This window comes from Fringilla coelebs (assembly GCF_963513975.1).
Source record: "Fringilla coelebs genome assembly, chromosome: 2".
Classification (NCBI taxonomy): Eukaryota; Metazoa; Chordata; class Aves; order Passeriformes; family Fringillidae; genus Fringilla; species Fringilla coelebs.
Window position 1 is genome coordinate 37,791,072 of NC_140029.1, and position 72,089 is coordinate 37,863,160.

Sequence of the window (72,089 nt, forward strand, 5' to 3'; positions counted from 1 at the left end):
TTTCCTTCCACTATTGCTTTATCCTCATCTTCTTGGTCAGTGAATTCTGACAGCTGGTCTTGCAAGTGAACTGAGACAAAAAAGATGTTCTCTAAGTGTGCCTTCTCTATGTCCTCTGTTAACAGGGTGCTCACTTCCTTTAGTAATGGGCCCACATTATCCTTTGTTTTCCTTTTGTTAATTATATGTTTGAAAAAGCTCTTCTTGTTGTCCTTGGTATCTTTGGCCAGATTTAATTCCAGATGGGCCTTGGCCTTCTTTGTCTCATTTCTCCTTACTCTGACAACTTCTCTATACTATTCTGGGTGGCTTTGATGCCTTTTTAAAATAAAATCATGAACCAGAAACTTCACTGATTTGGCCAACTTAAACCCTAAGACATATTCCAATTCAAGAAGTTTTACCTCAAAGTGCTCATCTCCAGAAGCACTCTGTTCTGTATTTCCTAACTCAGGTGCGTGTCACTCACACATAGGTCCCTCCTTCTTACTACTATGTTCAAGGCACTGAGATAGCCCCACTATTGTAAGAACTGTAAAAGCTTTATGCAGTTTGAATGGCTGCAGTTGAAGCTTATTTGCTGTATCCCAATTTTTTTTAAATCCTCTGCTTTTTTGTTTTTTATATTTCTTTTACTACACAACTCAAAGATTGCCCTTCCTCTAAAGGGTCTGCTGTAACTAGTTTGCCAGCTTGTTGATTGAGATTTCCACATCATTAGTTGTAGCAAATGTTTATTCCCTGCTTCTTCTCATCTCCTCTCCTTTTTAATAATTTATGAGACCTTCTGCATATTTTTAATGCTCATTCCCCAATCCAAGGATGTCATGGCTCTCCATCTTTTCACTCTGCTTAACACTTTCACAGTTGAGTATCATTAAAGGATGAGATCTGTCCTTCCCCAAAAGGTGAAAAGGTCCTGCTGTTCAAAATATTGGTCCTGTTGAGGATGAGGACATCGCTATTTTTTCCAACTATTCTCTCCAGCATAGGAAACAGAATCTTGTGATCAGAAATTCCTTTTATTTTTCAATATTTCATGCCCAAAAAGACTGTCTATGAACTGATCACTTTGTGCACATGCCATTTCTCAGTATCTTCTGTGCTCATGTTTGTGAAACACAAAGCATGCATTTCTTCTCCCTGAAGGTCCTGCATCTTGAGGATATTGTGTGCTAAAAGCCTCTTATACAGGCCCTCAAATCATGCAGTGCTCAGCATTAGGATGTTCAGAAACACCACAAACAAATGTCTGTCTGAAATATCCACAGTAACAAAACTGGAAAATACAAACAATGAACAGGGAGATGAGTTTGTATTACTCATCTAGAAAAGTTCAGAGGTACCTTTTAAATCATGCTGAACTGGACACCTTGAACCTCACACAAAAGTACTTCTGAGACTGCAAAATGTTAGCAGACCCAGGGAATAGTATGTTTTATGTCTATTTTGTCATAGGCTTAATAGAACACTGAAATACAGAATTTGATGCTAGGTCAAGAACTTTTTCTAGATTTAAAGCTTTCCCAAATAAACAGTCCTTACTGTAAGAACAAAAATTGGCGCTGATTTCTTAGGAAGCTGGCAGATAAATCGTAGATTTTGCATATGTTTCCCTAGACTTTCAACACCTGGGACTGCATGTATACTGTGATATTCTAGGAAAATGTTTTCACTGTAAGAGGTTCTGATTGAAGTCTCAACTATCTATGGGATATCCAAATGGCTATAGATATTTGCCTTATCCATCTCTAGGGAGACACATAATTGGCATAAAATTTCTCCAGGTTATTGCCTTCTGATGTTATTTCACAAGTACTCATTCCTTAGATCATTTTGTCTTGCTAAAACTGGGGTTTTCCTTTATACTACTAGATACAAGAGTCTCTGCAACATTTAAAAATTGATCTTTCTGGGGAATTCTTTGCCTCTGGAGCTGATGCCTGCACCAAGTACATGATGCAGATGACACTGAAGTCAAAGAGATCTGCTGAGACCGAGGAGACCTTTCATGTCTTTCCTCTTTTAAGAAATAGAGAATTCATCTATGTGACTACTAAATTTGCTTTTATTTTTCTGTCACATGTCACTTCCACTGTTTGTGTCTTGACAATATTTGCACAATTAATCAGAAAATTTCATTTCTGTTTCATTGGAAGACTTGTTGAATGTGGTCTCTGCTTTATTGTCCATATTAATAATGAATATATGAAAGAATACCAGCAGCAGTATTAAATTCTGTATTACACCATTTGTGCCTGGTATCCAAATGGACTCCATACCACTGATAATAACCTTCTGAGCCCCAAAACTCCATCCATTTTTGAATGAGTTTGCTTCCATTTTTCTAGCCCATGTTTCATAAACTTGCTTATGAGGAGGTTATGGTAGACAATGTCAAAAACCTTCTTAAAGACAAGACAAACAGAATTTACCACTGAGCCAGTCATCTCGCCATGGGAGGCTATCAGGTTGGATAGATGTGGTGTTTGTCACCAGTTCTTTAGCCCATTCAGCACCTGGCCTGCATATACCCAAGTCTTTCTGGTTTTAGCTAATGATGTACCTAAAGAAAACCTTCTTGCTGTTCTTCAAATTCTTTGCCAGATTTGGCTCCAAATAGACTTTAGTGTGAGCATGAAATGTCTTCTCAATAAAATTGGCAATGTGTCAGTTTTAATGAAACTTCCCTTTTAGCAATAAATGTTCTATTGGAAAAAAACAGGCTGCAAATATATTGGTAATTTTACAATGCTTGTATACTCTGGCCCTGGGGCCATTCAACATTGTTTGGCTTCATCCATACCATCAAGCTCTCTCAGTCTTCAAAAGAGGTGATCATATGTCTGTTCCAAGTAAGCCAATAAGATAAATCAAAAAATATTACCAAGATTTATTTTTTTTGACAGCAAAACAAAGCAAAAGTATGGCAGAGATTATTCTAACAATGCAACAACATATGTAAAAGTCTTCCAATGCCTGGATATGTTTCCTGGTTTCATTTAGTCTGTGGCTTCTGCGACTCAACACGACAGAATATGTACCTGAATGTTTTACAACACAGCACTGAAGTGACTCCATAGACCTCTGACTGCCGTTCCCAACTGGGACACATTCTTTATTTTGCAGGGTTTCATTCAGGTTCCTTTGAAACTACACCAGCATGTTTATCAACATTGTATTCCTGCCCTAAGACTAAGGCAAGGCTTATATATACTGTAATACTAATCACACAGTCTATTTTCTGCTGCTTTTAGCTTTCCAGGACTGTCCTGCTCTGAGGTATGCACCAAGATGTGTAAGATGACCAGAGAAGAGGATGAATAAGACACCTTCTTGCCCTTTTTACTATCAGGTTTAGTGTTGAAGACAAGTGCTTGCCTTCCACTTTATGCTTGGACCTACCTATATTGGCCATGAACTTTTGCTTAAACATCACAAAGCACTGACTCAGTATTTTAACAGGCTTGCACAAACACCATGGCATTCAACACTATGGCACAACTACAAAAATAGGAATCCCATGTCCTCTTGGGTTAAGAATCCTTCAATTGACAAGTGGAATGGTCAAGTTAACTGTTACTGCATGTCCTACATGACCCTACTGAAAATTTAATGTTACAGAGAGTGAACGCCAGCATTGAGCTGAGCCTGGCATGCCTTCAGGTGCAGACATTACATTTGCCCATAGGTCACCAACATATCAGCTTTAATTTGAGCTGCATCTCCACTGTTTATCCTCAGCTTTGTGAACAAAAACATGAATGATACTAATTCTCCCTGCATCCCTTGTGAAGGGCTCACAGCACAGCCAGCATGCACCCAGGCTGCATCAGCCAATAACAGCATGTAGCTTAGAATTATGAAATACAGATGTGGCTCTGTTCCCATGGAAGGCAGACTGGCTCACTGCTGATGAAAGTTTGCCTCCTGCACTTATGTGTATTCTGGTAGGTGATTGCATTCTCTTAAAGAAACCTGCCTATTTATGTAAACAATAAATTATTCCCTGTGATTTTATTTTCAAATTGACTTCAGAGTATTTTACACGTATTAAGCTACATTATTAACATCTTAATATTGAAAATTTTTACAATATACTGCTCATGAAGCTGTAGGACATATTGAAAATGTGATGAGCTGTGTTAGCTGAGCATTAAGGTTACTTAGTAAAAATAAGCATTAGGAAGTTTGATTCTCTATTTTCTCCTACAGAACCTTTTATTGGTTTGTATCCCATACATATTTCCAATGCATTTCAATATATAATATAAAAGGTCATTCCTGGGTATATGATTATGACTGAGGACAGAAGAAAGAGGCGTTATATCTTTTTCTACTGATAGGCAGAGCAGGCATAGGAAAAAAAAGATCAAGAATGATATCTTTGCCACTACTGCATGTATGCAAGATGATTCAGACTGTCTTGTACTCAAGTGCCACATTATAAGATAAATATATCCTTGGTGAAATTCTGTGGCTCAGCAGTGACAGCACTCCTTACTCACTTGCAGCTGTGTAATACAACCCTACTCTGTTCATTAAAGTTGTAGAAATAAAACAGGAAGATCATTTGTCCTTTACTTATTTCATAGACATACCTAGAATATACATTTACATGGATCTATGTACTGCAGGATTTTTATTTATGAGGGCATGTGCAGAGGAGAGAAAGTGCTTGCTTTTCAAACTCACTGAGGGCTATCAAAGTAAATCCTACTCTCAGGAAAAGCCAAGAACTGTTATTTTCATACTGTCCTGAGAAAATTGGTAGAGCAGGTGAAGCTAACACCCTCTCCATGTAGAAATAGTTTGAGGAAGTGATCTGTTTTAAAGCACTCAGTAGCCATAAATCTCCTTTACATTTAACCACTTGTTTTTTTAAACATCAGAAAAAGATAATAATCCCTTCAACCTCTCCTGAGGCTATTTTCTCTTTTCTCTCAGTGGAACAAATGGGCTACAGCTGAGCCATAGAAGCTCTTCCTGAGTCCTTCTTGTGGGTGTAAGCCTCAGCCATATCTCAGAGCGAAATCCGTTTAGCCACCCCGACCCGATACTATTTCCACCAAAAAAAAAGGGATACTGAGTGGACGTTGGTACATTCCAACAGTGCACATGAATGCAGATGGAGGCAGAGCTGGTGCCCTAGAATGTGTTTCTTTAGGGAAGTTCAGCATGATAAGAAAACTTTTTTTGTTTTCAACTTGAAGACTATTAGTTGTGTCTGCATCATAACAAATTATAAATATCTTGCCTGGTTATATCAGTTAGCTGTGTGAAAATGTACTCTGATAGGGTAGCTGGAACTGCAGTGTGAAGACAAAGTCACCTGTGACTTAGTCCTGTCTTCTTTGTCACAAATGTCCTGTTTTTTTAATATGCCTGTCTTAAAGGATCAGAACATCACACAACGACCCTAAAAATCAAAATCTGAGAAAAGCATATTTAGAGCAAAATAGCAGTTTGTTGTTTTGGAGGTATAATTCAAGATTATTATCATTCTTTCAAGTTATAAAGTTGCCTACAAAACCATGATCTCCTCAGCTTTTTTGCCCTTGAATTTTATAAGCCACCTTCAATTTAAGAAAGCTATTTCATCAGAAGTGGCACCCCCTGAATATAACGGAAAATATGAGACATGCTAGGAGCAATGTGTCTGTCCCTCCTAGACCTAACAGTTGTAGCAGTTACATGCAGAATCTATGCAACCTTTGGTAGTTACAACCTTTGCAGGTTTAATTGTAAGCTGGGGCCAACTGGAAAAGAAAGTGATGCAAAAGCCTTAAGAAAAAATTTTGCAGACCCTTATGCAATACTAATTATCATCCTAAAGGGAGTTCTACACCCAGAGTAATGAAATTATATAAAATAATTAGCAAAGTGAAGATGGTTTGTGGTTTTTTCCTCTTTACTTATTCAGAATCCATTTTTCCTTTTGGGGGTGTAAAGTAGTTTCCAAAATATCCTGTCTTCAAGTAATCTGAAGTGTACTGGTTTCTCTTTAAAAACATTTCACAGACTTTTAAGAAGGAGCACATAAAAGATATTCACTCCATCCTAACTAGTTGCACTCACATTTCCCATGGCTGCACAAGAACTCCAGCCCCAAGAAATGCTGTGCCACAATAATGGATAAAAAGCTCTGTTGTTGTGTGGCCAGCTGCCCAGCCCAGGTTGGAAACATATGCACCGTCACATGTTATACTAAAGGGGAATGAAGGCTACATGGACACTGATGTGCCTTCCTGTCCCAGCCCATCTGCTGAGATGCCTTTGTAAGATGAAAGGTTTTCGCTTGGGTTATGTCTATTTACTGTGACAGGAGCACAGGTATGCTTGTGGCAAAGCAGGAGAAGACCCCATTAACAGGAGCACACAAGCCTGAGAGGCTCTAACTTTTCAAGGGAAGAGTCAATATTCACAGAAGATATTCTGGCATTGGTACTGGTGTGTTTTCAGGCAATCTGACATTTGTGGAAGGCAAAGACATATCTTTACCAACTAATGGAAACAGTATACACTGTACATATTTTCATATTTCACTTCACTATTTTTGTCAACCAAAGAATATAAAATATATTTCAATTTTGTTCTATCTGGCATGCTAAAAATGTTGCCATGGATAAAACTTATTTGTCACTGGGAATCTTAATTTGCTAGTGCCAACTCTGCAAGATATTTCTGTCAACAGACTGATTGAAATGACATCAGGGCACTGAAAGGCAGAAGGGGTATATTTATATTTAGAATTACTGTATTGTTTTTCTTTAAATGGTAAAATAAGAGGAATTCCTTAATGAAGCTCCTAACTCACACATGCACTTTTAGGAAATAGTTGTGAACATTCAGAGAGCATGATTTACTGGATGTATCCTATGAGACCAAGACATTGGACAGTGTCAGTTGCAGCATCTGAGTGCTTCTAACGCAGTCTTGGTACCTTCACCCTCTCCACTCCAAATAATGCAACAGCTTCCAGCTTCTCTGTGAAGAGTCATTAACCACAGGCCTTGGGAATCACCTTGATGAAACTTCACGCTTCCACTTTACAAAAAATACACATCTGGAAACTTTGGTAAAAGAGTGCTATGACACATTGAGCCTGGCAGATTCAAAAAACCAATATTTAAGAGCTATAGATTTATTCAGTACTGTGTTTTTCATCCTGCCATGCTCTCAGATAACCCTTCTGGAATGTTTACAAACATTATAGTAGTTTGTGGGCTCTACACTTGCTGTGCTTTTCGTACATATCCACCTTTACACCTGGACAATATTCAGCTTGGGCAAACCAGTAGAGTCAAGAGAAAGCCAAGAATCTTGATTTTTATTTGAGATAAACCATCTCAGAATCCAGCTCCTAACTGGTCTCTGAACCTCTAAAGAAAGGCAAGATATCTTGATATACTTTCCACAAGATGGTTTATCTGTTCCTAGATGAATGTCTTACTCTCTGTGCTGTTACCCAGAATCCCTTAGCCTTCTAAAAAAATCATCCTAAACTGACTTTCCAGCATAAGGTCTACTTCCCTATTTCCTTGTAATTCACATGCCACTACTTGAGACCCTCTAGTGAACTGTACTGTTTGTATATTTGTTCTAACATTCTATCAGCATGAACTATATATCCAGTTCCTCCCCCAGTGTATAATAGCACTGGAAAGATTAAATATTGATTTTCCCATATTACTTTAAATTATTTAGGGAAAAATGCATTCTTTTGAAATTATGGGTTTCAATATAGTGCAGTAGGTTTTATTCAGATTTATTATGTACCATGTTGTACAGTATGAAAATACTGTGGACACTGAGCTTTGGAGTCTCAGTACAGCCTTTGCATAAGTCTGTTGACCATGTAGTAGGAGCAGCCAGAAATAATCTGCTAATGAAATTGCATGAGTTTCAACCATGGAACTATGAGGTTGGAGTTTTTTCATTGGATTCTAATGCAAGTTAAAAAATACTGCAATTAAAGATTTGTAACTTGAATGTCTTTACTTATTAACTGAGTTTTTATTACATAGCTTATTCAGTGTAATCGCAAAATAGTCCTCATTTCCTAGTGTGCTTCATTTTTATTCAAAGAATATGTCTTGAAATAAAAGGCACTACTCTGAAGACAATCTCCTTAATTTGACAGTCAGATTTTGGCTGGTGCTGATCACTAGGATTCCCAATAATTTATAAATTTTAAATTTGTATTGCAGTCAGTCCTGTTTTGTTATGAGATCAACAAGGGAAGAAAGCCAAATAGAAGGAAACAATTTTCAGTTGCTTTTGGTCTGGGGTTAGATTGAAAAGAGTGACTCTGAAAAGCTTCTGATCCTATTACCAAGCCCTCGGCAGTACTCTGTCTTTAGTGCCACTCTCCAGGACAAAATTATCACCTACACTGCACTGATGATTTGCCCTTCCTAGACTGGTTTTTTTTTTTAATATCTAGTAACTAGAGTGTTTATTCATCACAAGAACTATATAAAATAAATACTGTTGCCACTGCTCTATGAAAAATATCATAATAAATATGCAGATATACACAAATTATATTACAAAATAGAGCCTCAAATAACAAAAAGCACCCTTAAACCCCATCTAAATTCGTACCATAAAGTACGAATTTCCTTTTAGGAAGCTGTAATGACTGTAAAAGGTCCAAAAAGGTAAGTAATTTCCATAAGCAAGGTGTAAATTCTGTAAATTCATGCAGGTCATGCCCTCTAAGATACATGTATTTATTTAATGGGATTTTTTTAAATTCTTTCTTCCAATATTTTATAGGACTTTTAAATCGCACCACAAAGAATTAAGGGCAGGGTAATGGCGCGTGCTTAAAGTGCCACAAAGAAGAGAGAGGTTGTTAATTTGTAAGAAATGGCTGCTCCCAAGACCTCCAGCCTTGAGAAAAAAAAGTAGCTGTAAGGGAAACCCTGATGGGGAAACTTTTCACTTATTTGCTTCATTGGTTGCCCAGAGGCAAAACCACATGCATTTAATACACAATATTTTGGTCACGGCTCCCTCAGTCCTTGCTGCTACAGCTACTCTGCTTGCATAGGAGAAGTAAATATTCACTGCTCTAGAAAGTTTGTGAAAGCCTGTCTCTGAAGGTCATTGAATGGTTCCCCCATGATTACCCTCCATCCAGTGATACTACAAAATACTTAAGCAATTCCAGACTCTCCTTGAAATAAGTGTATAAAAACTGTTTTTAATTCTGTTTAAACAGGATTCTATGTAAAAATGAGCATCTAATTAAATAATATTTATTTCAATTTTCAGAGGACAGTACAGATTTATCTCTCCCCTTCATGCTGCAAAAAATTTTATGATATGCAATGGGATCATTCAAACAACATTTTTTCATATAAAAATGTATTTTGATACATTTTATTTCTGGAAAGTAATTATTTTACATGGCCTTATTAGGAAAGGCTTCTTTCTTTGTTTTCCTTGGGAGCAGTTATTTAGGTTTCAGATTATTTTTCCAGTACATGATTTGCAACAATCACGTCTTCATTCACTTGATCCCAGATTCTTCCGCTGTACTTTGTGTACCCAGCTTAAATACTAAAATAGTTGAAATAATCACTCAATTAACTTATCATAGTCACTGTGGCAAAATATTCACCATTACGAAGAGGTGTCACTCTATTCCCAATAAATGCAAAGAAAATCCTGGTGATTGTGTTTGCCAGTTCTTCATTCTTAATCCTGCAGGTTAGGTGGTTAAAGTTGAGGAAGGTCTCCATCTGACCCTGGGAGCCAACTGTGACAGTGCTCCCACAGAAGCAAACAGATGCAGGAAAACAAGAGATGTGTTACCGATTACTGAGGCATCTCTGTGGTTGTTGCTGGTTCTGACCAGTGAAACAACTACTTTGGAAGTCAGGAATGGGAATATCTACACAGCAGTTATACTCTTGGACTTCCAGTACCCTGAGAACTGCTTTAGGAAAAAGTCTCCATGACTTTTTCCTTCTCAAAGCAGAAGAAGAAAAATGAATTGCCATTAAGTGTTGGTAGCAGGTAGAAAGGGGCAAGAGGGTTGGGTTTGGGTTCTTTTCCGTCATAATTAAAGAATTTAGTTACTTTTAAGAATCAGTTACTTTAAAGAATTAGTTACTTTTTTATAATTTATTATTTTTCTTTTCAAATTCTGCCATAACTTAGTGTGGGTTTTGTTTTTGTTTTTTCCCAGTCACCAGCACAGTTTTCTATGGAAGCAATTCTGAGATGAAACTAAATAAAATCTGTTTCTAATTTTGTATGGGCAGAATAGGCCAACAAATATTTGCCACCATATTTTTTGTTTATATTATTAATTATTTTTCATGAGAATGTTTTAAAGAAAATTTTTACAAGTCAACTTCATATCTCATGGCCAGAATACTGCAGTGTTCACAACAGAGCTTTGTGTTAAGCATGAGGAATATATTCCAAAATGTGTCTTAAATGTCTTAACATATGAGTACAGATAATAATGAAGACCAAAAGCAAACAACCCATCAACAGACAAAAAACTTATATAAACTGAGGAAACCTTTCATTCAAAGTGATTCTTTCCAAAAGAAATCTTCTGATTCAAAAGCATGGAGACATTTTTTTTCAAAGTCGTCACTATCTTCTGCTGGTTTCTGTGAAATCTTTTAACTTTAATAAAAGCTTAGGAAACAAAAACTTCTGCCCAGAAAAAAAAAATCAACTGATACCAACTTTTTTGGTCTTTTGGTCAGTGAGTTTAGAAAATAGTAAATTTTACCACAGACTGTGGGTGAAAAAGTAGTTACAATTAACCCAGGAAAGTATAGGCTACCTATTTTTCCTGTGATCTATAAAAAAATAGGCTGGATTAGACAGGCAAGACAGCAAATTCTGCATCGAGGTTGACAGCAGTGTCTACATACTCTGATATTCATACTGGTCTGATAGATTTCATAGGAGCTAATAAAGCCACATGTCTCCAGGATTTGGTTCGCCAATTGTGTTAGATTCAGCAATGACATTTTTCATCTTGTTTTTTCTTTTTACTGTCCTCTTGTCTGCTGTTCAATTTTCATCTTCAAGCATTCAAAGTTAGCTTCTATTTCATGGACATGAGTCCATGAATTCTAATATTAATCCTTTTTAGGTTCTGAAATGCAGATGTCTTTACAAAGAAACAATCAAGTAAGAAGAAAAGACCTTGTAAAACACCTCTTATCCACAGCAGATATCTCCTGTGTCCAAGATGACAGATACATCAACATCAGCATTTCAGACATTACTATTCACAGGTAAATCTTTGACTTCCTACCAAGATTAGGCTTCAAAGTAAAAACAAGGTCCTACAAGAACCTGCTCTGCCAAGAATTCATATACATCAAAAAATCAGAAAAGGGGGAAGAAGGAAGTGCAAAGGAAAGAATTTTTTTTTTTAAGAAAATATGCCTTCAGGCTGCTGAGAAACTCCTCACAGCTGCATTGAGTTTCCAGATCTGCATGGACATTGGAAGAGCATGTGTGCACTCACAGATAATATGTCTAGAGCTCGACACTGCAGAGGAAAAAGTTTAATCCCAGCCAAGCAAGGCTGCCTGGGGTATGCAGAGTGCAGTAATTGACATGAGTTTCAGTGAAAGCAAGCCCACAGGAACACCCAAAAAATGACTGCCAAGAGAATGTTAAAATAGAAACTTATATATAGCTATAACTCTAGGGAAGCATGGTTGGAAGGAAGAGGTAATATCTTTTATTAAATCAGTTGATATGGTTGAAAAAGCAGGCAAACTTTCAGTCTCAGAGTCCCTTCATCAAGTCCTTACTGGTCCTCCTATATTCACAAATTTTTATCATCCACTTCCATGAAAACAGTTGAAAAGAACTTTTTTAAATGTCAATGAGGCATTCTTTTTCCTTTTCATCACATTTGGGCTTGTGTTTTTAACCATGAATGAAGGGAAGTGATAAAGTAGACTAGGACAGTGGTTATAATAACAATATACTATAAATGAATTTAAACATTGAAAAGAAAAGTATTCCAGTTTTGGTTTTGAACTATATCAAAGTTGCATCTGAAACATACCGACCTAAAGCACAAGGACCTGAGAAATTTTCACAGACCTGTATGAGAAAAGCATAGATAAATTGGACAAGAAAAATAGAGCAAAAAATACCTCATAATTTTAATAATTTTTTTGCTGGGATTTATTATAAGCCTTGGCAGCTTGTGCTGACAAAAAACTTGGAGCACCTATGCATAAATATATTCACACATCTATCCCTTCTCCAATCAGTATTCAGTTCTATGTGGGAAGTGGTTGGCTTTAGCCCACATTTTAATATTTTAAAACAAAAAAGTGCCAGCTGTATCACAATCCAGAAATGACCTCTATCTCTCCAAAGTGACAATTTCAACAATAACTGAAATATGAAAAAGTCAGTGAAAGCCAAGATTTAACTTTTTTTTTTCTCCTGTATCCAGGAATTTTAAGAAAAGTACTTAGTGAATCAGTGACTCTTCCTTATAACAGAAAAGAAAAAAAATTACAAAGAAAAGTTTGCAAAGTTTTCAGGAGTTTCCTGGTGACCCAAAGGTAAAAATTTAATTTTAAGGGTTTTTTGTTTGTTTTTTCTTAAAATAAAACAAGTCACAGAAATGCAAAGAAGGAAAATTATTCTGAGACAGCTGATGTAGGAATATGTGAATAAGCACATCAGCTGTAGATAGGAGACACGAATTCAGACAGACTTGGGCAGGTAGCACACCTGAGGTTAAAGGTGGTTTTAGGTGTATAAATATCTGGGTCAGTAAGCAAAATTCAGATTTCTTTAATACTGTTCAATTTAGCAAAATATTTGACATGGCTTCCATGAGAAGGGGTGAAGATGCTGGCACCTGGGTAGGAGGAGGGGACTCCATTATTCAACATAAAACCACGTTAATAATGCCCAAGTTTGGACCTAGTAGTTGGGTACATCATGTAGACCTTATGCTTCATGGGGCTGCATGACACTACTTGGGGATATGTAGAAATTATAGCTAAGCTCTCAGAAGCAGTGATGTGCTTGTCAGTGTCCTCTGCCTACAGCTGATCAGCCATTTCCTTGTCACAGGACTATTCTGCCACCCCCCAGTCCAAAAACAGCTTAGAAGGTCTGCCTACTACTTTGTATGAGAATGGCCTAGAGACACAAGATAAGCAACAGATACTTTAAACGAGATTATTATGGAAAATTACCTGAGAGGGTTGTTTTTCAGAATGTGGGTTGTATGCATCTGAGTGGAAGATTTGGGAAAATACATGAAAAACACAGAATCAGAGCTAGTTTTTGTGGAAGCAGGCAAACTCTTCAGTCTGCATGAAAGTAGACAGTCTTATAGAAGTACTTAGTCCTGAGAAATTTTTCTTACACGATGTTTTAAGAGAAGGAACTTGCTTGCAGCAGGAAGTAAAAGAAAATAAGCTGATAGGGACAAAATATTACAGTAAGATATATCAACACTTTTTTCTTGTTTTGATGGAATACCAATGACTATCAGAGATGAAAGTGAGCAGTGCTGTGCAAACTTGTGAAACATTTCTTCTATTTGTCCCACTCCTGAAGGCCAGACCATTTTGATAAAGAGAACTCAACATAAACAAAGCAATTCTTCTCTCCGAACTTCTTCAAAAAAAAAAAACCTCTCAGTTTTAAATAGAATATGAGGGCCATCTCATGACAACTATACACTTGAAAAAATGCAAGGAGTCCAGAACAGAACTATATTCATCTGTATTGCTAGAAATCATTGTAACCATTTGAGAAGCAACTTTGCCTTACATTTTTGTCATAATGGAGACAAAAATAGCTTGCACCGTGGTCTGAAAGTCATTCAAAGAGATATTTAGAATTATCAGCCAGCTTCATCTGCACTTTCAAAGCTCTTTCTCTTTAGCCTATTGATAATAAATGTCAGAAAGAAAAAGCATCTTGTCTGCAGCAGACTTAACACACTTTGTTCTCTTGAAAATGATAGACATCTACAGCAGGAGATGACAGCATCAACGACTGAAAGTTAAATCCATCTAACTTGAAAAAAACTTCTTGTATCACCTGAACAATCATTTTTGGCAAAGAGCAAAGATATCCATAGACAACTTCTCATTCTGGTAGTAACCATGTGTTATTCTTACCCATAGCTGTACCAGGTATGGAGTTTTCTACATTTCTTTGGTGATATAGGCAATATCATTTAACAGCTGTTGGAAATACTAAGTTTTCAGTTGTAAGCAGTGTGCCTATCACCTAGCACTCATCACAATATCACTCACATAGACACAAAGATCCATCAAAAACTCTCATAGGATTCAAACTCTAAAATATATTTTTAGAAAATAATTGAAAGAAAAAAAAAGGGTTGCTTTTCTGTTGTTTCATTCTATCTGTGACTGCAGTATTAACACAGAAAAAACACAAATAGATTTAGCAGGAGCAGGGAAGGAGGCACTCTTCCCTGTCCTAAGAAGAAAAGCATAAAGCCTGAATATGGAAAGCTATTTTGGAAATGTCTCAAGAATGCTGAGATATTTTCAGACTAATGATTCCATTCTCATAGTAGCTAAAATAAGACAGTGACATTTTAAATGTATTGTGTCAAATGGCAGGCTAGTGAAAGCCTTCAGTGACACTCCTTGTGTCTGATCACTCAAAAACCTGAAGGGTTGAGATTATTTACTGGTGATTTGCCTCTGCAGTGGTCCTGAAACCAGTTCTCATTGTCTCTGATGGAGGTTGCTCAGGAGACAGTACAGTCATACTCTTTGACAAAAGGTTATATCACAATCTTCTGTCATTCCATATTTCATTGCTGCTTTATTTCCTATCTTCAAGGCCCAGCAGCAACTTTGATGCACACTGTGATCTCGGTGGCGTTAAATCTCTTCCCCCTACAGTGCATGTCTTCAGCCTTTGATCAAACAGAGAGCAGCATCCCAGCTAATTGCTGTGGCTGCAGCAGGCCAGGCTGGCTCAGACCCTGAAGCACTTCCCTTTTGGTGTTCTGACCAGCATGAGCATTCAGTGATTCAACCATGTTTGACTGCATCCTAATTGAAACAAAGCGACCATTAATCTCATCAGGAAAACAAAACATAATGCAGGCAAGGTTGATAATGCACCAAACAATCTGCAAGTGCATCTGTCTCTCCTAAGACTGAGATTGATGTCTTCCTGTACAATTTCATAGCCAGTTAGTGTGGGCAATATTCCCACACTTCCCTATTTCTCCCTGTCTCCCTGTTTCCCAAGAATATTTTTTCGGCATTTCCAAGTTCATGAGCCTGTCCTCTGCCTTTTTAACTGGCTAAATATTTTATGTCCACAATGTCCCAGGAGTCTGACAAGGAGACTGGAGACCTTGCTTCACAAAAGCAAAATTTACAAGTGACTGGGTTTATAGAGACTTCACATGCAGAGCAATCTGAACTTCCTGCCCACTTCCCAGGTTGCTTGATGTTTTCACTTCTCAGAATTGTTCCTTTTACCCAGAGAGCAAACTACATAGCAGCAAACAGCTGAGAGCACAGCAATGACAACATGGCACAGCCATCAGCCCATCCTTCTCACAGAAAACCACAAAATGGAGGCAGTGTGTGCTGCTCAGTCTGGCTAAAGATTCAGCCTTCTGTCTGCCTGTAGGGAAAGTTGCTGCAACAATATGCATCAGTGATTAAAAGGTACAATAAGTTGCAAAGTAGGAATGTCACTGACTAATGTCAGTTAGTTAGCTAACTACTCCTCAGACTCCAGAAGATTTAATGTTCATGATGATTTTTCTCTGTCAGCAAATGAGGTGCTCAAAACCCTCTGCCTTAAAGGACAGGAGAAAGGATTTTCCTTTCAGCTCCTTAATCCTATGTATTATTTCCAGATTTCCTGATTAGATTTGACAATCTTCAGGTTTGGTTTTTTTTTTCCCTCCATGACTTTGACTAAAGTTAAGAACCTTCTTTGTCCCACTGAAGTCACCTTGTGACTTTCCTTCCCCAGGAGCACTCTAGCTGGCAAATCAATGCATTTTCCTGGTATTGTAGAAGTCAAAGGTATATGATGCAGGCCTTGATTTTTATTTCCTATTTTAACAAAATGTGTTTGCCTTTCACCACAGTTTACATACAAAGAAATAAAGGACACCAGCCTCACAGAAGACACTTTGTAGTTTTTCCAAGGGAATGATTTGTCCCTTTCTCAACAACTTCCTACTACAAGCATATTTCTGCCCTCCATCTCCACTCAGTGACCTGATCTGTGCTAACAATTGTTATTCTGCAACTTCAACAAGCACTCAGGAATTACACTGGAAAATGCTGTCCTCATCTTTCTGAAATACTGATGTCAGCTTACCTCTGGCACTGTGCCTTCCCCCAGGATGAATCAGACCAGGCACAAAATTTTGATTCAGACGTCCCTTGTTTCCCTTTAAAACCACCAGAAATTACATTTGACCTATCTGTAAGAAAACAAGCTGTTCCTATGGAGGATGCCAGGAATAAAAATTCCTTCCAAAGAAGCTTCCTTTCTATTTCATCTCTCTCTTGCTCTGACAACCTATTGAAGGAAGTGACATCCTCAAAGTCCATTTTACTGATGTTCTTAGTATGGAAAATAACAAAAATAGTCCCAGACCATGACTAAAATTTCTCCATGGTATAACACAATTATCTGATTACAGCAAATTCTAGCCAGACTTTTTTCTTTAGTCTGGGGAACTTCCTCATTATATCACCTCTTTTCCTCTTGGTCTTGAAAATTAGGAAGAAAAATAGATGGTTAAAAAAGAGCAGGCTAAAACTAGACTTCTAAATAAGATTTGCAGTGGTGCTGAGCATTTCTAGTCTGTAAGTGGCTTTTCTTTCTTCTGTTTTTTGCTGATGCATTTTTGCTATTTTGTTTCTTTACAATGATATTCCTGGATGCTTATTTTCAGAGCCCTCTGCTCACTGAAACACACTGAATTTCATTTTTCCCTGCTTTTCTCACAGGAAACCTACTAGTAATCCTTGCAATATAAATAGTCTTCCTCATAGTATAGACTGTAGCATAAAAACCAGCTACAGCTACTCAATAAAGTATCATAGAATCATGGAATTGTTTGAGTATTTGGAATCTCTTTTAAGGGTAATCTGCTCCAACCTCCCTGCCATGGGCAGGGACACTATCCACTTTATCAAAGGCATCAGAGCCCCATCCAGCCTGGATTTGAACACTACCAGTTATGGCATATCCAAATTTCCCTGGGCACTCTCTATCTCATCACCTCTATCACAGAAAATTTCTTCCTTAGGTCCAATCAAAATATACCCTAATTCAGTTTAAAACCATTGTCCCATGTTCTGTCACTACCAGCCTTGGTAAAAAAAAAAAAAAAACAGCTCTCTCTTCAACTTTCTTGTAAGATGTCTTTTTATGCTGAAATGCTTTAATAAAGTCTCCCCAGAGCCTCCTCCTCTCCAGGCTGAACACGCCCAACTCTCTCAGCTGTCTCCTGATCAATTCTGTGGTCCTCCACTGGACACAGAACTCTAATTCCCTGTCTTTCCTGTACTGCTGATCCCAGACATGGATGCAGTACTTCAGGGAGAGTCTCAGGAGAGTGGAGCAAACATACACAAACATACTGTGGAAACACACCCTGACTGCCAGATATGATCCTGCTTATTATGCCCTTACCAAGCTATGTTTAGCACCTCCATGTGAATGGAACGTGCTGGGACACAAACAAGGAATGCATTTCCTTTTCTAGGTGCATGTTTATCTTACACCTGCAAAAAGTGATTCCAGATATGAGTTAATCTGGTTTTTCCTCTCTTCTGAAGCTAGACAAATTATTCCAAGCATAAAAGATGCTTTGCTGACCCTTTCCACATTATTACATTTTAATAGATATGTCCAGATCTCAAAAATTTTGATGAATAGTTTATATATTTATGTGTGTGGTTGGCCACAAACTCTGGTATGTTCTCTTCATAAATATATGTTTGTGAGTTTTGATTCAGCTTGCAAATAGCTGCACAGTGGTGAATAAGAAAGTAGGAGTACATATCTCTTCTATAACTTAAGTAGAAGCAGATATTTCATTCTCATGGTGTAATAAAATGAATGTTTATTGCTGCCACCAATGCTTCTTTCAAAGAAAGAGGAATATTTCTGAATTCAAAGAATAATGTTTCTTTCTTTATGAGTGACCAAGGTGCAGTGTACTCTGTGTACTACTTAAGAACAGAAAGTGAATACCCTGAAGACATATACTGAACATATGAATGGGAGCAAGAGAATGTGGTTCCTTTTTCATCTGCCTTTCACTTTGATTTCTCTTTAATGCTTACACACTTTGAAAGTATAAGAAGACTGAGCAGAGAAAATATATAGTTTATTTTGCATACATAAGATGGTTGTATTTTCTTAGAAGGTAAAGGTAACCCTTATTAGCAGAGGCTGTCATTATACATTATGCAATTATGCATAATCCATTTCTAGTATTGCAGAAATTATACAAGTCAAGCATTTCTATATTTTCTGTGTTTATTTTCTATTATATTTTTTGTTAGTGGTCAAAGGATGCATTGCAATAGTAAAAAAAGAAGAAAAATGGTTTCACAGCAAATGTTTTTGATTGATAGACTTTCTTGCCTCTAAGGCCTTTAAATCATGTCAGTTTGTACCATAGCCAGATTTGGTGCCATAAGAAAATACATAGCCACAAATGTAAAGTTAGAATTTCTATAGAGCAAAGACTCTCTACTCTTAGAGTAACATTTAATTTCTTCATGATCAGCATCTGTGTAAACATATGCATAGTAGAACTGAAAATACCTTCAAATCCTTCAAGATTAATTGCAGAAAAGATAAATTTCCTCCCTCTAAATACTGAGAGTTGCTTAACATTTTGCTGGCATTGAAAATTCATGCCTCCACCATAATCTTTCAACAGTTAAATATTTCAGCTTAATCGAAGAAGCAAGGCTGAGAACAAGTATGTGCAAATCTATTATTAACCACTATGAGTGCTTAATTTTGTGGTTAGATGCTTTATTAATCACTAAAATATATTGTAATTGACAGACATTATCTTAGTAGGGTTCCATTCAAAACAATATTTATTACAGATTGGAAATACTTCCCCACCGTGAATATGATGTTGTACTTGGGGATAATCTAGAACAATTATCCCATAAATAAAGTGAGTGTTTTATATTTTTACTATATGATGTCTTGATCCAAAGATTTTTCTAAATATTTATGAAACAACAAAGAGTTTGCAGCTCAACAATATTATTAATTTATTCATTTTTCTACCACAGACATGTACATTAGCAAGTAAGCCACCAGTAATGTGCTTTTTGTGGGAAAAGGCCTGATCCAGTCCTGTCAATTTCTAAGACCACTATCTCAGATCTCTCAAGTGAACATCAGCTTTAAAAAAATAAAAAACAAAACAAGAAAAAAAATTGTATTTTTCTTATTGAAAGGTCACGCAAATAAACTTATTACAACAAAGGAGACTCTATTTCCACCTCATGTTTTTCAAACTAGTCAAAATCAGTTTCACTTTTAGTTAGTCAGAAAAACAATGGTTGTGAAATGGTTGTGGTAGGAGTAATAATATAGGTAGCATCACAAATTTTGAATAATAGATGAATGACCTGAATACTTTATGGATTTATTCTTATGTGCTAAAAGGATCTAAATAGAATCCATGTAAATTATTTTGCATTTAAGTTTTCTAAACAGAGGTTTACTTGAGGAAAACATACAACATTTTAATTCCATTAAGTTGGTGAAATTAAAGATAAATAGGGAGAAATTTCTTGTTACAAAACTAACAAGTACCAAAGAGGATATTTTCTTCAGTTCTGGGGAGAAAGAGCAGGAAGATGTTAATGGAAAGAGCTTTGTAGTTTTATTACTTAATCACATCTGGAAATACCTGGCACAAATCTGTTTTTAAAGAAAAATATATAATTTTAATAGATAATAGCCCTAATTAAAAAATATTAAACTGGTCAGTCTGCAATAGAAATAAATACATTTAAAATCTAATGGGGTTTTACTTTGGAAAATTCTGCATATTGCTGCTCTCAACTTAAAACTTTGAATAAGTTCAATGCTGGACTGGGACAGTTGGGACAAAACTGATTACTGAATGTCTTTGTCAGAAAATGTAATTTCTAAAGATTCGTATCATTACCAAAAGGATAACTTGTCACCTGTGTAACTTATGGTAAATAATATTTAGTTTATCATTATCAGAAATCTCTGTAGCCTATAATATTCCTTTTCAAAAATTTCAGACTGTAAAATAAAAGTTAACATTAAACATAGGAATTAATTCCTACTTCAAAAAATATTATTTATTTCAGACTTGTTCTTTGGTGATTCCAAAGTCTACTTCTATAGAAGTGAGCAACTTTATCATTAATTAATACTGTCTGACAATTTAAAACAGCTTCTTCACATAATTTATCTTAGCTATGTACTCTAGGCTTTGATTAAATGTCCTTGTTTTAGGATTGGCTTTTGCTCTTCCCTGGTCATGATCATTACCTTTTTATATAAAGATAATGTGTCTGATGGACACCAATATCTGATTTGTGTCTCGTTTTCATCGTGGAGGTGGAATTGCAATATTTATTATTTTACATGGTGGTTTTCTGTGAGGCTTTTTTTTGTCTGTCAGTAGTTGCCAAAGCCTGGGAGGCCTAATTGAAAAAATGTTCATAATAAATATAAACAAATGCTCTGAACATAGTGTTTGACCTCCAAGTCTGTGCTGGCATCAACACAAATAGGTCTTGATGCAGCTTTTTTTTAGGAAGAACAGAAGTGGTAACAGCAGGATCATTAGCATGAACAGACTGTAACAGGTCAGTTCTCTTGCTTTGTGAAGCCAACGCTTCTTCCACTCCAATATTCAAGGGGTAGGCAATTTTAAAATTATGATCTCCCTAAGATCTTCCATAGTTGTAATCAAATCGAAGGACCTGTAAGTCAGCATATTTAGACAAATGTTAAAACCTGGTATTGAGCTGGATCTGAAAACCAGGAACCTTTTTGCCCATGTATGAAAAATGTCCTGAAGGTATGGTCATACTTTTGTCACATTTTGACTAGCTGCTACTATGACATCCTATGATTTAAGATGTGTTTATGATGAGTGAAAATCCATCAATCCATCCATCTGGATACACTGTATAATTATGGGACAAGAAGGACTACTTTCCCTGCAAAGTTTCTTGGTTTATTTATTGAAATATTTAAGTTCAAAAATAAAGGGAAGATAGGGGAAGATTAATTTGCTACATATTTTTCTTTATTTGCATTGTGCTGATCTGTTGGTCTAGGAAAATGAGTTGAAACTGTGTGGAGTAACATAATTACTTATGAATGTTGATGATATAGATTCATATAAATCAGACATGTTATTTAATTTTAGTAAAGCATTTATTCTAACTAGACTGTCTCTTTATGGTAAACTAAATGCATATTTAGGGACCTAAATATGGAAAAACAAACTACTAAATTTTTAACAATATTAATCATTCCTGCTCGTTATTTTAATTTTTATCTTCAGAAAAGCAGCTGAAACAGCATCAGCAGCCCCTTCTTCCAAACCACATAAATATTTCCTTCTGTTTCAGGGATTTGCACACAGCAAAAAGAGCAGTGTGTGAATCAAGGGAAGAGTAGGTGAGAGAAAGTGATATACATCCAGTCTCTACATCTCACTTAAGTGGACTTTTAACTAGGAAAATATAATAAATATCTGGACATTGTGTTTAGTAAGGATTGGTCCTAGTGAAAGCTACCAAAAGTGATTGCCCTGGTGAAAACTACTGGTCCTGTGACACTTCAGGCAGAGTTGTTGCCATGCAGCAAACTGGCTTCTTTCCATGTTGATGGAAAGTGGATGTTTAGATGGGGTTAAATTCTTAAGCAGCAATTTGAATCAGCATATTGGTCAGAGACACAGGAATTTTAATGAGGAGAAAGCCATAGCTCATCATAAACTGCTTTTCATGCTTCCTTCGATTAATATAAATGTTGTTTCCAGCACGATAGCTACTACAGCATGAGCATTTCCTGTTGGAAGCTTAATGAACTGGATTCTTGTAACAGGTTTTAAATTATTTTTTCTTTAATTCAGTAGATTTTAACATTTCTTTGCCATTATGAACTTTATTCATTGCAGGACAGAACTGGATGGTATAACTTCAGTGAGAAAAAAAAAAAGAAGTCCTTCTAAAAGTTATAGATTGCCTAGATTTTTTCTTTACCTTTAAATTGACACACAAATAATTTTCATTTTTTGTGGTCTCATTCCTTTTGCTTCTGCTTTCACTTTCTCCAGAGTACAATACCTCCATAAAATAAACTAATCCTTGACAAACTGCAGATAATAGCTAATTCCTTATCCAGCACATGAAACACACACATGATTCTGGAAAGGTGTTTCCAAAGTTATTGACAACATTTATTGAAATGCATGTTTTATGAAATGAAAGACAACTTTTTATTGTAAATCTACCATCAGTTATTTCCAGTTTTCTAAATGTGTATACATGGTGGATAATAACCATTTTATTGGCCTCAGTATTTTAAAGCTGGAAACACTTTTTATTTAGCTAAGAACATAATGTTTCGGAGGTTACATTTAAGTTTAATTAAACACTCTTTAATTAATTAAAGCACTCTAGGCTGCTTCCACACTGAATAAATGGGGAAAATATGGGGTTTTTTTCCTTGTTTAATAGTCCTCCCTTATCCCAGATTCCACAGTTTGCTTGCAAATTCAGTGTTTAAATCCACTCAGCAATGTCAAACAATGATCTGCTTGATATATTATATCATTTATATATTGTTCTGAGTAAAAGAACCACAAGAAAGATAAGGATTCATAAGTATACAGCATATATTGTTCTACTAAATCATTGTATGTGGTGAAATAAACCATCCAGCTTCATTGTGTCTTCATTTAAACTGACTCAACAACTGGATATAATGAGCAGAGAGGAAAGGATTGAGAATGGATTTGTACAATTTAACTGTGAATTAGTAGCATTTGCCTCTATAGCTGTTTTTTATGTATGTGTAATTTGAGGATAACAATGGCGCCTTCCTTTGCTTAGAAGGAGAGGGTGCAATGAAGTGAGAGTCTCAAACAGGAACAAAGAACTGAAGATTTCATTAGTGATTAGTGGTCTCACTATTTTGCTTTTCTGAAGATAAAAAGAGGGCTCTTGGTACAGGGCAGACAGATAAGTCCTTTGCATAACTAATGGAAAATGAGCAGAACACCAGAAACTGTTCTATTAAGAAACCTGTGAGATTATATTTACAAGCTGTAGAGAGGTAGCTTAAAGGCAAACATTCTTCCTTACTTTGCACTTCACTTTTTATATTTATAAGGCACTTTGGAAAGCGTGTTATGCACTGCACTGCACTATTGTCAGAGGTTGATTTCTGGTGCAGTATTGAGCCTGTTTTGCCTTTAGGGTACAAGTCCTCTGAAGCACTGTTCTGAATGTTTGGCACAGTTCAACTATTGTAAAATCACCATGTACAGGTAACAATAAAGTTATAGTAAAATAATGTTCGAGTTTTCTCCTAACTCTGTGCTCAAGGCTGACTCAATAAAAAATGTATTTTAGTCTACATTCAAGTGAAAAATATCATAATACACACTGAACATGTAGCAATACAAGATTACTTAGTCTGATTTCAGACTTTTCTTTGTTATTGAAATACATTCTTAAGAGAGAGTTCATTAAGAGCGTGGTGTTAGTATTTCCACTATATCATCTGGATATATTCAATTTACAGTAAAGAAGTTCCAGAACTATAAATCTGAGAGTTTTTCTTGCCTAGATGAGTGGAAGCCATAGGCTGTGATTTTTCATTACTTTCTGATGGTCCATTAAGCAACTATTCTACCTTTAACCAAGATGTGTTGCAGTTAAAACCAAAATTATGGGTACAATGCACAAATCAAGGTAAGGTGCTTTATATATATTGCATCAGGGATCAAATTAGAAAAATATTATTGGCCTTTTGTCCCAGACAGACATGAGGGGCAATGAGATATAGAGAGATGGCCTAACACAGTCACAGCTCTATGACTTAAACTCATCTAGCAATTAGTTGCCCCTTTCTTTGTATAACAGAGGCTATAATTTCCTTTTTACCTGCCTCTCCAGGAATGACTGCTGTTAATCCTCAACATTTCTCTCCCCCCAGCTCTGCATTACATCTGGTCCCCTGCCCTCTACTGTGACTGCTTTTGCCCTCCTCACCATGCCAACCCTCAAGGTCTAGACCAATATTGAACAGATCTTATCAGAGATACCTAATTCAGATGTTTGGGCTCCATCCTGGACCCTGGGCTCCAATCATCAGAAAGAAACTCTCTCTGTTAAAACACCTCATAGAAGGACTGAAAGTGCCTTTTTCTTTCTATCATCCATGGCACTGAGGATGAAAAACATAAGCACCACAGCTAAAGTCATTTTGTGTAGGTATGAGGCTAACACCAAAAGGTGTTTTGCATCAGTTTCTTAGGCACCTTTTCCTAAGAAAGTTTCTGTCTGTATCATAGACAATTAACATATTTGAAAAAAAAACTTGCATACAGAACCAAAAACATGACCTTGCAGTTCAGTTCTTGATTAATTTTTCTTCTTGTGTCTTTCTTCCTCTCAGCGCAGCTCTCTCAGCCTGGAAGTGAAAAGAAAAGTTTTTCCCAGACCTGAAAATGTCATCAACTGCATTAGCCAAACAAAGTAAAATCTGACTTTTATTCAAGCCACAAGTAGAAGATACGGATGGAGAAGATAGGGAAGATAGTTTGGAAAAAAAAAACAACTACCAAATCTGTACATGCAACTCTGGTGTTGGGTTGCAATGCCTCCTCCCAGGTGGTTTTGTCCTCTCTCCACTCCTGATCACAGCTCACAGAGAAAAAGCCTTGAGGCAGCCATAACTTCTTATGTGAAGAAGTCATATTTTCCCATCTTTGACTTTGCAGGTGGCATATTCTGACCTTTGTACCTCCTCCCTCCTTTTCTCTACTTCACCCCGTGATGACACGGAAGGTACTGAATTTCGTGTGCACATATACATACATCACAATTGCAGTAGACACACTACTGTTAGGGAGCCTCTCAAAACATTTTCACTCTCACCACTTTAGTTTATTCTTCTCTGTTGCTCTTCTATCCTTCATGAGCCCTGCAGCTACCATCATGAGCATTACTGTAATATGTATTGCCATTCCAGCCACAGGGTAAGTAATGTGACTAACATTTGTCACATACACTGTAGTTTGGTCCCCCAGGTACATCACATTAAAAATATATACATATTTTAATGACATTTACAAAGAATATAGATGCATAACATATACACTGACTTCTTTCGCTGTTACAGGAAGATTTGCAAATCTGTCATTTTATCCTAAATCTCTGTTATGCATGTTGTAAAATTTAGAATAACTTTGTAATCTCAGACTTCCGAACTGTACCTTAAATAAACATTGTTGGCACTGGTAGACCAGAAATATTTTATGTAGCATCAAGTGAGACAGCAGTTTTCACATCATAATCCATAATGAATGATATCTAGAGGATAGCATTTCATAGGAGTATATCAACAGCATGGTCAAAATGCTTTGTTTCTTTCAGTATGAACTATTTAAGTAGGAAAAGACAAATCCCAGATATGAATTCATACAATCCTCTACAAAACTACAATTCTCAAATTGCATTAGTTTTGAAACCCAGCTATCCATGTTATAGTTCATAAAGCATTGTACTCTATCTGTCTACTTAGGAGGACTAGGAAAACCTTATAAACTACCTATGTCCCTAAAATGCAAAGAAGGAATGATTCTTATGAGCAGACTTGTTAACTCTAAAATGAAAGCCTAAAGAAAAATCTAACATGGTGCATCCAAGCATTGGTGTATTGCCATAATTTTCATAGGGATTTCATATGTCAGCCAAATTCTATTGCAATGCTATGCATCCTAAAGTCAGATCATCACTTTGCTATGAAGGAAAAATAACAAAATTTCATTGCAGGGTCTGACATAAGGTGCTGTCAAACACAGGGCTTAGAACTGTGACAATGGCAGCTGTTCCCTTTGGCAAAAAGAACATCTGGGAAAACTACACAGAATGAGATTTCATCTTTCTTACACAGCATGATCTGAATGGGAATATGCCCAAAATATTAGCCATGTGGATGAAGGAAGCTTCTAGAGCTGGTAACCTATTTAAGTCTGTATTGTATGCTCAGTCTGGTCTTGTTAAATGCAGAATGCTGACAAGCTGAGAGGAAAACACCATAATATTCTATGAGGAAAAATTATCTGCTTGGAATTTATTGCAAATGCATAATTGTATTTCATAAGCTCAGCCTGCCTAGTCCAAGGGCACCCTGACCTAAGCAGGTTAGATAGTTCTCTGAAGGAGTTTCACTCTTATAAGCAATCTGCTATCTCTTGAAGAAACATCAACCAACATAAGGCAGTAAGAACTAAAGGTTTGGGTTTTTTTCTCAAGGAAGTACAGTCAAAGACGGGAACATTGGAGAAAGGGTGCAGCGCCAGACATTGCAGGAATGCCAGCTCAAGATATATTTTAAACTACAGTTTAATTTTGTTTCACCTACAAAAAGAGTTTTTTAAAACTTTTGGAGTACCAGAATAAAGTAGGGGCCAATCACCATGATGGATTTCAACAGGGACACAGAGAATTTCTCCTTCAAAATAGTATTTTAAATTTGTACACAAAATACTAGGCTCTTACCTCCCCAAATACCCATCACTACCTGTCTAAAGAAAATTCATTTTGATGTTGACAGGTGAAACACTGAAATTTCAGGGCATGGAGATTCAGAGGTAATAGTGTAACCTTGGGAAAACAGTGCCAGAAACCCTGGTTAGCCAGGCAGGTTTTTCACAAGAGAACAGGTTATAGAAATTTCTGTTTGATTTTGCCATATGTGGAGAAAAAAATTTCAGATGTGCAACTTTGACTGCCATTTTAGTCTGCATATTCTGGCTCTTTTTGGTGTGCATGCATCATATGATCATAATTATGAACATAATTATGCACATAATTATGTTCATAATTATGCATGAAGTATGAAAAACAAAATTATTATAACCAAAACATTGATTCTTAATAAGACAACTCTTATTGCAATTATACCTAAATATATTAATATTTACATTTAAAATTTTACATATATCATAGATATGTAAAATATTTGCTATGAGTATTAATGTCTCCATTTTTTCCGTTTTTCATATTTTAGATAAATTCAATCAAGTAATCATTAAATGAATGAATATTAACAATATAATATTAATCTTAATTGATAATTAAATATTTAAAAGAAATATGTATTTAAAAAGAGGGACTAGTTTTTTTTAAAAATAAGGAATGGGGTTTTTTGACCTTGCAGCTCTTTTTATTGAATGCCCTGTCCCTGCCTGCTGCTCTACAAACAGGCTGTGGTCTGTAAACAGCTTTAAATAGTTGGAGCCAAATAATGCAGCAGTGCAAAGATCAAAGCAGCCCAACTCTCAATTATTCCATCTATGAAATACAACTCTTTTCCACATTAAAAACACTAAGCCTGGTGTAAAAAATAAAATAGTCCATAAAGAAGAGTAAACTGTCCTCTATAAATCATCATTCAGAACAATTTCAAAAAGACAGACAAATAGTCCCAATGTCACCAGTGTTTGTTTTGATCTGCAACCAAATGATCTTTAAAAATCATAATTAAAGAAAAACATGATCTTTAAAAAATTAAACTGAAAATCAGAAGCCCCTGTAAAATGGTTACTAAGGTTTAAAACAAATCTACAAAAACAAAGGTCAAGAAAAAAATATGTTTGTTATCAGAAATAAACTCTAGAATTGTTACAACTTTTTTTTTTTAGAAATAAACCAGAGCAAAAGGGTACAGTGCTATTACAATTTAATTACCTTTTTACATAAAGTATGTATTAATTATCCAGTCTGTCAGACCAATCATGACCTCATCTAGACAGATGCAGGATAGCCATATCTAAACTTTGGAAAAGGATTGGTTTTAGAAGTCCAGGGCTCTGTCAGCAATTTATCCTACCTGGTAAGTCTGTTAGTTTAATCAAAATAGGGAGAATGGGCAAATGTTACATACACTGACAGCCATATTCTGACAATTTATTTCCTGGCACTTATCTATATTTCACTTTGACCTTGCAAAGGTCAAATCAATTTGGAAAAAAAATTCAGTTTGATTAAGGTTATCAGAAATAAGTTGCATCAAAAAGAGTTTGTCACAAAATGTAAAACAAGTCATCTTTTGATCAGCCTTTGAAGAATAAGACAGGTACTTGCATATTTATGTCCGGCTTATCATTAAAACAAACAAACAAACAACAAAAAAAACCCAAAAACACTAAAAACCCCACCACCAAACAAATGAAAAAAATGAAAACCTAAAATTAATACTTACCATAATTCAAACCAGTACCAGATCCTTCATTTAGATATTGTTTCCTTTTTTCTATGATCATGAAGTTCAAAACCAGCCATGAGATAACAGATTTACAGCAGACTCAGGTCTCTGTAAGACTGAAGTACTGAATAATGTCCAGCAATCAAGATCAGTGAGAGAATAAGGCTAAAGAAAAAAATAGATACTTCAAAATAATATCCAGACCTAATTTTCACAAAATTTATATTGCCGGTAAATTACATATAATCTGCCCTTCAACATGTACAACATTTATCTGAAGATTAAAAAGAGTTGTCTTCCTTAATGAGCTACCCCATGACCCCTTCCAATTTATTTCCACAATGCCAACTGTGTTTACTGCACTGAAGATATTTCCACATTAAAGGCCATACCATGGAAAACATTAGCAAGGCACCATGAAAACATTAACATTGGCACCATGCAAATTACAAGTTCTGTAGTTTATTTTGCTAATCATTTACTCTGATGGTAGCAAACTAAAATAAGTGGGAGGGAACAAATGGCTACTTTTTGAAATGGGAAAATGAAATAAAACAACTCTCAGCAATTATTATTGCATCCCAGTTTATTATTATTATAAAAAAGCCTTTTTAAGGTGTGACATTAGGATGTAGATACCTAAGTCTTTTTATTTCATACATGTTTATTTCACACACATATAAGTGAACTTCAAGTTTCAAAATTAAACTCAGCACGTCCCAAAAACTGCAGTTCTGAAATTTAATTTCTTCTTTGGATTTCAGTGTTATAAATATAATATATAAGGATTTCATTTGTCCTAAGTCAGTCTCACAAAAATTCATATCTAATCTGGACATTTTTGTAATGGAAGCAGCAGATAAGGGAAAAGAGCAATTCATCCATAATTAGGCAATAAGAAATAATTCATATGTCAAGCTTAGACTTAGACATCTGAGTCTTACATGACTAAAATTGATCAAAACACATCCAACAAAAGGTGACATTACATGCCCGATGAGAGGATAAAATGGGTTGCATTTGGAAATAATCAAATTTTGGGAACCATGTCTACAAAAAGAACTGTCTTTGTCAAAAACTGACTCCCTCTGTACAAGCCTAATTTTTAAAAACTTTATTTTGAAGGATATTTCAAAGTGTCTGAAGTTCTCACATGTAATCCATGGGCTGAAGAGTTTAACTCCAATTTGATAGTTAACAATTTCGCTTGTCTACAGTTTCATCAGGAACATTGCCAAAGCAGCCATCTTTGAGTCTTTGCCTATATTGGATTATTAGGAGCAGTGGTTTCCAAACATTCCTAAGTATGAATTTTGCATCACCTGAAAAACTGGGTCTTTAAACCTGTTCTTTTGCATTATGAGCTCAAGAGACTTTCTAAGATTAGATTAGGTTGAAGACTACCTATATGACATATGTAATTGTCTTTAAATGTAATTTTCCATCTGGAAACAGGAAGGTAATTTACTTCCCAGGCACCATCAAAATTTCTGTGGTCCAGCAGAAAAACTTTCACAAAATTATCAGTGGTAAACACATTACAAGTCCAAGAGCTATGTGGGTCGTACGAACACATGCGTCTCAAGGGGTGAGTCGGCCCACTTATAGGCTAAATCACCCTTTGAATCTCCTTTCTCTCTCTTCACCACAGAGGGGAAGTAGGACAACCACCTTCCTAAAGACAGACCAAGGTAAAGTGCCTAAATGCAGTCATGTAAAATCAGTTTTGAAAGAAATGTTTTCATTATGAAATTATTCCTTAATAAATAAGGAATAGCTATTGCTATCTGTAGAGGATGTTATAGAGTTTTCTCCCGAGGAATAAGGGAAATATTAGCAAGATCAAAGGAAGTTCTATATCTATTAAACAAGAGACACCAGATGTGAGTGAAGAATAATTCTGTGTGCAGGCTGGATTTTTTAACAGCTAAAACAAGTTTGTATGGAGCTGAAAAAATTTATTGCACCATTAGCTTGTACAGAATAATAACTTATTCTACAAGAAGTGCTTTGATAAAGAATTGTCACCAAGAGTTAGAAATCAAGGGCTAATGGAAGCATATATTCAGTATGCTCACTAAAATACTTCAAAATTGCATTTAAATCTCCAAATAGTCTGTCCAGAATATTATTTTTTATTCTGAAAAATATATTAATTTTGCATCAGCTATAAATCAGCGATTCTCTTTCTTACATTAAAAATATTTTAAAATATTATATCTCTTTAGAAGTCTTCCTACAACAACAAAAAACTCACTGAGTATAAATGTAGTCTTGCAAATTGATTTGCACTTTGCTGTATTAACAGAAAATCAGAACAAATGAAAAAAAAGGCAGTTTATGCCCATCTTGGCAATTTGCTTCATCTTGGCAATTTGGTTAAAAGCACAGGATTATAATTGTGTTTTTGCAACACTTTCCTTGAGTTGATTTGCTAAATTTTAAACTTTTATTCAAGTAAAATACTACTTGCATTTGATAAGAAGTACTTGGCAGTGTCTCATGGATATGTGAGACAACAGTGATTCAAGATGCATGTCATTAACAGAAACCATTATTTTGACAGATTCCAGCACAGCTGACCATGAATGTGTTACTTAGTCCACTCTATAGAATTTACTAGACTAAAAATAAAGTACTGCTTAGTTTGGGCAAAGATGGGGGGAATATGTTACCTCTTACTTTATATGTACTTTATCATATTTATGCAGAATGCAGATGCTCAAGGAGGAAGTTGGGGTAAAGAATTTTAGCGCGAATTGAATTTCCACAGGGTTAGTAATCACAGAGGAGAATGTCTTTCTTGTGTCTGGTATTCAATAAATTTTCAAACATAAGTTTGGCATGGAAAAAGAGATATCACAAGGAATAAAACTATTTCATGTCAAAACTATTCTAAAACCACTACGCAGTGGCACTTCATTTACCAAGGAAAATAAGTTAAAATACCACCTCTGCCATTAAAACAGTCTATGAGATTGAAATAAAAAAAAAAATGCAAAGCCCTCGGCTAATGCCTTTTCATGTTCTGTCCACCATTTGCACAATATGCTTAGTCTCACAAAGCTCTCACATTTAATTGAGTTCCTTTAAAAATTGTAATCAAATAATCAAAAAAATAACAAGTGACAACCACCCATAACAGTAAATAAGGAACAACATAAATAATTAATTAATAATATAAAATTAAATATTAATGAAGAGGAATAACAATACATTATGGACCATCACAAATTCAGATGTGACAGAATTTTATTATAATCTTCAGATGTTATGGGACGTTGAAGTGTTGATGCATATGAAAGTGGGGTATAGCTTTATCATCATGAGGATGAAAACACCATCCAAAGTAACAAAATATTTATCCAAGCTTTCCCATATATATTCAGGTAGCCAAATGCCTGTGCTGGTGCATGACTACAGGCCTACATCATTCATTTAAAAGAAATCTCTATGCCTTTGGACAGAGATATTATTATACATGAGCTGGCACCCTCCTGGCTCTTGCCTGGCATAAGAATTTTGTAACTTATTCAGATCTGTGTGAAAGTGTTTTAATGCTCTTTAGCAGCACAAACTAAAACCTCCAAACTTACAACTCTATCTCCATAGCAAAAGAGATGAATCATTTGCCTTAATGAGTGGGTCTATGGGTGAAATGTCTGAATTCCAGATAATTGCATATACTTTTTTTTAGTAATCATTACTGGAGCAAGAAAGACACCTCTGGAGAACACTTTCTCCTATCTGAAAACAGATATCTAAGATGAGCAAAACAAGTAGATGTCCATTGGCTATAGAAGGAGTTGAACTGACTGCCTTAGACTTAACGACTAACTTTCAGACAGCTGAAACTGGAGAAAGTAAGCACCATCTCCCAAAAACAAGAGAAGACCCACTGACAGAAGCCTAAATAAACAGTTGCATTTTTCCAGATCAAAATGCTCTAAGTTGCAAACACATAATATCTAATTAACAAAAATATTCTGAGGTACCACAGGTAGCTGTGCTCCTGAGCACGCTTTGAACACCACCCCTTGTAGTCAGAAGGAAAGTGTAGGTGCCAGGGAAGGTCTCAAGGGTTGCATTCTAGACAGGAAAATGTATGGAGACATGATGACCCTCCAAAGGCCTGCAGACACCCATCACAGCACTGTTTATGGAAATATATTTCTCCTCATGGAGGGCTTCACAACAAGCCTGAAAAAAAGAGATTGCTAATTTAGGCAGACTGGATCCTACCACAGCAGTGTTCAGTAGTAACAGTCTTCACTTTCTTGTTTTCATCCTTGATTGCACTACTGCAACATAAATATTGTTTCTATAGCTGAATTATCAACCCTTTAAAATCTCTGTTTCAGCAATGGGATTGGTGATAGCGCCTCAACCATTATAGCATAATAGTGCCATGATAATTATCACTGTAGGAACAGATCTTACAGCAAGGCAGAGTGGTACACTAATTAATTCATTTGCCTGATGCAGCCAGGAGTCAGATACAGCTCCAAGTCTAAAGGTTAGAAGTCGTATCAATCTGCTTCATAAATGTTGATTTTAGAGAGATGCAATGTCATAAGGGGAGGGCAGCAAAAAGTTCCCGTGTTTATACAGTGACCCTGAAGCAAGAAATTGAAAATGTTACTATCCATTTAGATTAACTTTCAATAACTTTTATTTTTAATGTAATGATGATAAAAACACCCTGAGGAAAATTCATGCAATTAACACCTGATTAACAGATTTGGCTGTGGATTTGTTGCTGGTACTGCATTTAGAGAGTTTGCTTGAAAGAGCACACCACATATACTGAAGCTTTCTATTACTTACAAAATCAATATCCTAACTTTAGGCTGTAGTGACAGTATGTAAAGCCTTTTTTTTTTCTCTGCAAGCTTAAGCTTGCAGTCCCCTTCTTGCTTCAGAAATGTAGGTTGTGTCAAAGCTGGTGCATTTAAACTATGAGACAACTCATATAACCTTGGCACCAATTCATGTTTAGTTTGCTGTGTATCTCAAGCAATGTTTATATGACAATGTATCCTCTTCCTTTTCTTTATTCATAGGGTGACAATGAGTGAAGGGACAGCCAAATTCAACCATGATTCGGCATTGTACTGTTTGATTAAAGAAAAGCGCTGAAAAAAAACCATTTAAAAACTATTGGACATCAAACACCTCACTTACCCATACATTTATATATATATAGTTTTCTTCTGTGCCTGTGCCTTGTCTAGAAGCCTTAAGTAACTGAAGTTAACTTTTCTTACACTACCATTAACTGACTGAGTTCACAAGCTTGATTAGCTTGAATGATTGAAGATGAAATACAGTTGAAAGCTGTCATCATTTATGTAGTCATTTATTTATTTATGAGAACTATTGTTCTTGAGAGGACTGGGAAAATGTTTCATTAATTAGTCTTGCTTTTCCTCATCCAGTAGGTTTACATCTTAACATACATACACGTCAATTTATAAAACTAATTGCAGATGCTGTGTCAGTGTTTTCTGTCATCATCTCCTGTGTTAACAAAATTTTAAAGTTCAGATGCATATAAATCCACAAACACTGTGCTGGTACATTTCCTTCCTGTTTGAAGCTTATTTTTTGATAGACAATGTTTAAAAGCTTCCTCAGAAATAACCTCAAACATATGATGTACACAGAAATAGGGCTCAATCAGCACGCAAAAAAAGGCTACTTAAAGTGAGGTTTTTTTCTTTTAATATAATGTATTACTAGCAAAACAACTACTCCTTTCCTAAATGAAGCAACAAATATCCCAGTCCTGCCTCAAACCATGACCCTGCCCTGAACAAATGAGCTCATTATGCACATTTCAAGAGATAGAAACCCTTCAGGAGATATTCTAGAAGCAAAATACTTAGTTCCTGTAGGACAAAACATGGGTGAAGTCACAGAAGGGTCACAAGCTGAGAGGTTGATTATTGCTGCCTGACTTTCAATAGAAGCTGGATTAGAGGCAGTGTAGATGGTTTTGGCCATTGACTTGAATAGCCTTTGCAGTTAATCACTGCTGGCTCGTTAGCCAGCCCAGCCCAGCTGCTTGGATCAGCTCTTGGGCAGGTAGCGAGCAATCAAGACGCAGTAAAACATGAAGCAATGATCATTACAGAAAATGAATGGGGAAAAGGGAGAATATCCCTCATAAGTAAATCTGAGAACATCATTACATGATTGATGTTGGGCAGTTTGCTCGTTTTGTTTTCTTTCAGACACAACAGCACTGGCAATTGGGAACCAAGCAATAACAAATCAATCCTATTGTTCCCCAGTGTAATTAGGCACTAATATTTGGAAAAGACTGCTATCGTGTTTTCTAGAAATAACACTATTCTCTGTCATATTTTCCAAACCTTTTAAAAAGCACAAGGACTCTAGAATGCAGGCTGCATTCATCAAGTCCTATCTGAAACACTGAGTACACTGGAGATTAGAAAACAAAACTTTTTTTAAACTTTTTTAGCATGGGCAAAACTATTTTTTCTTGATGCTCCCCAAGGTTAAAATGCTTTGAACTAAAAATTAACAATGAAAAATCAATTATTATTCACCCATCCCACAGGCTTAAAGCTTCCATCCACAACTGTGATGCTGAAGAGAAGCTACATTGTCATTAAGTATGTATGTCCTTAAGTGTCAGGAATGAAGTCTAGAAAATTGTATTACAGACAAGCTCAAACAGTAAGAGCGTTCAGATTAAAGTCCTTCAGAAAATGGAGACTCAAATCACTGATATAATACCTACTCCTGCCATAAGGAAAACAAAATTGACTAAATAATTCAGAAGTTTCATGAGCAGAAAAATTATGGTGTGTTGGGTAAGAAAGAAACAAAAAGGAATCCACAGTTTGGAATGATGTGCAGTTGCAACATCTCCTTGCAGCATTAGTATAAAAATTCTGAAGTTGGCTACCAAAGGGTAGCATGGTAATGCTGGTGAATACAGAGGGAAATAGAAAGCTGACCTCTGTACATTAAATAACATCTCAGAAGAGAAAATGATTACTTATTACACAACTTTAATTGTTTTTTTCTTTGTTTTGATTAAATTAAATGGGTTGTCGAGCTTCCTTCAGTAGTTTTAATAGTTCTACAATGAAATTATGTGGAAATTACAACACCACTTTCTCCATCATAAGCAAAAAATAAAAGATATGAGAGAATGATGACAGTACATGCAGACAAACTGTGTGTACACAAGTGAATTGTAAAGTGGTGTTCAACTATATTTTTCAAGCAAACCATAACATAGGCAGGAAACAATAAATTAACCATTTCCAAGCAAAAATTTTAGCCAGCTATGTTTCTACAGCAAAAACCAGAATAATTATGATCCCTCAGTTATACATTAATCTAATTAAACTTACATTAGGCTTAACATTTCTGGGTTTAACAATTTTTTCACACCAGATTTCATTACAATGACCCTCTACTTACATTAAAATACTCAAAACCCATGAAGCTCAGAGATAGGTTGTTGACCGTGGTTTTAACTAGCTTCCATAAAGTTGACAAAAAGAAAATAATTTTTTGCAAATATATATTACAAATCAAGTAAATTCATAATACACATAGAGTTCTTGGTGCTTATGTGTCTGCAGCTATATCCACAGAAGGAAAAAATTACAAAGCCTTCATGTTTATACCTGTGTAATACACAACCTCACTAAATTGCTACCTATAAAAAAGTCACTTACCTTGCACTAATCAGAGCTTTTTAAGATTTATTTTTCATGCACCCATTCTAGTGTTAATACAGCTATACCTCATGGAAATCAGCTTAAAGGTTTGAGACTAGCAGCAGCCTTTCTGTGCACACCTGTGCCAAATATTCATATTTGAAGAAAGGTTTACAGGAGTTCTCAGTAGCCACACCCTAATTGCCCACAGACCCCAGACAAATTGCTGTTCAAGGCTAGAAGAAAGGGATGGATATTGGCTTAGTTATACAATGCAAATAAAGCCAGCCTACCTGAGGGAATGCCTGTTACTCTAAGTAGCTTTTTTTTATTTTGACAACTACACATTTATGCACATTCTAATTAATAGACCATTTCAACCCAGTGGCGTAATATCAGAATACCAGGAAAGAAAGCAAAGCACCATGGTGAATGTTGCCCTGGCCCTGGACATTTCATAGAGAATTAGGCCACCATGAATATATCTTTGCACATTTGCTTCTTGTCTGCAGTTACAGCAGCTGCTGGTCCATCATGCTGTTCCACCAGCTTAAATAGTCTTCTTTCAGATGAAAAGCATCTGAAGCCAAGGCACTGAAAATCCTTTTGCTCCTCTTTTTCTCGGTTGTTAGGCAGCTGGCACCCTAAGTGGGCCAGACTTAGGCAATTTTCTTCATTGTTATTCTGAATTCTTCTGGGTCCATTCACTGAAAAAGGCAAAACGAAAGAAACTCAATTTTGTCAAGCTCTGTAGACCTTCTCTGAAGCATGACAGAGGAGCAGTCGTCAGCTTGGTTTACCTCCATCGGTGGTGAGAAGGAATGTGTTCAGGTGAGCACGTCCTGAGTTCTTCAAACAGCAATTTTCTACAAAACTGTGGAAATCTGCAGGCTCTCCCCTTCTCTTGAGTACTTTCTCTGACAACAGCTGACACAGTTTGCAGTTGGAGCTTTGCAAACCCATTATTTTTCCTCACCTTTTTGCCAAAGGCTGATCCCGGCTGGGCTGCCGGCATTTGCAGCCAGCCTGCAGGTTTAGTCTCACTGCAGCCATCATGCAGGTAAGCCCAAAAGCTGAAGCATATCAAAGCTAAACTGCTCCCCAGATATTTTCCTTCCTTAATTAACTTTTTTCCCTTTTTCCTCAAAACTCTCATTGTACTTCCATTGCTTTCAAAAAGTAATACTGAGAGTTCTCTTGTGAGTAATTTCAGCCCTATAAAATTTGCTCAATTACCATGAAGTGCCATGTAGGAGAGAGGAAAATGTCTCTGTATTCAAAGGCATTTAGTTTGAAGCCTACCAAAGTTGTATTTTTCATTTATAAATGCTGTCACCTCCCCACCAATTACATTGCTAGTTCTACCTTTGTAAAGAATGAAGTGGCCAGGCAAAGGAAAGAAACTACAAAAAAAACCCTGACTTGCTGGTCACATTTAGGAACAAAATCTTCAGCTTCCATACCCAAAAAATCCTCTTGCTGCTGTCACCGCTGCTCAAAAATAAATATGGGTTGTAGAGGAGATGCATTTTCTTCAAAATGAGAGATTCTGTCTCCACTCATTTTCTCTGACCCCCAAAGACAGGGTGGAGATATGTAATGAAACACTTAAAAAGCTTTAAAAATATTTTCTACAAATTTTCTTACCAGGCATTGATGCATTTGAGCACACATTACAGTAGACCAGTGTCAGAGGAAAACTTATAGCATAAGGACAACAGAATTTGGCTTGCATGAAGTAGATACATGCAAAACACTTTTTAATGGCTTTGTGACCGAAAAAGCAAGAAGAACAAAGAAAACTCTGAAAATCTTTCAACTGATTAAAATAAATTACAAAAATAAATTGTTTAAAATCTTGATGTTGTTGACTTTAATAATAGTTTCTGTTTTAGCTCAAGGCAAATTCTACAGACTGATTACAAAAGCAATGAAAATAAGGTGCTGACACAATGTCAACTTTAGAGTAATAATTGCACTGCTGTAATAATCTGTTTAAATGTTGTTTATTGTAATTAAATTCTCATGCACACCAGACTTGCAATTTTCTTTTCCATGTCAGCAAGGTTTCCTTTTATAGAGCAGTTTGCCCAAAGCAACCAGTGACGTTACTAGACAGACATTAATCAAAGGACCCTGCAAAGCTACACCTGATATCCTTGAGGCGCATTGTTTGCCAAAACACAAAACCCACATAAATCGATGCATAGTGGTTATGGTGGCATTGTTATGCTTGAAAGCAAAAATTTTATAATTCATTTTTAAGTATCTGTTATATGAAGTAATATCCATGAGCCAACATTTTTCACTTAATGACCAAAATACTTCACATTGCGAAGAGTGACAGCTAATTATAATTAAAAAGACCAATAATTTTCCCATATCCATTTTCCAGATGTTAATGTAAACTAGATTGACAACGTAGATAGACATAACAAAGGAGTCTAAGAGAATTCATTTGCACCTGCTCAATACCAAAACATCACAGAGGTCACCAGAAAATTCAGAGTTAATTTTAAGATTTTGATAAGTTGAAATGACGTCTGGCCTCGAAGGAACATTGAGGGCAAACTCTATAAAAATTTATACCACCAAAGAAGCCTGGATTTAAAAAAAAAAAAAAAATATCCCTAAAGATAATTAATATTACTTTCACATAGAGCATCAGTAATGTTCAAGCTTAATGTGAAATAAACACTTGAGTCAAGTTAATCTGATGCTAAAATGATTGGGCAATTTATTACAGCTTAAGAAGGACATTGCCACCCGAACAGGAAATAAAGGTTTTAAAACTTGGGTAATTATTTTCAATCAGAGCTGCTTTCAAGGTCAAACGTTTAATACTAGCCATTATTTTCTCTCTGCTAACTTTGGCAGGCATTTCACATGTCTCATCCATAAATAATTAAAGAAGTAACTGCTGTATCAGCTTAGCCTTTGGATTAAAATTTGAGTGTGCAAGGTATAGATTTTATTTTATTTTTTCCCTCAAAGACTGCAACATGTAGTTTATCCGGCCTAAAAAAATTCTGTTGACTGCTTTCTAGTTCAACAATATAAACATTTCCTAATAAGCTTTCTCTGTGATTTATTTTTCCTTTTGGACCATACTCAGCTACTTCAGCAAATTGAGACAAATAAACCTGAAAGTTCTCTGTAAAGGCAATATGCTAACACACACACCAAAGAAATTAAAAGGAATTTAAGCTTCTGGCAGTCAAAGATGAAGGAATATTTGATGTGGTTTTATTCTACTAGTATTGCAACTATTTGTGAAGACAATGGAGGGACTAGGTTTGTTTTCAATTTACTTGCTCTTATAAAAAATTCTAGATCTAGTAATGACTTTATATTAGTTAGATACTTATATCAGATTGAGCCCCACAGACTGGAAAGTTGGCATCAAAGCAAATCAAAAATAAATAAAAGAAATGAGTTAATACGATATGTTGACAAAATCTGAAATGCACATTACTTTCTGATCATCAGCATCTCTCACTAGAGTTGATGTCCTCAGTATAAATCATATTTGGTTTTTCAGACCAAAGTTAGGAAAAGGTCCTACACAGCTAAGTACATTCAATCCAATTCAGTAATTGAAGCACATGCTTAGAACTTTCTTTAAAACAAAATTAAAGAAAGGGGAGTTATAGGACGTGTTAGTTCTAACACTAAGCAAACTTTTAAATATTTTCCTGTCTATCTTTTTGTTTTGTGAGTCTACTTGATTAAAATAATTATTCTTTGTGGGGGTACAAGTAATTTGGGGAGACAGCCAAGGAATCAGTATTCTACAAGTGATTAAATATGAGTTGAGGTAATTTTTTACATGTCACAATTTCAACACTAAGAAGTCATAAATTGAAAGGAAGCCTTGGAAATAGTAAGAGAAGTCACCCATAAATCAGGAGAAGAAATGAAGCACAATATTTAGGTATATTAATATAAAATAATGTTTTAAAAAGAGGGGGGAAAGGGAGCAAGGGAAGTAGGATTACCTGTGGCATTAATGAAAATATATGGTATTTAAACACAAAAGGACAAAAAGTCTGTGAAACCAAATAGCTACATCCCTTTCAAGAGTGTTTTTGAAAATTTAACACAGTAGTATTTTTACTGAGGCCCACAGTCAGCAAAATAATAAACAATTGCCTAATTTAAGTCCATGTACTCATTTAAATGTAAGAATATTTGAGCTAAATCATTCTCTCAGGAACACTCAGCCTTAAAATCTACTCATTCTATTTGCTTTTGATTATTTTAAAATTGCTTAGATTTTTTTTAAATGTCATTACACACACATAAGTGGATGCCCTGACAAAGTCTCTTTGTATTTACTCTAATCCTACATCATTTTCCAGTGCTTCTTAAGCTCAGCATTTCTTAATTAATGTTGCAATTAATAAATTTATGCAATATTTGTCTACACACTAAGCAGCTACATCACTGCCTACAACAACAAAAAAGAAGAGTGGGGAATCTGTATCTAATAAAAAATTCCACACTGCACGAACGTTTGGCTTAATTGCCTTTTGCTAAAGCAAAGCAAAAAAAAAGTTCTTAAAACCTTTCTCTTGTTTTTTATTTTTTTTCCTCTTGTGGTCACAAATGAGCAATTTTCACACTTACAGACATTCTAATGGACATAATAGCTTCTCTACTGCCTACCATAGTAGTCAGTTATTATTAACTATTAAACCAATTACTGAGGATTGATTTTTGAAAATTAACTTGTACATAGTACTCTAAAACTAAATGCCTACTGGTTCACATTACAGCAGCCTTTGGGGAATATATGTTGGCTTACTGCTGCCTAGATTTATAAAAGAACTTCACATTAACATGGTGTCTGTTGAGCTATTCTGTAGGAAACATTACAATTCCAGTCTTCAGGACAGGGTCAAATGCAGAACCTTATTTTCATGTCTTTCCTCTCTGGGACATGATAATTTAAAAGCAGCTTGCTTTGCCCCAGGAAGAAATGAAAATCATGAACAGAGTTTTCCATGTCACTCCTTACAAAGTTTTCTTAACTTAAAATGGAGTCTTCAAATTAAACTGAAAGGTGTATTTTGGAAACAATGTCTGCAAGGATGTGGGTTCCCTGCAGAAACTGCTTCCACATGAAAGACCTACAGTTTCCTCTAAATTGTTTAGAATTGCTATCACCTGAATGCACATAACATTTTGAGCTTTCAAAACAGACACAATGCAGAGGAAAAATGCTAAAAGACTTAATAGAATTACAGTTTATCTTGCCATTGGGAAATTGATAGTCGTAGATGAGCTACATCTTTGATATCTTTTTCCTGGAAACATCAGCCAATCATAGACTAGAACACACAAATTAGCAAGCAACCTTATCTATGCAGAAGATCCTAAAGTTTGTGTATAAACTGTCATGTCACAGTATGCTGAAAAGGCAAAGGAAAAAAGTTTTATCATCAGCTCTACAGTATACCTCTTCATTCTTCAGGCGAATTCAGAGTCTTGAATAATAGGATCCCTGAAGGCTCTATTGTGATAAATTTATAATGATCCATCAAAAAAGAAGCTACCTGCTTCAGTTTGTAGATAAAGCAGTGCAAAGCCTTTCCTATTTTTCCATCCCTTCTTGTAAACCACAAGCTGCACAGCTGTAAACAGCTGGATGCCAGGTAACAGAAAATTCCACGTCAACATGAGAAACCTACATCTTTATGTACTTAGATAGGTGGCTCCATTGGCCATAAATCTACTTAATAATTTCATTTGATGGTAGAGTGAGGATTGAGAGGAAGAGTGAGCTCAGCATTTTAACTTCTGAGTCAATATTAACTTATAGAAAAAACTTACCTGCAAACAGATAAACCCCAGCTACAGGCCTGTCATTAGTCCCACCCTTCAATGGCACCTCTACGGTTCCTCAGAAGGGAAATAATCTTTTCTATTCCTTCCAATTTCAAGCTTCTTTATTTTTTCTAATCCCAGATGTCATATCTTTCCATGCCATGGAAGAGTAGAATATTTGTACATCATATTTTAGCAGATGGAATACGTCCCAGCCAAATTCATCACTGCCAGATGGCTGACCCTTGTTTACTGATGAAACGTTAGACACAGAGATAAACTTTCATCTGTTAAAACATCCAGATTTTCTGCATGAAAATGGCTGGGTAGCTCTTCCTTCATCACATTCAGCAGAACCAACAGATTGTCAGTTTCCACCACATCACTCTCAAGCCATAAACCAACAACCTTCATGGGAGATTCGAACATCCTCTGTACTAAATCGTAAGATTAGCCAGGAAAGGGCTTAGGCCTTTGATACTTCAATTCATAAGGAATATGCTGAATTACCTTTCAATGGCATTAATCCTATTTTTGAAACTAATCACTTTTCAGTGTTTGCAAGATAAAAACCCCTTGTGCAACAGAGAATGAAAGGGTTAGTAGGTGTTACAGACACGAGTAATATATTGCATACATTATTTATTGGCTACTTTCTTAGTTGGATAATAAGTTCAGGATAAGTTCTGAACCTGGAAATTTTTATGTGCAATGAAAATTTCAGTATCCAGGTAAAGATGAAGATAATCAGCATCTTACCAGAGGCTTAAAATAAAGAAAAAATATAAGTTTATCTACTAAATTTATAGCCTTTGACTTCATCCCAGAGTGATTCTATATATGTTCTCCATTTTAACATCTTACTAGTTGGGTTCTGCTTTTGAAAATATTGTTAAGTGGTGCATAGAAAGAGATTCAGAGAAGTAGAAAGAAAAGATGTAATGAAGGATAGACCCAGGAAAATAGGTCTAAGCTTATGATTCATGCAGCTGAGTTAGAGAGCAAATGTGAACTCCAGCAAGAAATACAAGGGATTCTACAAACAGTTGGTGAACGCTTTGCTGTGTTAAGCAATGTTGCATTACAGTTCCCTGAAATAGCTCTGATTGAAAAATAACAAACTAATGACAAAATGAGGTGCAATACCAATGTAAGCCTAATTAGTTTCTCCAGGTTTTGCCTGTAAACCAATAGAATATTCTTTTTAAATTCTCTTCCTGTCTGTGGCCTACCCCCTACATACTACCTTTAATCACCAGTCTCCTGTCCCATTTCACAGAAAGACAGTTTTTAGAATCTCACATGGTAGCCAAGGTAATGTCTTAAAAGCTCAGCTACTCTCCTCAGCTAATGAGAGAAAATGCACATAGTATAACTGCCTGTTTACTGTAATTTTTCATGAATGCATTTTAAATGCCAACATAAATTTATCTTCCAGAGTAAAACTGGAATTCAAGGTTTCAGTTTCAAAAATTCAAAATGTGTCTGTATATTAAAAATAATTTCTCTTGATGTCCAGTCTGAACCTCCCCATGTGCAGACTAGGGCTGTGTGTTCTCATCCTGTCACTGATTGCCTGGGAGAAGAGGCTGACCCTCATCTGGCTCCTTTCAGGTGGTTGTAAAGAGCAATGAGGAGACTCCTTTTCCCCAGGCTAAACACCCCCAGCTCCCTCAGCTGCTCCTCACAGAACCTGTGCTCCAGACTCCTCACCAGCTCTGTTGACCTCTCTGGTCAGCACCTCAATGTCCCTCCTGAATTGGGAGGTCCAGAACTGAGCACAGGACTTGAGGTGCAGCCTCACCAGTGCTGAGTGCAAGGGGACAATCACTGCCCTGGTCCTGCTGGCCACACTATTGCTGACACAGACCAAGATGCCATTTGCCTTCTTGGCCACCTGGGCACACTCAGAGCTCATGTCCAGGGGCTGTCAACCAGCACCCCCAGGTCCTTTTCCATTGGGCACCTTTCCTGTCACTCTTTCCCAGCCTGTAGCACTGCATGGGGGTTTTGTGAACTGTATCTAGTACTTTAACTGGACTGTTCAAGAAGCACTTTAAGAATCTCTGAAACCCAGCTATGAATTGATCGCTAATAAGAAGCTCTACTTTCCACAAATGCTCAATTTAATATCCTCAAACATAGCCCTTTTAGCAAAGAACATAGCATTTCGTAGCAAGGTGACATAAAGTACGTCATCAGACACATGGCTTTAAATTTCTGGATAAATGTGTCCAGGATTATTTCTCTTGTTCTCTTTCCCTTTACATTAGCAAGTAGAATTAATTCAGCCACATTCTGAATACTGAAGAATACTGAAATGAAGAATACTGAAATATTAAAGCACTGGAAGAATGCTATCAAAGAAGCTTCTAATTGTTGCATCATCAGTGGGTAGTTCTTATCTCAGATGGTTGTATCTGCCCCATGACTGTATCCATATCAGCTTGGCTGGAAGTTTTACAAGTGAAATAATAAAGAAATGCAGAATCAAAGCATTCAGCAGTGTGAAAGGCAATACTTTAGTTATCAAAGGAAGATAATTCAAATCTTTTTTTTAAAAAAACTAAAATGGATGTCTAGGACAGGATTAGACTATAAAATAAAACATATTCATTTCCTTTCTAGTCAGAGCTACACAGAGATAAGACATTCAATATTATTCAAAATGAAATGACATGTAATATTCTCTTTTACTTGCTCTCTGTGAAGAACCAAATTGTAAAATTTAAGTAATAACCATGAATCTTTTTTTAATGGTATCTGTAACAGTACCAAGAAATTCTACACCCAGCTGAAGCTTAAATAAATTTAGACGCACTGTAACGAAATGCCTGTTACACACAACAAATAATAGCAACTAGTTCAAACAAGAGCCTTAGGGTAACTTCTTTCTTGAAAAAGCAGTTTAAACTGAAATGCCAATTTTACTGCTTATTTTATCAGATAGCTTTTTACTACAACACTTCAATGCCCAGTGGAATACATTTTCACAACAAAAAATTACCAGATTAATCAATTTTTAACACTCACACCTTTCAAGATGCAGGTTTTTTAAAATGAATAGTACAATAGAATCCATTTATAAACTTTAGTAAACTGGTCATTCTGGATGGAGGAAAAGTACACACAAAACCACAATCCTAAATTGCAGTATACAAGGTCAGTAAGACTTATTTTAAACTGATTATAAAGTGAGATTCTGAAAATTGTAAATTGTCTTCACCTTTTACTTTTACATGCAGCTGTAAAGTGTGTGCCAATGCTGTAGGTAATCAATACAAGAGCACAGACTTGGAGAATTTCTTCATGTAAGAAGATCTACGCATTTTTCTTTAGTACTTAGCAAATATTTTTCCACTGGTTCATTTTCTCATTCTTATCGAGGAACTTTATTTTGCACAATAAATTCTTCTAGCAAAATAAAAAAATACCTTCTTTACTGAGTAGAAGGAGCTCTGCATTTTTTCTTTCTCCCTTTAAATTATTTGGTTACATCTTCATTAACAAGAGCATCACAGTATGAATTGATCTGTTGAACAAAATATTAGTTCTGAGAATAAGTGGTAGCATTTTGTGTGTTTTGGGGGCCTCCAGACTCGTTGACTGACAACCAATATTGTTTGGAGTGCATTAAGGGGAGATTCTGGAGATCATCTTTTGATTTAATTTCATGCAGGTTAGATCCAGACTGGGAAATCTAGTCCAGAAGCAGACTAGTCTGATCCAAAATAAATTTTGCAGATGTACACTATAAACATCTACTTCAATGTACTTTCTGATCACATTTCCTGCCTTAAAAATTCTAGATTAACTCTCCATTTCATTATAGTCATCTCATTATAGTATACAATGGTCCTCTCCATACTTCCTCCAGTCCTTCATGGTATATTCCTCATCGTCCACTCTGTTCCAGATTATGACCTCCCTGCTTTTTTAAGAGAAGGTCCTTTTCTCAAGGAGGGTTATACATTCACTATTTCTGCCAGCTGCACTATCCTGAGCAGCTGTTTTCCAAAGCTGAGATCAAGAGCAGTGTAGCAGACTGCTATAGAAACTCTCTGTTTTCATATATGAGGTTCTTCAGGGGGAAAAAAATAGAAGTGCACCATTTCTAACAGATTTTGGAGTTGTTAAATTTAATGAAAATGCCATGCTTGCTATAGGATGCTACAGACCTATTAAAAATGCCTACAGAAGAGATAACTCATTATTGAACTCTGATTAATTTTGAAGTAATTTCTACAGATACCTATTATATTTCTAATGATTTTTATAAGCTAAATCCTTATTATGAAATTCCACTAGGGCCTTTTGTTCTAGGCAATAAAGCACAATGCATAGCATGTGTAAGTTTTGTGTTTATTGGCTTGAGAGAAACAGAACTGCTTAAAGAATTCTTTATAATGGCTTCTACACCTTTCCTTCCAAAGGGAGGAAAGTCCCAAAGGGCTGCTAAATTATGGTGTGCTGAAAAAAAAATACATGACATGCATAAATTTTCTAGTCCTCCACCATTTTCTGTTTCACAGCCTTGGCAGGGGTGATCAGATTTGCCCAGTCATTGCCAGTCACAGGCTTTTGCCAGTGGCTAAGCTGCCTCTGCTTTGCATCCTTGTCCAGTAAGGTGTCTTGCTTTTAAAACATACTCAAACTTTTCAACATTAAATCTTCAATGCACTTGGAAACAAGCCTGTTGGATGTATTAGAGAACCTACAGAATCTTTAAAGAATAGCAATGCAAGACCATAAATTCTAAACTCCTCCCCCTTAACACAGGAAACGTTATTCTATTGATATTGATGCAATGTACGTGACAGTGCTGAACATCTGCTCAGATTAATTTAACTAATATCTTTGTGATGGTATGAGGGGAAAAAAATGAAGAAAGAAGAAATATAGTTAAAATCTACAGCCATATCTCCCAACATTAGAAAAACATAATGTGAATTATTATTTATAGTCACATAACTTCTTCCAAGAAAGAAGACAAAGAGGTAAGAATAAGGATATTTTCTGTTAAGAGCATAAAAAAAGATTCACATTTCCAAAAGTAACATGTGGTGGATAAAAACAAATAAATCTTGAAAATAAATAGCACCTTGTACAAAAAATAAACACTTCAGCACATTTTAGGTCATGTGTGTGATAAAGCTGATTTTCTAGACAGACAAAGTGTGGAATTCCTGCCATGGTTCTTATTCTAAATAATTTCAGTAGGTCAGCACTCAGCATGTAGCCTGGAGCAGATCTCTTACTGAAGTGCTTACCATGTCCTATGACTCAGAAAATGCTTCCTCTTGTCCAGCATTTTCCCTGATGAAACAAAAGTTTAAGAGGATTATATGCCTTTCCTTAGGTCAGTGTTGCAGTTGTTCAAGCTCTTTGCAGCTTGTGAACATTTTACTGTCTTTCAAACATTTTTCCCTTCATTATTCCACCTTTAATCAGCTTTGCGTCTTGCAGTGTCCCTTCCCCTTCTTTACCCCTTTATAGAATGACAAAGCTCTGAACATACCTGAAGACATTCTGAATAGTTTATGTCTCATATTTGCTTCTGCTTAAGTGCAAAAGATTAAATAACCATCGAAGTGACAACCCCTTTTCTGTAAGAACATATTTGAAAGAATTCCCCTGCAATTATGCTATTTTTCCATTTTCCTGACTTCTTCCCACATATTTTCTCCTTCTCAGTTAAGGCATGTGTCCTGCTAAGAATTCATTTTTATAATGGGCTGCTAGGGCACCAGCAATTAAAGAGAAATTGTAAAACCCCTTTCACTTATGAAGGACACAACAACTTTATTGACTCAAGGAGACTGCCTCATTAAGAATACCAAATGCACAGGACAGTCACGTATTCCTCTAGACTGTGTTCCTGGAGACTGAAGATATGGGACCCAACTCCTGCCCATCAGTCTCACAGCTCTGTGAGCACAAGCTCATAGCTTGACTAATATTCTCTTTTTCTGGAAGCAAAGGCAGAGCTAACACCCTGGTACACAGGCACACATCAAATAGCCCTAACTTCTGACCTGAAACAGACACTCAAAGACATAATTGTAGCAAAATAAGGATGCACAGACTCCAGGTTTAACCAAAGGTGGACTGCGCATAGACTGGACAATCCTATCTGGATACAGAAACTTTTATTCTTGATTCCTTTTGATACATAGCCCTCCCCATGTCTGATACTGTGTGTTCTGCAGCCTTGGGGAACCACAACCTCTGCTGCATCCACTCTTCTGTGGATGCCTGATCTAAATTTCAAAATGTCTGGATCAAACCCAGGTCTCTGACAAAACTAACTGTGTCACCTTGCCACTGTTTATGTAAGGGTCATACTCCTATTTTCATCCATTTTAGGCATTTCCCTTACCCAGATTTCCTACAGGTCTCAAACATATTCAGATGAAACACACTGTGCTATGCAGTACTATACACAGTGAGGGTACTATACAAATAACAATTAAAAATATGCTCTTATTTCATTTGGCCATGCTGTTGTCTATCTGAATTTGGTTTACTTAGGAGACCTAATTGTTCTTATACGTGGGAGCATATACATACACATTCATAAAATGTAAGTAATTAAAACAGTCTTCTCTCTCTTTGTCCTTTCTACCAACATGCTGCCTGTGTGCTCCTGTTTGATCAATGGAATAAATGAAAGTGTTTCTCTGTGTGTCAGCTCTCTGCTATTGTACCTGAATCATAATGCAGCTGTGACCTTGTGCCTTGTCTCTACTGTACCAGTAGAGACATGTTGTGGGTAAGTCCCAGAGAAAAGAAGTCCAGCACCTTTCTGGAAATAGTTCCTTGCTGTTACATTGCTAGAAATACTGTCTGCAAGAAGAGTTGAGGTCTCCTCAAATTGTCAGTAACCTCCTCAGCTATGGCCATAATTTAGGTACAGGCACTTTGACATCTCACTCTAACTCAAAACAAAAATAAAAAGTTACAAACTTTTCACAAAAAGTGTGTTCAGGACTAAATCCAGGGTCACCAGTTGGGAGGGCTCTCCAGCAGCTGGGAGGAATCTGCAAATCCCAGCCACACACTTGCTACCCACTGTGTTGATCAAGCAGGGCTGAAGCAGGATTGCTGCTGTCCAGGCAAGCTGCAACCCCCTAGCAGTGTTTTCAGTGATCATTCAGCACTTTTAAACCACCAAAGGGTCTTGAATCAGCCTCAAATGTAAATCTTCTCCTTGGTTAGGCCGTGTGTTGGTTCAGCAACTAAGTCTGCATGCTATGAACAGGCTTGGCAAAAATGAGAGAAGAAACCTGCAGCAACCATTTCCCAGCATAAATACTCCAGTATTTTCAAACTTTTCAAACCTCATCTCTTTCTATTTCAAATTACTGACTGCAGTCTAAAATGGGTAGTTTCCCTGTTTGCCTATTGGTATAGAGTCAGTTTAAACAACCCTGATGCACACCATAGCACCAGTAAATTTGGGTTCTGCAGTGAGGTTCACATCCATAAGGTTGTGTCAGAGTCTAATTTCTATTTAAATTATTTATTTCAGCAGTCCCTTAGATGTCTGCATCAGAGCTAGGAACCAAGAGGTCTTGGTAAATCTGTCGTTAAATAATTTCTTTTTATCAAATACAAATTTCTCTCTATATATATATATAAATATATATTTACACATTTATATGTATGGACGAATGTGACTGTAATGGGTGAGGTAGGAGACCATTCTACTCTCTTGGTTTCACACTGTGAAAAGGCATCACCTACTGCCAGTCACTAAAGATATAAAAAACCCAGCTTTTACAAATGGGACTGTTGGTCAGATGTGCAAAGCCTTTTCTCTTACTTGACTGTACAGGAATAGCCTATCTTTAGCTAAGTTCCTTTATCTTCATTTGCACAAATAGCAGCCATTAAGCAAAGACTGAATTCAATCAGCTTGTCTCCAATGGGAGATAAAGTTGAAACCATCTGCTAGTTCTTAAAAGCAATGAGGCAAATTTTATTACAGAGTGATTTGGTTACTGATGCCCTTGTTTCAGCTGACACATTGAAGTCTTTCTCTTCTAAGTCTTGCCTAAGGTTCGCAATGAGATTGGAATGCCCAATGCACTGTTTGTAAACATCAGAAAAAAGTGCCATGGAACTACTGGAGTAGCTGTTCAAAAGTGGCCTACCAGTCTTTTGGGTTGAGATTAACATGAAAGTTGGGGTCCCTAGAAGAGTCTTACAAGGTGTACATTAGAAGAATCTTACAAGGTGTACATTTTCTTTAGACCTTTTTTTGCCCCTGTTCTTGTCCCATTTTGTTTGTATGTACATTTTTCTTGAAATAAATAGTGTGGAAAATTAAAAATTAACACGAAAATTGCACATCTTCTGGACTCAATTCTATTATGAAAACCACAACATAGCAAATATTCTTTATAACAGTATTTAGACATTTTCATTGCATTTGCCATGGCTAATGTATTTTAAGTAAAGCCACATGTTAATGCTAACTCAAACTTCCCAGATATTGATATTGGCAACAATATTAACATCCTTGCTAACTCTGCATTTTCAAATAATCAAAAGAGGTCTGGACTACTTATTCCAACAGTAAATACATGGGCAGAGACATGTGCTCTCTGAAATCTCATAAAACTCTTCAAATTCCTTTCCAAACCACACCACAAATGGTTGGGTGAAGTTGGTCCTTTAATTAGAGTAGCTATACAACACCTATGAGTGTATATACCATGATAAATATATGCTATCATAAAGTATACAACCCTTTCATTACTCTTAGGAAGATCAGGTATTTATCATATTGGAATCATTCCAAAAAATCACATTTTCATTCACATTCTCATTCTATAGCAGACTGGAGAGGTTGGAGCTGAAGTGGTACAGCTATTTGAATGTCAAGCAGTCTACAATTCTTTCTGCTTATAAATGGAAAATAAAAAATTCAGATTATTCTTCACAGCCCTATTGCCCAAGACTAGAAGTTATTAAGCAGTTTGCCAGTTGCTGGCTGCATGGACTGGGAAAGACTGGAAGGTTACAATTAGATGAGCTACTAAAGATAAAGCTTTGGGCAGAGACTCCCTGAGCAAGAATTTAAGACACATGAGAGAATTAGAAACCTGAACATACTGCAAGGACTTGGGAACTGCAGTCTTGTTCTGTTAAAAAGCTCTGGCATAAACTGAATGCTGAACTGTTGGTGCTTAAGTGGCTTCTGCTTATAACTAGATACTTCTCACTTCTAGGATTTTTCAGCAGTGTATAAGGTTAAGCCTAAGATCAAACATTGCATTTGTTTCACCTACTTTATTCTCCCTGTCAAACTCCTGGTAAAATAAAAAATGCTTTTGTAATAAGCTCTTTGAACACAACAGCTGTTCACTCTCTTTTCTGAGTGACATGGTTCTGTTAGATCATGATCAATTCTTGTTTTTCATGGTGACACTTCTGTGGTAGGAAGCAATACTGGCTATTTGGAAATTCTGTTCTAGCAAATAAATAAATTTAAAAGTCATGTCTGCTACCTCTTTTGCAGCGTTATGACATTCAGATTTATGGGAACTGTCTGGACTTCTCTACCTGTAATTAGATGGAAGTCCTAGGCAGAGATCTCCTCTTGCTTTCTTTTCAATGCATACATGATATAAGCAATTACTGGTTTTGGTCAACTGCTCTTGAGAACAGATTTCTAAGTCTGAACTTTATTTAAATTTTGCACCCTACTATTTTCTTTTTGTCTATCTTCATCAATTCAGAGGTTAAGAAACAATAAAAATCAATTGAGAAAAAAAAACCATAGTAACTCAAGCAGCTTAAGAGCTGCTTTGATAGCAATAGAAAATGACAAACATTTCTTTTGGGCCAGGGAAGAATAAGGGAAATGTATCTGTATTTATTTGACTGAGTTGAACCCTTCTTGGGATTTTAAATAATATAGAAATGCCCATAGAAATTTTAAAAAATGAAAAATGCAATTTTATTCACAGGAAAAGAATCTCTCTGGAAAGGCTTAAGCAATTTGAGGGTGGAGCTTATAAAATTTTAAAAGCACAGGTCCAAAATAAACATCTCCTGTAATAAAAAGTAAAATGGCATCTGTTCTATAGATGAAAATATGGATCCATTACACTGTTGGCAAAATGCTGAATGTCTATAAAATATGGGAGGTAGAATACACTAATAATTTAAATATGGATTAACAAGGGCTCCAAGTTTTGTATTTTTATCAAGCAATTAGATATTTCCAATAATCATAGCAGATGGTTTACAGCAGTCAATCTAGGCAGAAAAAAACTTACTATTTCTTTCAAAAAGACACCAATGGCTTTTTTTTTTTTTTTCTTTCCTTTTTTACCCCTTTTTTTATTTTATCAGGAGGGATGGGAAAAACGAGATACACATGTAATGCATGGAGAAAAAAAACTAAGATTAGTTTTAATCCCTCAAAACAATGAAGTCAGAGGAACTTAATTTTATGCCGAGCCAAGAATTCAAACATGTGGCCACTAGGAATACATGAAGAGGTGAGTGTATATTTTGAGATTCTGGGTTAGCACATTTTAGAAGGCAAATTAATCACTCTACTCCAAGGGATGAATTAGGTGCCTAATAATCTTGGCCATCTCTGACTACATGGTGCATGTAGGGCACAAAGATACCAATAATGTCTATGGACCCAGAATTCTCTTCGGGTTTCAAGTTTAAATAAACCATTCTATGCAATCATCTGTAGGAAAAGAAGGCTTGGGTTGTTACAGAGCATTACATTAGCATATCTGGCTGATGTTGCAGCAATATCAAATATCTTTCAAGAACTGCTTGTCTGGAATAGTTTTTCCTCCCTCACTAATGGAAAAAAAATCATAGCTGAGCTAAAATACTTCATTGACTTCTGCAATATTTCACTCTCACTGACAAATATTTGTCTAACATTGTGTGCTGTTGTGCCATAAGGGATATGGATCATCTGTAAAGATGTGGACTGTAGCAAGGGACTAATGTTTCCCATTCTACATTTGTAGTGTAGTTCCTGTATATGACTGGATTTTAACTTCATATTTTTCCACACCTAAGGACCTCCAAATTGTGAATTAATTTTAACCAGTGTTTCCTATATGTTTTTAATTATTTCAGATATTTAACAGGCACATTCAATTGCAAGAATTTTGGGTTTTGAAAGGCAATTATGACATCACAATTAAAGAGAAAATACTTCTAAGAAAAGTTGGGTTAAAGGATACTGTGTGCATATTATAAACACCTATTTTAGCAAAACAATACATTTTGACTTTCCTTCCCCGTTTCTGAAGTTAATGTATTTATGTCATTTTTTAAATCCCATTACATTCCTCAGTACCCACAGAGTGAGAACTCTAGCTCGATTTAATACATCTAAGACCATTGCCCTACTAAATTCCAGAGTCACACACATTTTTTTTTACAGCTACTTCAGGCAGGGTTATTAGAGAAAAAAACAGATATGGGATAAGTATGATTTTCACCTGAAGACTACACATGAACCCTCTGTCTGTGCCTATGATATTTCTTTACCAATGGCAAATATTTGATTTGCCAAATTTTTAATTAAACCAAACCAAAGCAGCCAATCACATAGGCTATTGGGCTAGTTCAGAAGATTTTAGGGAGTCAAAATATCAGAGCTGGGAGTTCAAGAGTTTTATATAAATAATAATCAATTAAATTCAAATATCTCTGAGGAAAACACTGGGTTATAGCTATTTTAACAGTGGCCTAAATTAATGCAAATAGAAATTGACTTGTCATAGACTCATAAGACTAAACAGCATCTCAAAAATGTCGACTTGTCCTTTCTGATACAAAAATCTAAATTAGTTATGTATGCCTCATTAAATTAAAATCCTTGCATAAGCCATCCCAAAGAAATTTCTTGAAGTGCTACAGTAATTTCTTTTTATCTTTCTTAATCACAAAAATCTAAAACAGGAGATGATATTCTTACTATTACCATTCAGAATGAAACCTTGGTCTAAATTTCTGAGACAACAATAGCTTAATTCACTCTTCAGGAAAGGAAATCTTTCCCCTTGCTGTCAAAACACTGCCGCAAAGTCAGAAACTTTTGGATAAGCTTAAGGAAATGTACCTTACATGCAAATGAAGGCTCAAAGACAAGATCAGGTGAGGTGAGCAAAATAGTTTGAAGCAATTGATCTTCTGCCTTTGATGGAATGATGCACATTTCAAGCACTATTTTAACTGCCTCTTCAAGAAGATGATACCAGATGATATTTTTTCATTGAAAAAGCAGGATTTCTCTTCTGAAAAAATGGACTTTTAAGATGTGACATGGTAGGAGCTACATGAGATAGAATAATTCTTAAAATTAATCCTTAGCATCTATATAAGAAAACCATTATTCAATCCACTGTCCATTAAAGTGAGCTAATGGTATCTACAAAGAAATGCTAGAATAGTTGTTTCCATATATTTAATTCCTGAATAGCTAAAATTAATAAATTAATTTTCCTGAAATGGCAATATTTTTTCTATAGTACACATTACTTCAACAATCTATTCAATTAGAGCAACTTCAGGTGAGATTCATTACAAAACTAAATCCAACCCAGTCACCTGTGCTCTTTCTAAAGACAGAGAATCAAGAGATACCTCACTTGGTAACCAAGGAAATCCATCTCATTCTGAATCAGTCATCCAAGATTCCTCCTCAGAGGGATTTGTTCTACTTCTCTCCAAGCAAGACATAGAGAGCCCACCATGATTTATTTACATTTAAACACAGATCCAGATACCTAAAGTGGTAGCAGAAGCAATCTAAGTGTCTGAATAGGTAACTTAGAAACTGTCTCTTCAGCTGACCAACATCTTCTTAGCAGAACAGTTGAGTGTGGTTCCAGGACTCATTTTTTGAGTCAGAAGGCTGCAAAACTCATTGCAGGAGCTTAATCATCAGGAGTTGATGGATATATCCTGTAACACATCATAAAACAAACAAGTCCATCAGCACTGACTCAATTCAGTCTGTGCCTAACCTCATAATCCCCCTACATACAAACTCCTCAGCTTTTAGGTGGGTGCATGCACTGTGAAGAAGAATGAGAAATATCCTGGTGCAGATTTTGTAGATTTTTTTTTCAATAGGGTTTTGCCTTCTGTGAAATGATATAGTTACTGTCACACTAAAATCAAATTGCTGTTGACATGGTCCGCAGTTTATCATTTCTGTAGTGAATAGCCTGTTAGATTTTAACTCCCATTGAAGCTCCTCCTGCTGAAATGCAGGCATTTTTATTGCACAACAGCATGTGAAGGGTAATAGAAAAAAGGAAAATTTTTTCTTAGTGTCAAACAAAGTCATTTGGCCATCAGAAATGCCAAATAGCAGAAAGCTAACTACTGTGTTATTACAATATATACTATCTGCATGTTTTAATATGGAACTGTAATGCTAACATAGAGGTAATTTCTAGTGTCTCTAACATTTCCTTCACTGTAGAAAGAATTGTAATTAAATTATCCTTAAGTAGTTTGATTTTATTCTTAAGCATAGTTTGAATTATTCTTAAGCATAGTTTGATGAGAATCTGTGTATGAGTATACTCCCCAGAAAACTTTACAAAATTAATTATGACAGAAAAATAATTTACAAAGAAGAGGGATATAATTCTCATCTTTTGTTGTTTATCAGTATATGAAATGTATGAGATAAAAAAAGCCATGTTTTATGAGGTCAATCCCTCTAAAAACCTGTCAAACACAAGAGGGGAAAAACTGTACAAGACACACATCATCCAGATTAACTAATTTGATCAATAGAAAAATAGAAATTCTTGTTAAGTACAAAGTGTATACCAGTCAATTGTTTGAAAATCCTTTTTATTTGTGTTAACTATTATTTCAGTTTAGTGCATCATTAGGTCCTGATTCTCACAGGAGCTTAAATTCGCCAGCACTGCCCTGAATGCAGCGCTGTGACTGAGGTGTGGTATGCATGTTTTCATAGCATCACAGCCTCATGAGAATCACTTCTGTCAGAGACTAATTCAAAAAACTGATGCATTAAATGCTTGAGGATTCCTCATCTACCTGTTGCCAAACTTTTGAGAAGAAACAAGTTACAATGCGTATCAGGATAAAAAAAGATGCTGGAATAAAAGCCACTTGAATGACTGTCTTCACTGAAAAGAAAAACAATAAGTACTTTGGAAGTTTCTTGTCCCCAAACAGCACCAGTGAAATTAATCAATCCTCCCAAGAAAAGATCTGCCCTCACAGGAATCTTTGTATTACTGCATAGGCTCTGTGAGCCTTTTCAAGTGTGCAGTGAACAGATGGAGGTTGTTACAAACTTTTCAAACCAGTGTTTACTGCAAACCTTCAGGCAATCTGTCATGGTTTTCTGTATTCCCAGGGACTTTTTAGGTTCTTGGAAAGGGACTAAAATCATAAATGTTCCTTACTAATTCACTTCTGCTTAATTTACAAGCAAACTTTTATATGCAGTATCAAAAACATGTATAAAAGGTGAAGGCAATTATATGAACCTCTCAAAAGCGTCAAATCCCTTTCGAAGATGGAGCTCTATTCATTGCTGTGTTCAGAGAAAGCAGACTTTGTTGAAATGGCAGGATCCTTTCCTAGACAACAAGCCATATTTTTTCTTCCCATTATTGACAAGATTTGTTGAATGTAGCTGTAAAATAATATGCAAAACTACAAGCTTCGTTCTCTGCTCTTCAGTCAACAAAAGTGTTCTCTGGACCAGATGAGACCTAGAGTAGTTTCTAATTGTCCAAGATAAGGAGCAAAAATTGTTGTGCGTTATTACCAAGATTCTCATTTTACCTTTACCTAAGCATTCATGCAGGGTTACAATGCAGCTCCTTATTTACATATCAATGCAAATTTTCCCCTAACATTTTTCATTGTGACAAATAAGGAAGAAACTAAATATCTCCCTCAGAGGCATTTGTGGAAGTGTATATTTTTTTAACCTTTGTTATTTTCTATAAGTAATACCTGCTGCCTTATTTTTATAATAATATATATACTTTTTCTAAAAGCTTCAGAAATCACAGTTTGAAATTTTTAACTTTTATGAAAGTCATATCATGAGACAAAAAGTAGAAAAGTATGGTGTGATCACTAACAAATTTTTCTTCCAAATTTCATAAAAAGGAGCGAAATATAGCTTAAATTTCTGTTCAGATGACAGTTGCAGAGTTCCCAGATTCTATTTCTCCCAATGATTTCACTAATGAGTCACTACATCTGTCAGCAGACAGTGCCAGTTGTAAATTGCTGACAGGCAGCAACCACGATTTGAGAGGATTCTTTCACAGGGTTTCCTACTCCTAATAATATCATCATTGATGTCTCTTGTACTTGAAATTACAAAGGGTCATCAGATGAATATTTTTATTTGTCTAACCAGCAACAGCAACCATCTAATGCCTAAAGGTACCCTGACAGATCATTTAAAAAATCAGTTTGTAGATGGTAATCAATGAAAGCAAAAAAATTCCCACAGCACAACTGAAGCCAGTCCCTTCAAATTACAGAATAGTTTGACCAATAAAAGCAGAAGCTACCAATCTTGAAACTCAGAATAATATGTTATTTTAACCTGCATCACATACAGTGAGAAAAATGCTTATATGCTTAAGGTCTTTGCTATAGGTTACATGGTGTTTCACAGATTGGAGATCCTGGGATTTCTTTATTCATGTGTACATGATCATTTTAAAAAATCCTAATCCCCTTGCTCTTTTTCATCACACTCCATTTTATGCCCAAGGACAAGCCAATCTGGTTTGTGAAGCTGCAAAATACAAATAGAGCCAGCTCACACACTGAGCAGGTGATGAAAGTCAAACTTCCTCATCAATTATTTCTCATGCTTGTGGGGATACAGAGGGCTTTGTTGCTAGTGACAGAATGTTGTCTGGGCAAATCTGTCCTACTGGCCCAAGGGTAAACTTCCTATAAGAGCCAAGCAACCAAAACCATAAGGAAACAGTATGTGTGGTCTGGACAGTCTTTCAATTCACCAGTTCCAAAAGACTAAGTGATTCACTACCCAAAATCTTTGACATTTCCCTGGTAATCTTATACAAATGATGCAACTCAGCCTTAGAAGCCTCACTGATTTACTCTGGGAAACATCTAACAGGGCACTAGCCCTGAGACTGAACATCCACGGGGTGAGGAGCAGTGATAACCCTCCAGCAAGGCCAACAGAGCTCACTTCAGAAATTTTGCTTTTCAGTCAGAAAAAAAGTTTAAATCACTAAAAATGCATTAAGTTATATAATAAATTTCTAGAATTCCTATATTAGTGTATAACTTTTACAGGTCAAGCAGCAATAATCCAGCTAGCACATACAAGCCAGGAAAAACTTGGCAAGCTGGGAATATTTTCGTTGGCATTGCACAGTAAAAGGGGTTTTAAACTTCAGTGAAACCACATTGTTACCCAAAGCATGTGAACATATTCAGAAACCATTTCAAAAGTCAACCATCTGTAGATTTTGAAGCTATGGGAATGCTACAGGCAGCTGAGCATTTCTATTGCTTGATAATGAGCAGCATGATAAATCTCAAATGGACCCTTGTTTTCCAAATGGTGAAAGGAGCATGGTTAGGCCTACCAAATGCTTCATGTCCCATAAGGTTCTTGCAGCCATTTGCTTAACAAAAAAGGGTCTTTCCTTAACCTTAGGGGCTGAGGTCCACACCATGACAGGGTACCTGGCCAAATAAAACCTTCTTCCCACAGTGTCTACCTGCAAAGGTCCCCCTGCAGCAGTGTCTGCAGGCTGGTAACGCTGCAGAGAGGCTGCAGGAGGTCACAGCAGCAGCAGCAGCAAAGCATTCCTGTGCATGCAGGCACTCAGGACAGCAGATGAGAAATGCACTGCATGCAGAGGGGTTTTCAGCCTAGACATCTTGGAGAATAAATAGGCATTACGTACATCCATACACATTATTGCATGCATATTCATAATTCATGGAGCAACAGATATATTAGGGATTGTGGCAATTTGTTCATCTAAGTTACTTGTTTATTATACAACCTTTTCTGCCTATCCACTCCTCAGATCATCAATAAAGAGGAGTGCTGTGAAATACATTTAAGAGGTAGGCATTGACAAAAATAAAGGGATACAATAAGGACACGATCTGATATGTATTTTAACATAATAATAGAAAAGCATCTGCTACTGGCCATCTATTAATGACCCAGTAAAGAGAAAAAAATCAGAGTATTGCATGATGATGGTCTTACGTTCTTTAATTATCACACAGATTAAGATTTATTTTCAAGTTCCAAGATATGACTCAAGGGACGAAAGTGCCCAGATAAAGATCCACAGAGATCTCATGTAAAACTTTTACTAGTAGCTGTTTAGGAATATCACTATCCTAGTCCTGCAAAAGAAGTCCCCACCAAAAAGTAGTAGAAACATCTGCATTGGTCCATCTTTGAGACTGTCTATTAAAAACAACAACAAAAAGAGAAGAAGCCTATTTCTGCATGGAGAAAAGAAACATGGGAATACAACACCATCTCTGATACATAACCCCCCCATGTACTCAATTTTTACAAAGTTAATTTCCAGGAAAGCATAAATCTCTTCTGTTATCACTATTTCTAAAAATTCCTCAGAAAAAGCACAGTCCTCAGGGGAAAAAAAATATGACGAGGCTTTTAGTATTTTAAACTAGTAGAGTCATACTCAGTCATTTTATGCACAACATATGTTTGCATCCTCCATCAGATAGGATGTGAACCCCCTTTAAGGAGACTTCTTAAGTATTTAGTCTTTTTATGCATTCCTCTTCTCTGTTCTCATTCAGTTCCTCTATAGCTGCAATCTCTTGAGTAATTTGTTATTTATCAGAATAAACATATTTTTTTCTCTTTGATGAGGCTTTATATATTTACTCTATTGCTTTATAGTAAAATATATGCACAATCTTTTTCTTTGCAAGGTGATTTCAAGCTCTACAGTTAAGGTCAGAATGTAAATAAAGAAATTGATTAAGTGTCAGTTTACCTAGATTAGCTACATCTTAAAGGATTTTTAAGAGATTGCAAAATGTTTTTATGCATTCTAAAAATAAACAAAAAGTAATACCTCTGATAGAGTGGGAAGAAAATCTACAGTATATAAGGCTTATACTGAAATCCTGATTTGATTTATAATTATAAAGAAACTAAAATGGATGTTTAGAAAAGCTCAGGAGCTGGCTACCAGAAAAAAAACAGTTGCAAAATTAGAAAATTTAAACTATTCGGTTTTGGCTTTGGCATGAGATAATTCTCCTTGTAATAAAGCCATCTTTCCTTTAGAATACTATTCTCACAAAACAAAATTGGACTCTGTAACACAGCAAAATCAAATACCAGAGAATATAATTCATGATGTAGTGTAAAAAGACAGGTTCTTTTGCATACAAAACTCAAGGAGTCCAATTTGGATCCCCTCTCTGTTTTAACCGCACATTTCATACAGGATAGAAGAAAGATAATTCACTTTGTGCATTTGTTTCTATGTTGAAAGAATAGATCCATTAGAAACCCATTCTAAGTTCCATCTTGAGGGAATAGAGAGGTGATTCACCAGCAGTTAGCAAATCTAAGGTGTTTTCATAATTACACAGGTCATGAGAAATACGCAAGGGATGCCTGACTAGTTTTCAGAACCCAACTCCATTTTGAGATAATTTCACTCAAAGCCACAAAAATATGCAGATTTTTAGAAAAAAACATCTTCCACAGTTCATATCAGACATTGTTTAGAAGTAATGAGAGAGTTAACAACAGCCAGACCACTAGGCAACAAAACTCTATTTATTCACAAATGCTGGTACAACAGGAAGAAGACCGGCAAGGCAGCATGATGGATTGCCTACTCCATGCCCATCAACATACTCAGAAAAACAAAGAAAATTAATTGATGTAAGCATATTATTAATGCTGTTTGCCTAAGATTTTTAGGAAGGCTGGGGAGAGAGAGCTCAGCTGATCACACATGCAGGAAGACAAACTGAGCCCACTTTTAATTAGTGGAAACATGGAACAATAACAGCAGATTCCCTATGTCCCTGACAAGGACACCTGAATCCATGCAATAACCTTCAGAACAAGGCTCTATGTGGCATGGGGTATACCAAAATCATAAACATCAAACAAATACCTTTATTTTACAAAAGCAAGCACAAACACACAATGGTAACATGACAGGATGAGTCAATCAGTTTTGCAGTGCTAATCCAAGCAACCAAAACTCTTCCAGGGTGAAACCACTGAAAGTAAAACTACTAAGTTCCAACTTGTAAACTTAGTTGTTTACAACAGATAAAATTTATGAGCATCAAAATAATTACACATCTTTCTATCTCTTACTCCTGTTTAGAATAGATATTGGCTCTACCTCATATGTGAGATAACAAAGAGGGCCCTATGAATATTATTAATGTGTCCTCATAAATTTATTTTTTCTTCTTCTTTACAGGATAGAAGAGGAAAAAAATAGAAGCTTATCAACACTCACAACAGCTTGTCATATTTTTAAAACGAGAATATTTGCCATTAAACTAAATCAGAAAAGACAATCACAGATTAGTACTAACAAATACATGACAGAAAAATGTGCCACATGACCTTACAAGAAGGAAAGTGCTGAAAAATTGATAGTTTAGCAGGAAGTTTAGAATTTAATCCCTGAATGTGCTACTTATCTGCCCATGTACTTCCTAAGAAGATATTCCCACTGGGACTTGTTAAACAGGTTAATATTATTTGTGTAAATTACAGTGGCAAAGTCAGGCTCTTAGGGAGCAATACAATATGGATTGTTGTTAATACAGCTTTTGAGATGATGAAAGGGAAAAAATATTCCCTTCCAAATAAAGACATAAATAAATATCTAAAAAAGGAATATCTTCCTGAATCCTGAATCAGGGACCTTCAGCTGCTGCACGTAAAGGAAGCAGCCAGGAGCCACCTTAACCCAACAGAAACATGAACAGATAATGATTCCCACGGCAGTATCCCATTTGGGCTTTACACCAAAGGTGCCCCTCAAAGCACAGTTTTCCAGGAGCAAAACTTTGTCCATCCACTTCTTGACTCATCCTGAGGGCAGCTCTCACCAACATGCCACCCATGCCTTCTCCCTGCAGGAACTGCTTCACTTTCATTGCAGAGCTGACTAAGCACAGGGAAGTCACCTCTTCTCTCAGCCCACCTGCTGCTCCCCACCTCTGCCCTCGCACATGTGCTGACCCTGCCGTGAGCCGGCTGACATCCTGAACAAAAGGGAAGGATATGCTTTGAGGTGTCTGTTTGGAGTGTTGTTTTCCTTGCTGGATTAGCTCCCAGAACCAGTCATTTGGATTTCACAAGTGGTAAGGCAGGGAAAAAGCAACAAATTCATTAGTTCAGCAGTAGGCTTAGTCAGGCTGAACAGTAACAAGCAACCTGATCTCTCATCATGGGAATCAGTTCATGGCAAGGGTTTGTTGTAAACCAGATCAATGAAAAAAAAAAAAAAAACAGGATTAAAAACAGAAGAGGGTATGAGCTCTAGATAATATGAGTCATACTTTTCCAAGAAAAAAACTGTAAAAACAGTTCCATTGACACAACAAAGGAGACAGTGATTTATGAGGGGCAGAGGAGATGAAAGCAGCCGAAAACAGAAAGGACTATGACCTTCCAAAATCAGACTTGTCATCAGAAAAAATCATAATATGAAGCCTCAATTAAACATTTGTTCAAGTGTTAGCTTTCAATTATTTACTAAAAAAAGTCTCATATACCATTTTCAGCCTTTTTACCAGGAGATTTGCTCCATGTTTGTGCATGTCCTACACATCTCAAGTGAAACAGAGAGGATTTTCCAGTGAAAACCTATATGCACATAGCCACCCTGATTGCTTTTTATCTCCTAGTCTGTTGGAAATGCTTTTCTATATTTTTCTCTCCTTCCCCTTGTGCCCAAGGTGCTGAGAGCTAATAGCTTGCTGTCAGTGCCAGTGCTTTGTGGAAGGGAGTGGTTCTGAGCTGATCAGTTAATAGCTGAGAGTGAACAATGGCAAAAAATCTCTACAGTCATAGCACATATCCGTCTGCTCTCATCACCCTGGGTGGAACTCAGAATTGCAGCTTCTACTTCAACCTAAAGTTTAAACTAATATCAAAAAACAGGGGATTTTAGGATGAATAGCAAACCCACACAGAATCATAAATAACACCATGAATATATGGCTTCGGAAGGTGCATGGTACCTGCATCTGAATTCTGTATTGCTCTGAGACCTGGTAACAAGCCATATTTCCACTGCCCACTGACTCTACTCCAAATCCCTGCATTTCCTTGGAGAAGAACCAAGCCCTGAACTTCTTTAGTGTACACACACTTCTTCAAATCTAGCATAGCAAATCGACTCCTATCCTAGACATAAACACCATGGAAATGCATCTGAATACACCAGTTGATTTAACATTCTCTTATTCTTAGGCTGATGCAGGCTGCTTCTGAATTTTCTTTGGTTCTCTGCTGTTGTTCTAGAATTTCTCAGCCCCACTTGACTCCCACCTCACAAGCTGTGAAATAATTTTTAAGCAATGAATAAGGCATAAAGTCTCTGCAGAATTATACAGAATTATTATCAAGTAGTTGAAAATTAATGTACCCTTAGCTGTGAGAAAGACAATGAGTCATGCCACCTTGCCTACTGTTTTAAGACTGAAAATAATAAAGAGTATGTGGCAAGTCATATTGATAACCTATGAATTTGTTAGGGATTCTTCAGTGATTTGCCCTTGTCCCCATCTCAAGCAAACCTTTTCTGTGTCATTTTGTGTATGCGAGTTTCTTTGTAAACTAAAAAAAAAAAAAAAATTAATTAATAATTTTGGAAAAAAGAAAATACTAATTTTTTGAGGGTTTTTTTAGGACAGTGCAATGAGTCTAACACTTAACACACTAGCATTTTTTAAACCATGCAGGTTATGTAAATATGCAATAGTTCATAGGTCACATGCAAGTCCACTATAAAACGTCGGATACTTAATATTCCAAAGCTTTTAAACCAATAACAGCAATTAAACACATTGAAAAGAACTGCTGCCCTTTGGTAACTTATACCTTCTGTAAGCAGGTACTTCACACTTTCCAGCAAAGCCAAATGCTGCACTACTGACACTGGTTAGAGTCTGTTTATGAACACATAACTAAATGTCATGTCATTAGCAGAGCTGTGTTTCAGGAGGGCTTTATTTTTATGTGCATTTAACTACTTTCTTTGAGTCCACTAATTTACAGCTGTGTTTGCTCCAGATGGAAACATTTAATCTAATCTATGCCTCATTTTCTATACTGCTCATGACAAGGCTTTCAAGACACTTAAGAGAGAGGAGGGAAAAAGTGATCTGAGAGATGTTGGGAATGATTAAAGGCTCTGCAACTCCAGAAGGAGCAAGGGGATGTTTGGCATGCTACTTACACTTTTTATTACCGAGCAAACAGGAGAAATAAACTCCTTTCTGTCACACTACTCTGCATCCAGCAGCATTCATACGGTAGCCTTGCTAACAGTGGCAGCAGGGACACACTCAGCATCTGGTGCCCTGTTTTTGCAAATCTCAACTGTTCTGCTCTGCGTTCCACCAACAAGACCAGGGCATAGAGACTGAAAAACCAGACTCCCTGAAACTCTCCCATTTGCTGAACCCATTTGCCTAAATCCTGGTGAGACTGAACCTTTCTTCACTGATACCTGCTTCTGTTGAAGTATCAGTATGCTAAATATTGTAAATCCCATTTTGAGGCATCCACATCTTCTTAGGTTCTACAGAGGTCCATAGACATCTGCATCAGGTTTGCAGCACGGGACCCAAGTTCCCAGGCCAGGGCTAGGTACAGCAATACTGAGTTTCCTTGTGTTCAGCCTCTAGGGCACCTTTCTCATCAAAGGATAATGCAGCCTTTTAAAAATTAATCTTTTCAAAGCACAGATTTAAGTGGTTTAATCACTAACATAATGTATTACACCAGTCACACACAAGCAAATCCATAATTTAAACTACCAGGATTCTGTATGGAAGATTACATCAATAGTTAAGAACTGAGGATTAAATCAGTTGTTCACTTTTACTTTGGACAGCTTCAGTTTCCACATCTGTGAGAGGACAGATGTTAGAAAGGGCACAGAGGAGTGGCTGAGGAGAGGGACCAGATGTTTTGTGCAGGAGGGTTAAACACGTTAGGGTTGGAAGAGGGATGTCTGAGGACAGAGGAAGGAAAGATTTACAAAAACCTGAAGAGGGCAGATAAGGTGGATAAAGAGCTGTGTTTCCCCAGATGCTGATACATAGAAAACTCCTATTAATGGCCACTAAGAGAGGCAGGGCTCCTTACCCAAACAGTCAATGGCTCAAGTCTGAAAACTGATGCTTTCAGAGTGAAAAGGGATCAGAGGTATATAGAATTTCTAAAAAAAACCAGTCAAAATGCAGTCAGATATCCAAAATACTATTTTTACTTTAAAATTCAATGGAAGTACATAGGTATCTTGCTTGCCAAGTACATAGGTATCTTGCTTACCAAAAGAAATGTTATGTTTTGATAACTAAGACATAAGGTATGTAAGCACCACCCAAAATAAAGATCATCTGAGGCTGGTAGGAAGTTCACAACTTCTTGGTGGTTGTGAAAGAGTAAAACAATGAGCTAAGAAAGGGCAAAAGAAAAACGGCCCTGCTAATTGCTGATAGCTCCTCATTTTTAAGCAGCCGGTGATATTTCTGCTCTTTCATTTTCTGACAGTTTTCACTTTGATCCTTGAAAAGATAATCATCAGTACCATAACCTGACAGGTAATTGTAAATCTGGGCATTTAGTTTTACTCTCCCCTGTTAGCCAAATTCTGCAGAGGCCAATATTGTCTATACCAGCCTCAAACACAACAGGACCTATCGTTTGGTGTGCTAGTGATTATAAACACCAAACTACAGTCTGAATAAGGATTGTGCTGTGAAGCTGTGTTTCCACTTTACTTGAACTGCTTTTGAGTAGAAACACATTTTAAATTGCAATGTAGATACTTTCTCAGGAGTATTATTTCTGACTACAGGAAGACACCTGTGTTGTGCTTCCTTCTCTAATTACAAAGGTCAAATAATTCACCAAATATGAGTTTTTCAGCCCTTGTCATTTTTCGACATCATGATTAAGTATGATCTATGTTTCATTTATTAAATCCATTATATAAATAATAAATATAGCACTTTGTCAATATTTGATAAAGCTGCTAAGAATTTCTGTTTGAAAAAATTAAAAGCAGAGAACTCTGCTCTCAGGCAAAATGTATTGACTTTCCATTGACGTTTGAAAACTTTATAATCATCTGTTTCGCAACTGCATTTCAGGCAATTTCAGTGTTAAAAAGAACTCTGTTTTTGAGCAAAGACAGAGGAGTTGCAAGAACAGAGAGCAGAAAATTGAATGCTTCAGTGAAGAACAATTAAGGTTAAAGAGACATTCTTGATAGTACATCAGGGCAGTGATAGATGAGCAGCCTTATTTTTTTTACACACAGCATTTCTTTTCATTGTAAGAGAGTTCTAGAAATTAAAGCAATGTTTTAAAATGAAGCCACTTGACTTTTGTAATACTGGTTATTGTTAGCTTCCTATATAAAATACCCATGACATTTTAAAAATTAGACTGAAGGTTAAAGTCCTTCACTTAGAAGAAAAGAGTTTTTCTAAGAACATTTTAAATACTGGTTGAAGAAAATTGCTTTCGAAAACCTTTGTTTATCCAAACTTCTCTACTTGGCTCAGTACTCAAAAACCATGTATATCAAAGTTAGTTTGATGCAGCCATGTACATTTATGTAACTATGGGCAAGGACTTTGGAAACCATCTCTAGGAAGGGTAATTGAAGGAATCTGGACAGTTGGGACTTCACACAAAAGCCCATGTGTTCTGGGGTATCCTCAATTCAATAGAGACTTAAGGACATCTGTGTAAAGTTAAAGACACAACCAGGGATCTGGGAAAAATCTGGAATTTCAGGCAATTCCATGGCCGGGAAGGAAGGACAACTATGTGATCCTAAACTCCTACCTGAATATGAAAATCATAAAATAACAGAATTATAGAATACCAAGTTGGAAGGGAACTTAATGAGCATCTGGTCCAACTTGTCTTGTCAAAAGCACAGTCTAGATAAGGTGGCCAAGCAGCCTGTCCAGGTGAAACTTAAATGCATCCAGTGTTGAGAAATCTACCTATTTCCTGAGGAGATTTTTCCAACTGATTTTTTTCTAATTGTGAAAAATTTTCACGTGTCTCTTTGGAATCTCCCTAGGAGTAACCTGTACTTGTTACCCCTCATTATTTACATGTCACTCCTCATAAAAAGGGAGTTTTCATCTTCTTTGTAAAGCAGAAGATGTCCTCCAGCCTATAAAATGATCATAAAATTTATTACATATTTGGATGTACTGAGAAGGGTCTGAGAGACCCAGAAACCTGGCAGTATTTGAAGGTTTCAATGCTGTTGGCTGAAGAAAGTGCAAGTGCCAAGATCAGTGAGAAAATTCACCCTTGTAGTAATGAGGATTAACTTGCTAAAACTTTAAGTCCAGCCTAGAAAAGGAACTTTTATGTGAGTGCTCTTTCTTCCCCTTGTCCCAAAGCAAAATAGCAATAGTTAATGTCACCCTGTGCTAAACACATACAAGAAATGGTAGAAGAGTTTGAATAACTTTAACCAACCTGGTAGGAGCAGACTTTACCATGGAAGGATGCAGGGAGACCTGCTTTCTGCTTTTGTCTTTATCCATGTCCTTTAACAACAAAAGATAATTAAATACTGAACACAAGGTGCAAGAGAATGAAACATCTACTAAGTGAGATGGAAGATTTATTACAAGTGCTTACAAAGAGAGGTAACTTTGATTACAGGCATCCTTGAGAACCCTTGCAGAGTGAAAGGGCAGGATGTTATGCCATAAATCCCAAATTACTATTATATTTTAGTAAAAAAACCTTGATAACGCAGTTTGACTAAACTAAGGCTTTGTGGCCTCTGTAAGGGTAAACATCCCAACCAAGGATTGTCCTTAAGCACATTTGCAATTTCTTTATAAAGGTTGTCATGATGAGGGAAAAGGAATTTTCTCTTTATATAAAGAGATGGTGCACAGTCACTCAGGAGCCCATTTCACCCTGTTCGGGTTGCTCTGGAAGATGAAAGTGTGCACTCACACCAGGTGTTCAGTCTTGGAGATCCCAGGGCAAGGATTTGTTTGTACACTGTGTCCCACCGAGGCACCCATTCACTATACATAGCCTGTCACTGAAACTGTCTCCACAGATGCAGTAGGTTTGCAGACTGCCAGGCAGGCATGTGCACAACTGTCCCCAACAGCGTCACTCCCATTGCTGAGGACAGACACACTGACAGCTCCTTTAGAACACAGGCTCAGCCACGCCATGAGAGGAGAGCTGCGGCAGACAGCTCTCAGGGACTTCCATCTGGGTCTCATTGCTGCACTCTGTTGCAGGATTGCTGGGTCTCCAATCACTGTTCCTTCTTTTCTTTTTCTTTTTTTAATTTCTTCACTAAGGCATTGCCTTTCATCCTTCCTCCTTTCCCTCAGCTGTTTTCCCTTTGATATGCCTTTGACATTTACCTTTCTTCACCATAGGAGAGTTTCTCAGAAAGAGCTGGATCTGATTATACAGCACTTAGATCTCCCCTTGCTCCCACCAGCTCTTAAAAAGATAGGTGGCTAATTGGAGCCAGCTGCTTGGCAGGTTTTCCACCTATGTGGTAGTTCAGTCTGTCACAACGAAATGACAGTGGGAATAGGCCATAAAAATCCTTGGAAGTGAAGACAAGCAGCTCACATTTGATATACAGAGGAGGAAGCATGTGGAGGGAATCAAAGACAGGGGCTGCACGCTCAACAGACCCAGAGAGAGATCTTTAATGTAGTGCTGCAAGACAGCTTGTGTCGAGGGAAGGGGTGGCTGCAGCAAGGAGATGGGAGGTGATCGGAGCCTTGTGATGTGGTTTAGTGCTGGAAACAAATAAGAAAACCCAAAGCTGAGAAACATATTTAGGAAGGATCAGCAAAATTTAGGGAGTGTTGATGTAAAGACCTAAGAAAAAGAGGATTAAGTCTTATGCGTTTGCCATATATGACTAAAAAGTTAGCAGGAACAATGAAAATACTGCAAATACACAGACTGATGTGAACATAAAGACTCAAAGTTTCCTCCACCTTTTTCCCACCTTTTCAACTCCCTCACCTCAATTTAGCCTCCATTTCTAAATTCTACATTCTGTGGCTAAATTCTACATTCTGTGGTTAAGAACCAGGATCAAAATGAGAAATATGCTCATTATTTATTCTAGATATAAAAATCTACTTAGCATTGTGGCTTCAATTGTGGTTCTTTAGAGTCTCAGTAATAAATACTAAATTTTAAAATGTGCAGCCTATTTTCTTTAATCTTTTATATAAGAGGTATGCTTTAACATATTAGAGTAGCATCACAACATACCATCAAAAAGATTTCATTTCATAAGTGTAGTATGAAATTATGTCTGCTTCTTGTCAATCCATCATTATAATAATACAGCTTGAAGATGAAATATAAGTTGAAAGAAAGAAAAAAGTGGAAATTTAAAAAGGAAAGAGAAGAAGAAGAAGAAGGCAAAGAGGGGAAAGGAAATGGGGAAAAGGGAAACCACTTCCCAATCAGCTACAGGTGGCAGACTTTACAAGCTCAGATGCTACTGCATTTTATGTAATAGCCCACACAGAAATTTCAGGAAAATTATGCAGTCTGCTACCTAATAATTTTTTTTTTCAGAGTAGGATGTAGCTTAATCTAATTATGGACTGCTGAATTTGGTATCAGCTTTTATGCATCCTGTTTATTGTACACTTGCCAATTATGTCTAATAAAGACAGACAGGTGAAGTTCAAAGGAGTAATTCAGAGACTTAAAATGGGAATCACCCAAATTAGCAAAACTGTATGGCCAAATCATGATTCAAAGAAGTCAAAGGGAGCTTTGTTTAAAAAGGCAGGGCGTTTACATTTGGGCAAATGAGGGTTTTCTAAACATGGATGGAAATTAGTAAGTTTATTTAAATCTGGGTTTCAGTTAAATCAAAAGAATTTTTTACTTTTTCCCCCCTGTAAGTTCAGGTTGCTAACAGTCTGGTTTTTGTTCTTCCCTGAATATATCTGAAATGCTTAATGCATCATGTAACTTTGCATCTTGTCTGGAAGAACACACACAAAGTACACATAAATACAACCATCTGTTTACTGAAGCCACTTGTCCTGGTGCCTCTGAGCTTTTACAGCTGAAGTGTAAGAGCTGGATTTAGGCGAGGTCAATGGCATCCCTCTGTTGGATCCCCTCAGGATCAGGTGGGTTTTGTGGCAGCACTTATGTCTCTCCACAGTGAGGTAGAAACTCAGAATGCTCTTGATGCTTATTGAAGTTTCTGTAGCATTTCTCCAAAGATTAGTACTGCTAGCTTCAGCATCAATTCTTATCTGAATTTATTATTATCTGAAATTATTCAGAATGAAGCAAATTTTTTTTAGAGTTTCCTTTTACTCACTTCATGTTGCATATTGCTGGGCAAATAGCTTCACACCACTAAGCAGCTACTGAGATTCATCTTATGGAGCTGCATGTCAATGCCAATAGAAGTCTATTTACATATTCCTTACTTTTCACACAGTTTCCCTCTTTAGAGGCCTAATAAAGGTATGTAATTTTTTTAATGGTTTGGGAAGGACGATGGGTGTAGAAAAAGCATTGGACTCCACTGAAGGTCAACAAGGCTGAAGTTTCTACTTTGGGCTTAATTTAGATGCTTTCAAAATGTACTGGCAAGCTAGTAGTATGAAATGAAAGCTATGTCTATATTAAGCAACTAGTATTGCACAATAGAGCAGAAGCAGAACTCTGCAGCATGGAAGCAAATGGTGTTGAGGACCGTACGCCTTCACTGGGTAAGAGCTCAGGAGTGTAAATTTACAGATGTACCCCAGTTCCTTGGGACGGGCAGCTCAGCACACTCATAACATGAAACCACTGTGAGAGCAGCCATCAGGCCAGACACTCCCTCCTTGGGAAGGCTTGTGGAGCATGTGGCACTCAGTGTCGTGGCAAATTCTCTCCAGAAAAGGTGTAGCTAACACTTACTCAAACCTCCCTGCAAGCCAAACCAAAATGTGCTAAATGGGGAAAACACAGGGGGTCACTTCAGCAGGGTGTGTGGGGCCCAAATCTGGGTCCTGGATTAGCTGCAGTCTGCCAGCCAGGACTCTACATTAAATGCACTGCCACAGCTTGCTTTCTTTTTTAGGAGGCAAAAAAGAAAGATACTACAGAATTCTGCACCTATCTCTGCTTCTGTCTGTTTGTGATGATGCATTGGCAAATATTTTTGTGTGAAGTGCTTAATTTCAATGAGTCTTAAGCTAAGGCAGCTAACTACCCTGGTTTTGAATAAACTGCTTTTGAGTAAGATAAGAATGGCAGTTTTAAAAGTAGCTTTCCTATTGTCTTTTTGTATTACAAACTATTATGAGGCTTACCTAATATTATAACAGAATTATGAAGTCTAATTACAGAAACAATTTGATCCCAACACTCTATAGATATATCAAAGGCTCAAGATGAAAAATGTACTGATTTCTGGTAGCTATTATTTCAATCAAATTTAAAATGTAAATATTTTTCATTCCTTTTCATTATTTCAATCAGAGTTTATTGTCAAAAGAAAACGGAGCTATAAATAGCGGGTAAGAATGTCTTTTTTTGTGAGAATATTTCCCTTTAAAATATTGATTTGTCATTGCTTTCATCTGTAAAGGCATGGAATAGAAATCCTGAACTCTATTACATTGTGCAAGTCCAGGTTAATTCTGTTAAAGGAGATCCCTTCGAGTAATTCTGGCTTGACACTAATG